The sequence below is a fragment of the Panthera pardus genome, unplaced genomic scaffold (genome assembly GCF_024362965.1).
Source record: "Panthera pardus isolate Hobbes unplaced genomic scaffold, ASM2436296v1 HiC_scaffold_6, whole genome shotgun sequence".
NCBI lineage: Eukaryota > Metazoa > Chordata > Mammalia > Carnivora > Felidae > Panthera > Panthera pardus.
This window is the reverse complement of record NW_026526991.1, coordinates 34,873,769-34,945,857: the sequence shown is the minus strand read 5'-3', so window position 1 is coordinate 34,945,857 and position 72,089 is coordinate 34,873,769.

The window sequence follows — 72,089 nt, the reverse complement described above, 5'->3', positions numbered from 1 at the left end:
GGCAAGGAGAAGAGAGAGAGAGAGAGAGTGAGATACAGAATCCAAAGCAGGCTCCAGGCTCTGAGCTGTCAGCCCAGAGCCCGATGTGGGCTTGAACCCACAAACTGTGAGATCATGACCTGAGCAGAAGCCAGATGCTTACCTGACGAAGCTACCCGGGTGCCCCAATTGTTTTTCTTTTGATAAAAAAAATCTAGTGTTTACATTACCACTGCAAACCAAAATGGAGTGGAGGCTTATGTTTCACAATTTGTGTTTCTGATTTTGAGTTCCTCTCACAGCTTTGTCTTACAGAACTTTCCATACCCTCCACAAATTGAGGTTGACACGTGCCCTCTTTTGCCTCCAATGTTTCTTTACTATCACAGATAATGTCAGTGACATTTAACTGGGCCTAGATACTCTGCTCCAACTGTTAGTTTGCTGAGTTATTAAAAAAACAGATTATTTTTTTGAGTTAAAAAAATTAAGTTATGAGTATAAATTGACCATAGACCTGTAGAATTATGCCATACTTTTGTGCAAATATGTAACAAATGATCTATTAAATACATATGTGAGGGAATGGTGCATTGATACTTAAAATAAGGAATTAACATTTGCTAGACACATCCTTAAGTAAACTATAGGACACTCATAATTTCTACTCTTCATTTCCCTCCTCCCACCCAGTAGAGAGGGAAGATATGCAGAAGTCATTAGCAGACATCCTATAATGGAGAAAGGAAAGAAAATATTGAATTTATTTTGGCAGTAATTATTATAGGTAGAACACTTAGGTGAATATGCTACAGCTAGAGAGGTAAAAACATGGTAAAGGGCTTTCCACAATTCTTCTGCTTGATTAACTACTTTGGAACTAATTACCAACAAGCAGTCATGATTTACTCCTGAATTCACGATATAGCTTTGGCATGAGAAGTAAGCATTGTCCTTCCATACCAGTGAATAAAGCAGATAAAGCATTGGCTATGAATCCAGGTAAACCTGGGTTCAACTGGGGGATATTTTCTAGCCCTGTGACACTGCTCAAGTCGCTTTCCTCAGTTGCTTAATATATTGTAATAAATGTAGAAAATAATGACTTATATTTAAAAGTATATATGTTAAAATGATTGTATTAATCCTGTGTTGTCTTAGATCACTGTTTCTCACCTTTGGAAGAATTGACAGTTTGGGTCAGGAAATTGTTGTAGGGCCATCCTGTGTATTGTAAGATGTTTATCAGCATCCCTGGCCTCTACCCACTAGATGCTGGTAGCACTCATCCTTAGTTATGGCAATGAAAAATATCTCTAGGCATTGCCAAATGTCCCCTGAGCAGCAAAATGCCCCCCATTGAGATTAATTGGTTTAGAGTGAAGAACTGAGTTAAATGCTTTGTAAATGCAAGAGATAGACATTAGGTAAAAAGATTGGAAATGCCATTTTCCAGAAACATTCAGTGTTTTAGAATGACAGGATCACAGTTGAAAGTTGCTATAGGTTTTTATTCCATGCAACGTATTTTCTTTTTATTTTAATTTTTTAAAATTTATTTATTTTGAGAGAGAGAATACAAGTGGGGGAGGGTCAGAGAGAAGGAGAGAGAATCCAAGCAGGCTCTGCACCACCAGTGCTGAGCCCAGTCCAGGGTTCGAACTCACCGATCGTGAGATCATGACCTGAGCCAAGATCAAGAATCAGATGCTTAATCAGCTGAGCCTGAGCCACCCAGCTGTCCCTATTCCATACAACTTCTAATTTGATTAAAATAATAATAATAATAATAATAATAATAATAATAATAATAAAAAGGTCCCCTGTACCTAGAACCCACATATGTTATTTATCAAATTCCTCTTTCTAACTTTGGCAGATAGGCTAGTTTTCCCCTACCTTTTCTTTTTTCCCAAATCTAGAACTAAAAATTTAAGAAACATCCAACAACTTGAACAGCTAAACAATGGAATTGTTCGACTAATATAGCCTTTGTATAGGAAACATTCAGAGAGTGTGAGTGGACATCTCAAATGGAAGGTTGGATGAAAAGCATTCCCATATTAAATAAAATGACACCAAATCCCTTACAACTAAAATTTTGTACATCTAATAAAAGTGATTTTATTGCTTACATATGCAATTGTGAAATTGCAAAGCTGTTGCCTACCAGCCACTTACTACAAAGATGTTGAGTCCCTTTGCTGACTTCAGCCAGGCTGGATGGCACCTTTCACTTGACAGGCAGCTTGCCATGACTCACTCAGCACTTCTATAAGTTCAATAAATAGAACCAAGTGAAAATTGGTAAGAAAGAAAGTGTGCGTATGGTCTCCAGATGCAATTTTGCTACTATAGAACCACTAATATGGTCCAGGCTCAGCCAATTTAACCTGGAAGACACCCAGACAATATGGAAACATAGACTCTGTTAACAGGTAGAATCAGCTCAGAGTCTCAGAGACCATACCACACACAGAACGTTTCTACTTAACAGAAATCATTGATTTTACTATTATGTTCTTAGAGATTTTAAGATCATATGAGTACTCGTTTTCTTGCCAGTATTATTTTCAGCAAGTCCCATGACCCACCACAGTTAAACAATGGGAAACTTATCAAGTAGTTTCCATAAACCTGTCAAAATCTAATTCATCAACTGTCTCAAGCATCACACATTTAGTTGAATATTCATTTATGGACATAAGATTTTGCCTTCCTCTTTGGTGTGTAAATGTCCTGTAAGTAATCTGGCAGCTTCACAGTTATATTAGATGTAGCTATAAATACAAATATATAGATATAGATATATAAACACAGATATGGATATACATACTTAAAGCTATAGATGATAGATAGATAGATAGATAGATAGATAGATGATAGATTTAGAAAAAAATTAACAAGGAAATATGTTTTGGAAAAAAAATTAATTGATGGTTCTGTTTTATTGTGTTTTAAATGAGAACTATTCAGCAATGAAAAATGTTGTGAAAATTAATGAGCTGCCCACTAAGAAATACTCAAGCAAGATGAATTCTCCAAGATGTGATAAAAGGGATGGTTTGGAAAAACTAGACTAAGTTTTCCTCGGTGGAAACAACCACAAATTATAGGTGCTTATTGCCATTGACCCAGGTATTGAAGACAGGAGTCTTTGAAAATGCATGACAAAATGGCAGCAAAGAAACATGTAACTTTTAATTTTTTTTAAATTCTTATTGTGAACAAATAGGATAGCATACAAATCACAGGTATCGTCATTTCTGATTTTGCAACATCAGGATATATTAATTATTCTTTTGATTAATTTTTAAAAGCTGATTTATATTTTTCCATGAAACTACCTTGTAAGCAGCCTCATGTCTTCTAATTTCAGAGGCCATTCCATAAGACCTTCTATAATGAATTCTTATTTTTCCTCAATTTTCCACAGAGCAAAAAGAACAAAAACAAAAAGAATTTGTTTGTCTAATAGACATTTTCATGAGTAGTGCACTCTGTTTCAATAAAACATGTGCACATGCTATAAACTGGATTAATGAAAGGAAACCCCTTTTTAAAAATTAGAACAAGGGAAGCTTTCAAACAGCTTACTCATAGGAAAAGCTGAAAGCTCTTTTCTCTGTTTTATGTTCTGTAGTCACTTGTTGAAAATTTATTCCCAGATACGAGTGTTGCCGGGTACAAGAGGCATCAGGTGTGTGGATGGTGCTGAATAAATAAATTACTATTATAGGTGGGCAGTTCAAAATGCCTGTGATGACTATGGGTGATGCATCTTCTTAAATGAACATCACATCATTTTCTTAGTAAGATAGGGGACTCACCACCTGAATACACTTAATAGAGTAGCATAAAGCCACCTATGACTGGTTAATCCACATGAAAACTCTGTGGGATGGTTAAATATTTCCAGAGTTGTCATGGAGAAGCTGAGAGGCAGACAGAAAATCAATGCCAGAGTAAAAATTGCACCTTTAATGTTTTGTATCCCTGAATGTGTTCAGAATAGTCCCCTGATTTTTCCAATACAATTATTTATATTAATAAGGTAATTAATACTCTGGGAATATTGCAACTATATCTCCTGTATTTTTCCTAAGAATACTAAAAACTGTTCTTATTCATATTTTATTTTATTTTTTACTGTTTATTTTTGAGAGAGAGAGCAGGGGAGGGACAGAAAGAGAGGGAGACAGAGAATGCCAAGCAGGCTCCATGCTGTCAGCACAGAGACCAATGTGGGGCTTAGGCTCACAAACTATGAGATCATAACCTGAGCCAAAATCAAGATTCAGATGCTCAACCAATTTTCCATATTTTGAAGAGGACAAGTTATCACATGCTAGTGTAGAGCTGGATTTCAAATTTAACTTCCTTAAACTATAAGTTAAAGGTTCTTTCCAAAATACTAGATATATTTCATTATGTATTAGTAAAGTATGGTTACATAAAATATATCAGTAACATGAAAGCTTGATAAAATTTTTAAAACCACAGTATCTTGCACATACTGGAATATACAGTTTATATATACATATATATATACACATTTATGTCATTTTTTTAATTGTAGAAATAGGGATGGAAATATGAAGACTTTTTCTTTTTTTTTCTTTAAAAAATTTTTTTAACGTTTATTCATTTTTGAGAGACAGAGAAAGACAGTGTGAGCAGGGGAGGGGCAGAGAGGGAGGGAGACACAGAATTCAAAGCAGGCTCCAGGCCCTGTCTGAGCTGTCAGCACAGAGCCCGATGCGTGCCTCAGACTCACAAACAGTGAGATCATGACCTGAACCGAAGTCGGATGCTTAACCGACTGAGCCACTCAGGCACCCTGAAGACTTTTTCATTAGTGCTATTTCTGTCCTTAACTGAAGATATACATGTATATATACATATTATGTCTACATTATTATAATCAAACAGTTCTATCAACTTTGCGGCTCACAGAATTCTTCAATATGTAGTTGGGTAAATAGTAATAATAAGAAAATATGTAAAAATAACTTTTTGAAAAATATAAAATAATTAATAATTGATAGAATCAAGTGAATAATATTAACCACATGACCTGGCATTATTAGTTTTCCAAATAACTTTTTTCTTTAAACAGAATTTCAGGGTTCATGAATCTTAAGGTTTATTTATTTTATGTAAGAAACTAAACATCGTTCAGGGTGAAAAACAAAACAGGACAAGTTTACTGGCAGAAACAAAGTACCATGACTGAGCTGGATTTCAGATAACATCTTAACTTGCAAGTTCTTACTAGAGGAAAAAAATCAAGCAAAAAAAAATGGCAAAGATTTTCCTCTTATAATTAAAAATATAAATTATGATTTTCTAGGTGGAATGTAAAAAGTTACTGTGCCTTATTAAACCAAGAACTTTTGTGGAGACACAATTTTACCCTATAGCATTTTGTTATATTAGAGGAATATCTGTACTTCATATTAATCTAACTATAATTTCAATTGCAAAGTACCACTTTACCTTGGTAACTGCTATTCTTAAAACAGAAAAAAAATGACTTTTTACATAGAGATTTTGTTATAGTTAACGATAACTTTTATTTTTAAAAATTGTTTTCCATTTTTCCACTTTTTTGGTTAGTTCAATGAAGTTGAGACTCAAAGTCAGAAAGGATTATCGTAGTATTTGTGATGTTGCAACAGTCTCTGAAACTAGAGGTTATTACCAATGAATCTACAGGCAAATCATAGCCCAACCCTGGACTCACCATTGATCAGGACAAATACACTGGATCTGGCAGCTGTAGCAACATCAAGTGTTGCAGACTCTGGGCCTAGAGTTCTTTCTTGTCCAGCGAGAAAGCAGGACGCAGGATTAAAACTCGAGAGATGGCTGAAGTCCGGGAGAAGAGCCCACAAGAGCCCTGATTAAGGGTCCTTGCTCCATTTTTATTAGGATCAGAAGGCTTACAAACATGGTAATGGATGTGCACAAAGAGAAAATGAAATTGTGAACATTAACTCATGGATGTGAGGGAAAGGGGGTTTTGAAGATATGCGGTGTTAGGGGTTTGGGTTAATACAAAGCAAAATCCTGGCACCCGGAGGAAGGTTGTTTACAGCAGATAGGAGGCACCACCTCTTTACTAAACTGGTTTCAGGACCAGAAAGACAGAGCTTGTAACCTCAGGGTCAACAAGGCACCTTTCTTTCGTTAATTAGCTCCGCTCTGGGCAACTTCACCCTGCTGCAGTCTATAGTTCTATTTACCTGTTTGCCCCATTTGTTCCTTCCTTCCTGTGAAAGAAGCTTTCTGCTGTAGTACTAAATTGGCAGGTGTTATCTACCCTGAATACCTAATTCTGGTTACCTCATATATTCTTTGTATTGGGGCCTTTGCCCCACAGCTCTCTATCCTGGGGCCTCAGCCCAGCCCTCTCTACACCTATTTACCTAATCTTGTTTACCCAAACTTGGGTGTGAGCATCCTATGGTTTTGTAATTCTTTTTGCCTTGTTAACCCATCAGTGCAAGTTCAGGGAATTCCTAAGCTTAGTCCCCACAGTCAAGCAAATGTGCTCTATTATCAATACTGGGGGCCCACTCCCAGATCAATTTGCACTTGGGAAAATGTGAATGATCATCTCCTAAATTCAGTCAGGAGACATAAGAAGGAACAGGATTTTTAGGCAAAAGGAAAATGAAGAAAAAAGTAAAATAATGGTATGTATTACTTTCCACTGTTAATCTATTCATAATTTATGTTAAATTTATAAACTTAAAAAATAAGTAAAAAAGCAAACAAATGGAACTCGTAAACAAATGAAGGAAAAATCATATATGACCTAGATATTGAAATTGGAATTAGCTGATCATGACCCAGAAGGAAAGATGGAAATCATGAATGAGCAGATGGGGAATATCTTCAAAAGAAATGAAGACTATAAAAAAAAAACAAAACAATTATATTAGAGCAGCAAAACCACTGTCTGTAATATAATGATGGATATATGTGATTATGCATTTGTTCAAACCTATAGAATGTATAGCACCAACAGTGAAACCTAAATTTGGGTCATTTTTTAAAAAAATCTACTTTGACAATTCTCTCCTTTTGAATATTTCGATCTCATGGAAGATTTTAATGTTGAGACATAATGCTATTTCTCTAATTTGACAGATAAAAAATAACATTAAAAATTCATTAACTTGCCCAAAATGATACATACAGAATCAAAATTAGAATATGATCAATAACTTCTGACTTGACTCCAAGTAATCGTAAGGATTCTACAAAAATACACAGTTAATACACAACTATCCACACACTGGTGTATAAGTAGAGTTGTTCAAAAGAGAACAACAGTTTTTGAGTCACTGTCAGTAGATAAAATTTGATGCTTTTATATAATTCTAGACGTTACTTCTTTTTTAAAAAAAATTTTAACATTTTTATTTTTGAGACACAGAGTGAGACAGAGTGTGAGGAGGGGAGGGGCTGAGAGAGAGGGAGACACAGAATCTGAAGCAGGCTCCAGGCTCTGAGCTGTCAGCACAGAGTCCAACATGAGGCTTGAACCCATGAACCCGAAATTATGACGTGAGCCAAATTCGAACACTTAAGGGACTGAGCCACTCGGGCACCCCTCTAGACATTACTTCTGTATCAGTCTTATAGAAGTTGACATATTCTTTGTAACCCATAACCAATTTCTTTGTGAAAGTGACTTAACTTACTATTTCTGAAAACTTCTATTTGTAGGACGTGGGTTATTTCTTTTTCATCTTCCAGAAGTAGGCCACTGTAATTTTAATACCCTTTTTAAGAATATACTTTTATTATTATGTTAATTGAATTTAATTCTATTGTAATTACAGTAAGACTTTTACAACCTGCCATATTTTAACTTAAGCTTTCAGAGTTTACTACCACAAGGTGACAACAGATATCAGATATGTAAGAGCAATAGCTCTAGTCACACAATGATAAGAAAGTATAGCTCAGATTTAAAAACAACACAAATCAAATCTCTTGAGCAGTAGATATAAAACAAAGGTATATAAAATAATCCTACTAGAGACATGCATATAATGACAAATGATAAACCACAATGTGTTTACATTACAGATAAAACACTTTGAACTGGGCCTGCATTCCTCTGCTAATTTTCTAAGTTAAAACTAGCTTAATAAAATTAATATAAGATGTATAGGCCCTCTAAGTTAAATGTAGTCTTTATTGGAAAAAGATCTTCCATTTACTCATGAGAGTAGCACAGTTTAGGAAATTAATCATAACATTACATTTTGAAAACTCAATAAGCTTCATGAAGTTTATTGAATTACAAAACTCATTGATGCAAACATTTTAACGAGTTTGAACATTTAAATAAACAATACTTATTTCTGTAAAAAAGTAAACAATTTTCCTTAGAATGCATAGGAGAATAATTATACATCTGTAGCTAGGCCATATAGCTCTTTCCTAAGGACACAGAATAGTTTGGAAAGTAAATGGAATAAGTATCTGTGAGTTACCGTAATCAGACATCAGAATTATTGACATTTGTGATTTTTCTTAAAATATATAAAATATTTTGTTAACAAAATGACTTCATGGATTAGAAAAAGGAGGCTGATTTATATAGTTGCTAAAAGTATAGTTTCTGGCATTGGACTGCCTGAGTTCATATAACTGCTCTTTCTCCATGTCTTTGACCCTGGATTACTTAAATAGTTTTGTCTGTGTTATTTATTTGTGATGTACATTTAAAATGATATAATTTCTATATTATTATTAATCCCATTTCTATATTGTAAAATTATAGTCCAATAATTTCTAACATACCTCACAAGGCAATGGGAGCATTTCCTGAGAGAATACACATACTCACCTAGCATACCCCTTGCAGGTTGTAAACTATATAGTTAGCTGCTGTGGCCATTTTTAAAGCAATTTCAAATGTCTGTCCCTGCATATTGCTGAAAAACCGTATATGTTATTACATTTCATGTTGATGATTCAGAAATTCATGTTACTTTGTGTGTGTGTGTGTGTGTGTGTGTGTGTGTGTGTGTGCGCGCGCGCGCACTTCTTAAAATAACGCTTCAAAGGTTGGGGAACTCTTTGAGACCTTATTGAAACCAGAGCATATGAAACATTGAGGGACCCAATGACCCAAACACCACTGTTTTTTTTTTTTTCTTTTTTCACATATCAACCCACCCTTTGGTGAATTTTACAGGTTTGAGTGCAGCCAGGCAGTTCTGAATGCACCATGAGTTTTGTCAGTGTTCTTGCTCTTAGGCTTCTGGATTGTGGCCAAGCTATAAAAATAGTTTAGTCATGAGTGAAGTGATGGAGTCACTCATGGGAAATAGCCCTGTTATCCTCCTTTCTTAAAATAGGAGGTTGCAAAATCAGTCAAATGATTCAGAGGGGAAATCTTGGCCCCCTCTTCATTAAAAGAAAAGAAAAAAATCTGAAGCAAAAGGCAGTGGGACTTTGGGGACATTAGCCATTTGTATTTGCAGTTAGAATAGTGGAACTTCCCATTTCCTATTACTTGGTGTTTTGAGCCCAGTCAAGAACCATTAAAAAATCAGAACACAAAGAATAACAAAAGTAAATCTTTGTTGAATTCTGCTTTTGGATTCTTGCTTATGAATGCACTGTTGCATTCATTTTGTTTCTCTTTAAGTTTAATCCATTCATTAAGAATTAATTGTTTTGGCAAACCAAAAAAAAAAAAAATACTCTAATTAAAAAGAACAAACTGGTGGTTACCAGAAGTGGGGGAATGGTTGAAATCGATGAAGGGGATTAAGAGTACACATATCATGATGAGGACTGAGTAATCTATAGAATTGTTGAATCATTTTATTGTTCAACTGAAACTAATTTAGCACTGTATATTATACTGGAAGTAAAATTTTTTAAAAATAATAAAATAAAATAAATAAAAACAATGAAGGCTCCCAAAAAACAATCTTTTTTTTTTTTTTGTATCTCTGTGGGACTTCTGCAACTGATGAGGAATGTTTTTTAAGTAGAATAATTTAATATGAATTAAAGTATTTGTCAATATAGCTGCTGTTAGAACTACTGCAAGTACTTTGAAGTGTATTTCTGTGGGAATTATTTTATTTTAAATAGGTGACTGCAGTGACCTTCTGTCTCTCTAAGCAGCTTTGAAGCTTTGTTTATTTTTAAAGCACAATTTAAATGCATCATTTACAGAGAGCTACAACAATTCTGGGGTGCAAGATCACCATAGAGAAAATTTAATTATGTATTGTGAGAGTCAATGTCACTTCAGCCTAAATAGGGATATCACAGCCTTTAATTAAATTGGCCCTTAAACTTCTTTGCTGGAATATCTTTCCTAGTAAGAAATTTCTGAGTGTACTATGCCTATCTATACCAATTGGTAAGATAATCTGACTATTGTTCTAGTAATTAGACCTATAGTTAATATGCATACAGTTTTAGAAAGTCATACAGTTTTAGAAAGGCGAGACCTGTGGACACATTCAGGAAAAATTCCCTAAATGTCAGTTAATAATGCCACTTACAGGTTAGAGTTATTATATATAGCTCTATATATTGGACTTCACAAAAAATATTGTAAAATTTTTAATTCAAATCAATAGATTCCTGCTTTTGTTTTCCAAATAAAGTTACCATTTTCTCTTTATTTAATATTTAGTCAACAAATACCATTACATCTTATACCTTCAATTGCTAATCTCTGCAAAACCACTGACAACTCCCATAGGTTTATTTTGATGCCCCTGATTTTTTTTCCCCTGCCTTAAATTTCAAGAGGTCATTATGGACATTTGCTTTATAACACCTGAGGGAGTTCTTCACAGCTCTATTTGCCTGCCTTCTGTTCAACATGTTTAAAGAATTTTGTACTGAAAATTATTCTTTTCTATCAGAACCTAAGTAGCTTTCTCTTCACACAAACTGTAGTTGCTCAGAAAAGTTGATGGGCTGAAAAGGCTTATCAAAATGCATTCTGGGAGTCTAGAAAACAATTAGCAAAACAAGATAATTATCAAATTTAATTTCATGCCTTTGTATGAGTAAACTAATTGAATGTTTGTGAATAATCCCCATAGAGTATTGACAATAAACCACTTCTATTAATTGTACAGTGCCTATCAAGAAAAAATAAAAGCCAATGAGTCTCCAAAGAATCACATGATTAAACTGATAGCTGCCATGTAGTTACGGATTATTACAACGATTTTGAAAGAATTTATTTAAATAACTTTTGTCCCATTGGACTGAAAAAAATATTTTAACAAAACTTAAGAAACAAATTTCATTGTATAGAATATAATTCACAAGGGGTGCCTGGGTGGCTCAGTTGGTTGAGCATCCAACTTCGGCTCAGGTCATTATCACATCATTTGTGAGTTCAAGCCCCAGGTGGGCTCTGTGCTGAGAGCTCAGAGCCTGGAGCCTGCTTTGGATTCTGTGTCTCCCTCCCTCTCTGCCCCTCCTGCTCGTGCTCTGTCTCTCTTTATCTCAAAAATAAAATAAAATAAAATAAAATAAAATAAAATAAAATAAAATAAAATAAAATAAAATAAAATAAAATAAAATAAAATAAAATAAAATAAAATAAAATAAAATATTAAAAAAATTTAAAAACAAGAAATATAGTTAATAAAATATTTTAGGAGGTCTTTATATTACATTAGTTCAGAGCTTGAGAGTGGTCCCAAGAATATGCCAGAGGACAGGTCAATGGTATTAAGGTAATTATAACAACAACAATAAGAGAGATCTAATTTTTTAACAAAAGCCCATGCTTATGTCATAGGCTTTGGCTTTTTTCTTAATTAAGTTTTTAACCAAAGATTAAGGGGCACCTGGGTGGCTCAGTCGGTTAAGCGTCTACTTAGGCTCAGGTCATGATCTCGCGGTTCGTGAGTTCAAGCCCCCCATCAGGCTCTGTGCTGACAGCTCAGAGCCTGGAGCCTGTTTCAGATTCTGTGTCTCCCTCTCTCTCTCTCTGACCCTCCCCCGTTCATGCTCTGTCTCAAAAATAAATAAACATTAAAAAAAAAAAATTAACCAAAGATTAAGTCAGTCAAAACAAAAGTGCTCATCCATTTCTTTTCTCCTTCTCCCTCTCCTTCTTTACTTACCATTTTTGGCTTCTTCTATAATTGTGTATGTGTCTATGTAAAGGTGAGGTCCTAAACTACAATTTATTCTCTGTTGAAATATTTTTGCATGCTAGTTTTCCTATAAACTACTGGTTGAACAATTTACTCTTCAATTGATTATGTTGACATTTTATTCATTTGTCAAACATAAATCCTAAATTTGAATATAATGATAAATATACTAAAGAAATAAATTAACACTTAACAATAAAATAATGTTTCAGTATTTGTTTATTCCTCACCTATTATGAAGATAATAAGTTGATATAGATTTTGATTATTTCATCCCATATTTTTTTCAACCTGTTTCAATCTTTTCTCTAAATGGGATTTCTATTTTAAAGTTATTTTTTCCTATTTCAGGTAGGATGTATTTCAAAGCAAAATTCCAATGTCACTAAGATTCTATCTAGTAAAAATAATCATAATGCCACTTTATTCTTGATTTCCCCCCCCCTTTTTTTTTTTTTTTTTTTTTTTTGCACTCAGGTCCATAACACAAAGGAAAAAGGAAAAAAAATAAAATGTTTGATTTGGTAATATAAATATGTTCTGTTCTCCAGATAAAATAAAAATAAATAATTATAATTCTCTCTTTAGTCTGTCTTTATATATATATATATATATATATATATATATATATATATATGTATTTGTCATTTTCTTCTTAAAAAGTAGGTATGTAGGGGGGAAGGTGTGAGAAATAGGAGTGACAGCTGAAGTTGTGAATTACCTTATTTCAAGAGAATGCTCATTAATAAGAGGGAAGTTTAGTGAGTAGTGACAATATTATATCTTCCTGCATACTATTAATTATCTAATGTTTTAAAACTAATATCTATAGTAGAGTATTCTTCCAGTGGTTTTTCAAATAAATCTATACTAAATGATATTATTCCTCATACTTTATTATGCATTGATGCATGCTTTTTAAAAATGCTTTTTTAAATGCTAAAGAACATATTACAAACTTAAAAAAAAATGTTGTCACGTTTTCCCTGAAAGTAAATGCAGTGGGCATAGAACTTTGAAATGTTTGCATTGCTTCTCTTGAAACTTTTAATGAAATTCTGTTTCTGGCATCCTCAAAATTAACAGATATAGGGATACACTTTATCAAGGTCATGAGAAATAATATTTTGGATTAACATATTTTTAGAACTGGGTGCCTGGGTGGCTCAGTCGGTGAAGCATCCCTTGGCTCAGGTCATGATCTCGCAGTCTGTGAGTTTGAGCCCCACTTTGAGCTCTGTGCAGACAGCTCAGAGCCTGGAGCCTGTTTCAGATTCTGTGTTTCCCTCTCTCTCTGCCCCTCCCCTGCTCACTCTTTGTCTATCTCTGTAAAATGAATAAACCTTTAAATGTATGTATGTGTGTATATATATATATATATATATATATATATATATATATATACACACACACATATATATATATATATATATATATATATATATATATACATTAGAATATATTAAAAATACCTATTTTTTCTTAGGAATAAAATATTTGAATTCTCTTTCTGAGGTCGCTGCTGTAAAGTCCTAGAAAAAGCTGAAAAGCAAGATGCTTAAGCAGAATTTTTAGAAAGATCCTTCTAGAAGAAATTTGTAACAACAAAGAGACATGACTCAGAGGGTAACTAGGATGAATCCAGTGAAATTACTTTTCAGCGAGATTATACCAGAACAATTGCTATAGTTATACTCTTGTGTTTCTTTTTCAATAACCCCACTAATCCTTTTCTGAAGTATACTGGCAGTTAATTTTTATAGCAATTTATCATAGTATCTCCTAAACCATATCCTGAAGACATTCATTGCAATTGACATTCAAATGGTCCAGCAGAGAAGTTCCAAGGGGCCTCCTGTAGCCAAAACCATCTCAGTGCCCTTAAGTACTTGAGGTTTGTTTTGAATGCCAACAAAGTGGTCAGGTCCAATACAATACAATAATTTGTCAAATATTTTTAGCAACTTTACCAAGAGACTCAAACCTGCAGCAAATAAATCAAGTGAATTTTCATGTAGAGTGACAGTAAAAAAATTAACATTAGATATATAAAGTCAGAATTTTAAAATCTTTGTAAACATTTGTTACAAGCAAAATCTGTTTTTCTATCTTTATACATCAGAGTTGTATCTATTTAACTGTAGTTATTTATCTTTATAAACAATAGCACTTCCTATCTCAATGCTTAAACCGGAAATTTTTAGCTTGCCTGTTAAAATCCCTCCAAAGATCTGCTCCACTGTAGCTGTCATTCTTCTCACTGAATTTTAGTTTTAATCAAACTGAGCAAAATCCCCCACATTCACCTTTCATAATCCTGATTTAATGTTTTGGGCTTATACAATCCCTTTTTCCAAGAATATTAACCATCCTTAAATCCATATTTTCTAATATGGAAATCCCAACTCAGATTTCTCTGCTGCCATGAAAACTTTCCTTCAGCCAGAATTAATCTAGTCCTCTTCTCAGTCTCCATAACACATTAGGGCAATAGCTGTATCCTGCCATATGTTATTTTGTATCCTTTCTTACTGCACTGGCCATGTCTGCTCTTCTCTTCAGGTTTTACATTCTTCAAGGACAGAGAAAATTCATTTTTTGTAAATATTTACATGTCCTTCACACAGCATAGTGCTTCAACATATTATGTATGTGCCACCTAAAGTAATTGGTATTTAGCTCTCTGTCACAATGAGGTATCTATAAAAAATGAGGTTAAATGAGAAAGTCCCAGTAAGATTTCCGTTCCCCTGAGAGATGGCAGTGACCTTCAGTGAAGGAATGTGTTAATTTCTCACAAAACATCACTGATAATTCTTAAATACAAATGTACAAGACAATTTCCTGTTAAAAAAATAACTCCCTCATTACCAGAAAACCCCAAATAATTCAATTTAAAAATGGGCAGAGTACCTGAATAGGCATTTTTTTCCAAAGAAAACATACAGATGGCCAACAGACACATGAAAAGATGCTCAACATCACTAATCATCAGAGAAATGCAAATCAAAACTGCAATGAAATATCACCTTACACTTGTCAGAATGTCTAGAATCAAAAACACAAGAAATAAGCAAGTGTTTGCAAAGATGAAGAGAAAAAAGAACTCATACACTTTCAGTGGGAATGTAAATTGGTGCAATCACTGTGTAAAACAGCGTGGAGTATCCTCAAAAAAAGTAAAAACAGAACTACCATATGATCCAGTAATTCCATTACCAGGAATTTACCCAAAGAAAATGAAAACACTAATTCAAAAAGATACATGCACCCCTATGTTTATTGCAGCGTTATTTACAACAGCCAAGATAATGGAAGCAATCCAAGTGCCCATCAATAGATGAATGGGTAAGAAAATGTGGTATGTGTATAATGTATACACACAGCTAGAATGGATATATTACTCATAAAAAAGAATGAGATCTTGCCACTTACAACAACATGGATGGATCTAGAGGGTATGATGTTAAGTGAAATAAGTCAGCCAGAAAGACAAATGCCAGATGATTTCCCTTACATTCGTAGAATTAAAAAAAAAAAAAAAAAAAAAAAAAAAAAAAAAAAAAAAGCAAACAAAGAGACAACAAAAAAGCAGAGTTTTAAATACAGAGAACAAACTTGTGGTTGCCAGAAAGGTGGGTGAGGGGGATGGGTGAAATAGATAAAGGAGAGTAAGAGGTACAAACTTCCCGTTATAAAATAAATAAATCAAGGGGATGAAAAGTATAGCATAAGGAATATAGTCAACAATATTGTAATATAACATTGTTGGGTAAAAAAAAAAACCAAAAAACAAAACCCTAACTGTGGTTTAGATTAGTGTTCTTAGTAGGTTTGTTCTTATGTTCAAATCTTAAGCCATCAACCCTCTACCCTCACTCATAATAAGGTCACTTTCCTGTGTAGATATCATGATGTTCAAAAGGTCTTCCACTTTAGAAGATTTATATACATTTGAAGTGTCATGAGACAAATATCTAGCAGGTTGTGTTTTCCTCTCTACCTGAAAAGATATATATGAGAATTTAATATAAAGTTTTTTCTCTGATTTATAGTCATTTGCCGTATTATGAGGTTTAGAAAACACAAGGTATTTCACTCATGAATATTACAGTGTAACGAACATTTGACAAAAAACTTGGATAGATAGGTAGATAGATAGATGGTAGATAGACAGATAGATAGATAATTAGTAGGAGAAAAAGAGCCTGTCTGGATGAGAGCTAGATGTATCATCAGTGTTAAACATTCACAACTTTTTATACAGCATCCTGCCCTAATTACATTCACATCTCAGTTACCTTAACGCTTTATTAAGGAACGAGAGGAAAAGAACACAAGCAGCTTTCTGTCCATCTGCTTTATAAGTAAGTGCTATGGACTCATGTTTATGCTTTCCCTGTTCATATGTTGAAATCCTACCCCCTAAGGTGATGGTGCTGGAGGTGGGACCTTTAGGATGTGATTAGGTCATGAGGGTAGTGTTCTAATGAATGGGAGTAGTGTTCTTCTAGAAGGAACCCCAGAGAGTTCTCTTGCACTTCTGCCATGTGAGGACACAGCAAGAAGATAGCCTTCTATGAACCAGGAAGCAATTGATCATAGACGTTCTAGCCTTCAGAACCATGAGAAATAAATTTCTATTGTTTATAAGCCACCCAATCTATGGTATTCCAGCAGCCCAAACAGACTAAAACAATTAAATACATTTAAGAATCACAAACGTGATACCATGCTGTTCATTATGCTACAAGAATCATTTATTCCTATTTCTATTATCCCTTCTCACTTTGTAGACACTTTTCTATTTTTCTGGTAGCCATTATTTCCCTGCATAACAAATTCAAATAATAATTTATTACTAAAGTAAAAATATATTATTTTTTAATGTTCTTGTTGAACTCCACAACAATCTAGCCATAATTTTGATACATTAATCAAGAGTCTGGAAAAGTCACTGGGAAGACTTGAAAGTCTATTCAAAACACGTATGAGCAAGAGATATTCAATTTTCTTTTTTAATACATTAGATAATATTTTTATAAAATGATACCCATTGAAGATATGTTTATTTTTATTTCATACTTCACTAGCTTGTTTTACATGTTAAAAGGCATTATTCTTTTCTTTTATAGTAATCATTAAACTTCCATTCTCCAGGTATTAAAGAAATTGTTCTCTGTTATGTATTGAACTTTGCTGTCAGGTAATGATAAAAGACCACCTTGAAAAAGAAAAGAAAAACCGAAAGTGGATCAAAAATGAGGATGAGCACAGGAGAAAGATAGTGGTTTAAGGACATCATAATTTACTAATTTAGACCTAGAAGTCAATAAAAGCTTAATGTCCTGGAAAGAGTGTTCAAATCTGTGTTTTACAGAGCCATGGTGTACAATTTTTTAGGAGCTGACAGAATAGCACAACATTAGTTCTTTTATAAGAAGAATAAGTGGCCAGAGGAAAAGGTAGGAGAAGGAAAAAAAGAAAAGGAGAAGCAAAATAGAATCAACTTCACTTTTAATAAGAACTCATGTTGTACCTGTCCTATCCCAAATGCTGTGTTAGTTGCTAAAAATATAACTAATTAAAAAGATACATAAAAATTTGAGTTCTCAACAAATTCAAAGTATAGTAGAGGAAATTGGTAGTAATAATTTTTCTATTAATGATTCACAGCTTTTATACAGTATCCTGCCGTAATTACATAATGAAGATAAGGGATTTTATGCAACAGGTACTGGAGTAAAAGATTATCGGGATGTCTTTAAAAAGAGTACCAAAATGAACGTGCGATTTATTATTTCCATTTGCATTTAAATATAGCACCACATTTACAAGGATAAAGCTTGGGTTTAAGGTAATCATAAATAACTGGAATAGACATAGAAGTCAATACAAGTTAAATGGCCTGGAGAGAGTCTTCTCACTTGTGAGTATGAAGCCTTGTGTTATTTTTCAAGAGATGACAAAGTGGCAGTCATACTTTTTAATAATTAGAAAAAGCAATCCTAAACTTTCAGTAGTAGGAAAATTTGAAATTATCTGGATGTTTGTTATATATTTGGGGATATGTTTGTGTGTATGTGCGCATGCCCTTATGACAGAAAATATGGATTATAACGTAGACTGAGAAAATGACCATTTATCTTTTAGTTTTATATTATCCGTTGATCCTTATAAACAAAATGTAGAAGTTGCATTTTTTATTTTTTTAGTGTTTATTTTTGAGAGGGGGGGAGAGGAAGGGAGGGAGGGAAAGAAAGAATGTGAGTGGGGGAGGGGCAGAGAGAGCAGGAGACACAGAATCCTAAGCAGGCTCCAGGCTCTGAGCTGTCAGCACAGAGCGCAACACAGAGCTCAAACCCACGAACTGTGAGATCATGACCTGAGCCAAAATCAGACATTCAACCAAATGAGCCACCTGGGTGCCCTGTAGAAATTACACTTTTAGAATCACATCATTTCATGTATATTTTATTAGGGCATGTTGTGAACATGAACAAGATAGAGGGAATTTAACAATGAACTACCAGGTATCAATCACCTCCCTTAAATCTTATTTATATACCTAATCACTTTCTGATCCTAAATATTATATTAACAAGAGTCATATCATTATTTCATTTCATCTGTAATTATTTAGACACACTCAGGACATTTTAGTTCCCATCAAATCATTATTTACACACCTTAATTTTAAAGATAACAAAATTCAACCCAAGAGACATAAAGTGATTTTATATATCATATGGCTAGCTAATGGTAGAGTTAGGAGTAGTGTCTGATGCCAGTGCCTTACCTTGTCATTGCACAGTTGGGTTTTGGAAAGTTATAAGAAGAATGTAAGTTTCTCAGTAGGGAATGGCAGAGGAAAAGATGATGTATCAATGGAAAACATGAAGGTCTCACTAAGCGCCCTGTAGCTCCAGAGCTGAAAACCCCTCAGAGTTACAGTCTTTAGGAGTATTCCCTAATATTACTTCTGCATGCAAACCTCAGTCTTGGAATCTACTTTCTGTAGAAATCAACCAGTGACAAAGCTGAACATTGGAAGTGTTTCTTGTCATCATTAGAAGCCTGTATTATGTTGAAGCCTATGAATTTGTCCTGAAAACAATTTGCATGGCTATATGACTTTTTCCCATCAATGACTGGCAGGACAAGTACAAAATAAGAAGGTAAATTACTGAGTTAAGTCAAAATTGTGATATAAACTTGATTTCAGGATATTCAGTAAGTAGCATGGATGTTATACTATAGATTCGATAGGAAATATGTGGCTTTTGCAAAAAGCACAGGAATGCAAGGAATATGCTATGCATTCCTGTCATAGCAAGGGCTTTATCTTTATATCACTGGTTCATGAAAATGAATTTGTAGGTTAGTAGGCGGCCATTTTCACTGAGTTCTCACAAGTGGTGATACTTGCCAGGATGTTATACAAACACTGGCAAAAGGAAAACATGAAAGCAAAAAAACTAAACCTTTCATTAAAAACAATAATATAGTAGGGACAAAAGTCAGAAGGCAGTAGTCTGTAGTTGCCTATAATTGTACTCAAGACACATCTGCAGACACTTGGACACTTTCTACTTTGTTGACTTGTCAACCATTGCTAGAGCTAGAATAATAAGTTTCAATTAGGAGGTCTGTTCATAGTTTACAAGGTCATCCATATTTTTCTCACTGACTCAGAGATTGCACAGCTCCAGGTATCATGAAGTAGCTAAGGAGAGATACAATATTGAAAGAACTGAGTATGAGGAGCCATGGAATAGTACATATGACATGTTTTTGGTTAGCAAAATGAATGCAACCCTATGCAGTCCTTCTCCCCTTGGTTGTTAGTGTTTACTTGCCTGCATGTGAGGTGTTTCTTGTTTCAATGTCTTTAAACTGCATTCTGAAATATAAAAATAAGTCACTATATCACCCATAACTCTTAAGAAATTATAGCAAAGTTGCAAAATATAAGGTTGATATACAAACTCAACTCTGCCTCTATTACCAGCAATGAACAGTTGGTATTTGAAATTAAAAGCACAATACCATTTACATTAGTACCCACAATGTTAAATACATAGGCTTAAATCTAGCAAAATATATATAAGATCTCGGGGAGGAAAACTATTAAACCCTGAGAAACAAACCAAAGAACTAAAGAAATGGAAATCTATTCCATGTTCGTGGTTAAGAAAACTCAGCATTGTCATGATGTTAGTTATTCCCAACTTGATCTATAGATTTAATGCACTTCAAATCTAAATCCCAGCAAGTAATTTGTAGATATTGAAAAATTGATTCTAAATCTTATATGATGAGGCCAGAGATGCAGAATAGTCAATAAAATATTGAAGAAGAACCAAGTTAAAAGATTGACATTACTTGACTTTAAGACTTACTGCAAAGATATAGGAATCAAGGCAATGTGGTATTGATGAAAGAAAGACGCAGAGATCAATCGAACAGAAATAGAGCCCAGAAATAGTCAACTGAGCTTTGACTAAGGAACGAAGATAGTCTTTTCAACAACTGATGCTGGAACAACTTGACATCCAAATGCAAAGGCATAAAAAAGAATCTTCGGTTTGGCAGTGACTTTAGATACAACACCAAAGTCATGATCCATGAAAGAAATAATTGATATGTTAGACTTCATCAAAATATAAAAAACTTCTGTGAAAGACATTGTTAAGAGAATGAGAAAACTAACCACAGATTGAAAGAAATTATTTGCAAAAGACATACCTGATAAAGTATTGTATTCCAAAATAAAAAAAGAACACAACTTAAAACTTAACAGTAATAAAACAGTCAATTTAAAAATAGCGAAGATATGCTAATGAGAGATAAGCATATGAAAAGATTCTATACATCATATGTCATTAGGGAATTGCAAATTAAGACAATGAGATAACTTCACACACCTATTAGAATAGCTGAAATCTTAAATACTGCCAATATCAAATACTGGTGAGGATGTACAGCAACAGGAACTCTCATTCATTCCTTATGGGAATGAAAAATGGTACACCACTTTGGAAAACAATGTGACAGTTTCTTAAACTAAACATACACTTATGACATGATCCAACAGTTGTGGTTCCAAATGATTTGAAAACTTATGTCCACACAAAAGCCTGCACATGGATATTGGATAGCAGCTTTTTCACAATTACAAAAACTTGGAAACAACCATGATGTTCTTCAGTAGGTGAATGGATAAACTGTGGTAGTTTACTATGTAGATAGTGGAATATTATTGAACACTAAAAAAGAAATGAGCTATGAAGCTATTAAAAAAAAAAAAAAACAGGCAGGAACCTTAAATGCATACTAAATGAAAGAAGCCAATCTGAAAGGCTACATGCTATATAATTTTGACTACGTGACATTTTGGAAAAGGCAACATGATGGAGAGAGTTAAAAAAGCAGTGGTTTCCCCGGGAGGGGGAAGGAAAGAAAGATGAAATAACAGAACACAGGATTTTTAGGGCAATGAAACTTCTGTATGGTACTATACTGGTGGATACATGCCATGATACATTTGTCACAACCCATTGAAAGTTCATTACCAAGAGCGACATCTGAGCAGCTCAGTCATTTGAGTTTCTGACTCTGACTCAGGTCATGATCCCCCAGCCACGAGTTCAGGCCCTCCATTGGGCTCTCTGCTGTCAGCAAGCACAGAGCCTGCATTGGATCCTATGTCCCCCTCTCTCTCTGCCCCTCCACCGCTCACTCTCTGTCTTTCTCAAAGTAAATATACTTAAAAAAAAATTTTTTAAATAAAATAAAAAGTTCACCACCAAGGGAGAACCCCACATAAATAATGGACTTTGGGTGATGATGTGTCACTGTAGGTTTATTGGTTTTAACAAATGTATCTCTCTGTAACAGGAGTTTGATAGTGGGGAGATATATGTGTGGGGCAGATGGCCTATGGGAACTCTGTACTTTCTCCACAATTTTGCTGTGAACCTGAAACTGCTAAAAAAATAAAGTCTATTAAAAATATAAAAATTGGGAATTAAAAATTACTTAAATATCATTTATTCTGGCATAGCTCTTCCTATACCCTGAGTCAAATAATGACAGTATACGTGACAACAACTTTAGAAATCAAAGCATCGATTAGCATTCAGCTGTAAACATCTGCATCATGCTCAACACTATTAACAAGCAAAAATGTCAATGGGTTAAAGTCACTTAAGAATTAAGTGGTAGAGGGGCGCCTGGGTGGCCTGATGCAAGGCCCTGCGTGGTGACTGCGTGGAGCCTGCTTGGGATTCTGTCTCCCTCTCTCTCTGCCCCTCCCCTGCTCACAGTCTCTCAAATAAATAAACTTGAAAAATAAGAACAAAGTGGTAGAGCATGCACCGGTTTTATTGTCTTGCAGCAGGTTGCAAGTCAGCAGAAATAACTGGTGTTACCAATGGTGTTAGTCTACTTTGTGACTGGCACATTTGTGAAGAGGCAACATGGTGTGATGGGTCAGCAGGTGTGGTGTAGAGTTTGTTTGGATACCTCATCTGCTGCTTCCTGCCTAAGAGACCGTTTACTTCCCTGTGAAATGAAGACACACCAATTTTTTTTAAAATTAATACCTGTTGTAAAAATGTTTGAATGTGGTTTGGATATAAGATCCAGAATGAATACAATTAATTTTTATTAGGATTATGGAAATGGTGGTGGAAATACAGGCAAACTGAAAAATAGGCTGTAGGAGGGAATGCACTTCTTTAATCACAATTTAAAAACTAGCGACTCATAGTCTCAGCGCAGTTGGAACTCTCACAGAAAGTGTTGATTTAGCTTGAAAACTGGGAGATTGGGCAACACGAGCTGTGAATTCTCTAATAGTCACAATGAACTAGAACCTGGTGGCAACGATTCCCTTTAGATAAGCTGTGACTGTCCTGTCTGCCTCAATCTCCATGTGGTCTTTTTGACTCCTCCCTAGTCTCTTCAGTCATTTGTGTTTGAACAAATTAAACTGCATAGAATAAATCTAATTTTAAGTAACAAACTATATTTTTATAACACTATTAATGATAATTATACTTAAAGCTATTTAATCTCTTTATTTACAATGTAGTAGGCTCATAATCCAACATGAAGGGTGCCGCTAAAACTTGGTATCCACTTAAACATGGAATTAAATTTAAGTTTTGAGGTTTTGTCTCATCCTTTGAGATCAAAATAACACGGATAGCCCTTCTGGACGAATTTCTTGCTTGTCTAACAAGTTGGCAAAATGCAAATGAGAAAAGAGGAAGCAAATTGGACAGTTTCCAATTAAAGTCCTTGAGTGTTATTGCAGATGCTTATAGCATTAGTTGTATTCAGCCATGTCCTGGGTCCTTTCCTGCCATGTTTATTGTTGAACCTCATCCTGGAGATCAGCAGTAGCAGTTCATGTAAACCTATAACCATACCACTGTCAATTATATAAATCCATATGAGTACATAAGGCTAATTTTCTTCTTAAAGAAACTTTCAGTGTAATTGATAAGGCTACCCTCTAGGATTTATGTATTATACTCTACTGAAATTAAATCAAAACCAGAGAAATTATGTCTTTAATAAATGTATTTGTAATTTAGCTTATGTTTTCTAACCCCAGTCCTCCCAAAAAAACTTGTTTCATATGTGTGTGTGTATATATATAGCATGTATATATCTATATACATATAGCTTTCCAAGGAGAAATGTTTCTTATATAGAATGGCAAGTATTACCTATATAAAGTTTCAAACAAATGTGTTAAAATTCAACACTGTAAATTCTTTACAAAAAACAATGCATATAATATACATAGATCAAAAAGACAAAGAATCCCATTTGTATCAAGGTCAAAGGAAACAGCTAAACAAGGAGACAAACAAATTTTGCAAAACTGCTTTCTGGAAATGAATGAGAATCACAATGAAATTTAAGTCATATATACAGTAATCTATTTTGTTCAGAAGTATGTTTAATATATTCTCTTTGCCTTATATTACAAATTCTATTGGTTCTGCATTTTATTCAATGAGAAAAAAATATTGAGACACTGTTCAAGAATAAGTGCTATTATATTTTCAATATCCTTAGCATGCCTCTAGCAGATATTTTATTTGAATAATACTAATTTTGTAGTATAATGGGGAAAAGAAAGACCAAACAATTTCTAATATATTGATATTGTTTCCCAAAAAAGGGTTGAATGAAACTAGATAAATGTACCCCACTTAGCAATAAATAATCTCATAGAAAAATTGAGATGATTAGTACTACTAGGGAGAAAACACAACCTCAATTCAAGTTCAGTGTAAATCAACACTTTGACATAACATACTAAAACTTTGTAACACAAACTTAATTTCATAAATACAATTAAAGCATTGAAATATTAAACACAATAGGCCAGCCTACGCTGCATTGGTCATATAGATTTGATATTTATGATTCATTTTAACTGTCACATTTTAGAAAAATATAGTATGGCACTGCAGTTAAGAGCCTGAGCTCTTACCAGAAGAGCTTCCTAACAGTTTCCTTATTCATATGGGGATTTTATAAGAAAGTAGCATACTGGGCTACTGGGACAATTAATATAATAATAATACTATACTATACTATACTATACTATACTATACTATGATAATATAGTAGAATTAAAGTGCCTAGGGCTATATTTCATACACATGAGTTAGTTAAAAAAAGATAAACACATACACACAAAATGCAAGTATCTATAAACATTGGAGTCTGATCAGAGAGTTGACATGTTAAGACAACTATATTTCTGTGGAACACACACACACACACACACACACACACACACACACACACTTCTCATTCTAAGAATAGTAGATCAGGGGCTCCCAGGTGGCTCAGTCACTTGAGCGTCCAATTCTTGATTTGTGCTCAGTTCATGATCCTAGCATTGTGGCACTGAGCCCGGTACTGAGCTCTGTGCTAAGTGTGGAGGCTGCTTAAGATTTTCTCTTCCTATTTGCCCCTCTCCTCTGATCACATGCTCTGTCTGGAAAAAAAAAATGGTAGATCATGTTAAAGAAATGTCTTCTTATTCAGCTGAATGGCTAGATAGGTGTAAGATGTGCAATATGGTTCCAGATCTGGCCTCAGAAGTAGGAACTAATACAACACATGAAGAAGCCAAGAGCTATGGGGGTAAGAAAGAAAGATGGGAGTGAAAAGAACAAGAAACAATGAGATGGCAGTGGCTGGTTAGTATGTTGGGTGTTACTAACAGTGAGACATCGCTTCTGGGGTTGAGAACAAAGATGCTTCTTATGCAATGTCTCTTCACGGATACATGAGTCTATTGGATGCTCAACAATCTTCAAAAATATTTCATAAATGGATACCATGAATTATGTTTGAAGTTGATAGCCTTGGAAAGGGTCTGTACCATAAGTTTGAATGGATGCAAGGTCAGTATTAAAGAAAGTACTGTAACATGGCATAAAGATTAGATTTGTATCTGAGATGGTGCCTGGGAAAAACTCACTGAAATCTGAAGCTTTATGACATGTGCTTTTTCTCAGGCAGTGGCTTGAATTAGTCATAGGAAAAAGTGAGAGGATGTTAAACTTATAGACAGACAATTGAGAAAAGACAAGAGAGAATGTGTCTTCATTGTTTGAAACTGTGCCCTGGGATAGTGGGATTTGATTTGTGTAGCTGAAGAGCACAGAACTCAGACAATTTGGAAAAAGTTTGTGATGCATACTTTTAGTCAGTGAGGTAAAATTTTATAAATACAGTATATCTACCTCTAAATATGCTACCTACTTCATGAAGTAGTGAATCCCTTATCCTACACATGTCTGAGAGAAGAATAAACTGAGAAGTTCCCAAAGTCACTGGAAAAAAAATGATGCTTAGATTTGGTAGGATATTTAGACTAGAAGATCTCCAAGGACCATCCTTTTCAACACTGATAAAATTCCAAAAGGTAAAATATTTTTTAATTACATTTTTGGTATACACACACACTCACGTAAAATGACATTCAGATTTTGACTTACTGTTTTTGTTGTTCTTTTTCTCTAGAGACACATAATTTTATGGATGAAACAATAATCTGATAGTTTAGAAACATAATACAGTAAGAAACAGATGGCTTGAATGTATTATGTGGTTAAGGAGATGTTTCACTGTAGCTTTTTTGGCATAGTATAAAGTTATACTAACTCCACCTAGCCAAAGCAGATCTTTAGTTGGAGAAGAAACCTCTAAAAGAGGTTGAGCAAGGTACTATTTTAATACCAGCACAAGTAGATGGATTTATGACTATTGTATCACAAATACCAAGGAAAAGAAAAACTTGAAGACTCTGCAACTCTGAAAATATCTTCAGGTTCTAACTATAGTTTTATAATGATTGTAGTGGTCGTTTTGCCTGACAACATAGAGTCTGCTATATCAGAGTTGTCAAAAATTTTTAATGCAAGAGAAGGGTAATTTTTGCATGCTTAGAAGATAAGAAAGTGATGATTTAATTAGACACTAGACAAATAAAAACAAACTATACTATTTCGTAAGTGTTTATATTAATTTGGGAACTAGAATAATAGCCAGTATAATTATTATTAACATTAGTGTAATGAAGTCAGATCTGGAACATTTTAGAAAGTGCAGTGAAATATTTTTATCTTGTACTTGGTAGAAACATGAACTGAAAGTTCCACGTATAAATAAATATGGAAATGCACTACATTATTTCTTCCATTTTCCTTGATTTCACTGAGGAATAATCCTTCCAAGAAACAAAGTTGACAATGATGGAAACTGTGAGAAAAAAACTCATGTGAAGTCTTGTAAATGTTGGGCAGAGGTTCCTACAAACACAAGTAATCACATGTATGCTAACGCACGTATGTTCACACACACACAAACACACACACACACACACGTATACAGTCTTACTCCCCTTAAGAAATAGCTTCTCTTCTCTTACTGATCCCTCACTCACTCATTTTTAGGAAGACACGCTTGCCTCCTTGCTGTTCCTTGAACAACACTGGCACCTTTATCTGCCTTTATCTGCTGTACTTCTTACCCATGACCCCAGCTTTAATATTCTCAAGGCTCACATTCTTATTTCACTCAAATATTTCCTCAGCTCTCACTTTTTTTAATTAACATTTTATTTTGGAATAATTTTAGTTTTATAGAAAATTTGCAAAGATAATACAGAGAGATCCTGTATACCCCTCAGCTAATTTTACTTTTCCCTGATATTATCATCTTCTAGTACTGTGTGTGGTATATATTTTTTTTATTTACACAATGAAAATTGGAAAACACTATAAATTAAGAGGTTGTGTGTGTGTGTGTGTGTGTGTGTGTGTGTGTGTGTGTGTTTGGAGAGCTGATTATTAAAATTTGCCAGCAAATCACTGAATATCACTGAACCCTTGCACATTTAACAACTCAGTCGTCTTTTGTTTCTCTGTTTTGATATTACACTTTTCTTTTTACTCTAAATATATTCTTTTATTTTCTTGTAATTTTAGAAGAGCCATTATTTTAAACATGTGACTATTGATAAAGAATTACTTTTGTTTGATTTTATAGCATGAGAGAAATAATGAAACAACTTCAAAATATATTTTATTATTTGAATATTCAAGTTTGAATTAATATTTTTAGGAATCATGATTTGCATAAAACTGAAAATTCTCCTTAGAAATTTTCTAGTCACTGTTCATCACCTTTCATGGAATTTAGAAAATATCAAAATTTATCTGCTTGATGTATTTCCCCATTTCAGGTAACTTTTAAAAGACTGTAAAACAATAACAGCTAAGTGTTAATGCTCATGTTACTGCTGGAGATATAGAGCATGTGAAAAGTTGTAGGGAACTTAGCTATCTAAAATTTTTTTTCTAATTTTTTTACAATATCCTTTTCAATAATTTTAAGTATATAAAAATATTATTTTTATATGTACTTTTATACCATAAAAAATAAAGGCGTGCTCTGCTTCAAAAACAAAACAAACATAACAAAATAAATAAAAGGAAAATAGGAAAATATAAAATATATTTCTTATATTAGTCAACTAGGTTTTTCTTTGGCTCATTACCTAGTTTTTATTAATGTTGGACTGATTGCTTTTTTGTCCTTTAAAGTAGTCCTTTAGACTACTTTAATGATTGTTACTTAAATAGTTTTATCATGGTTTTACTACCATTTAAATATAAATCACTTCTGAAAATTAAGGTTTATTTTGAGATTTCATATTACTCAAGTCAATTATATATCAAGAGTGGATTGCATGTAGTCAGAAGTGTCAAGGTTGGAAGCGAAGGAAAAAATTAAATACGTAAAAATTCTCCCTGTTATCTAAACACATGATTTTTTTTGCACACGTGAAAGTCAAAGTCATTTGTTGAATATTTTAATATACAAAGATGTTTAGGACATTGCTAATTCTCTTGTGATTATCACTGATGAATCTACGCTCTTGTCTGAAGCATGCACATTTTGAATTTTGATACCCAATATAGAATGGCAAGTGACAGAATTAGTACTCAGAACCCTACTGTGTTCTAGGGAAAAAGTAAGAGCCTTTAGGCTGCCTCCACTTTATTCCTCAGTCTATGAGTCTGCAAAATTGTTCTTTAAAGGTCCAGATAGTAAACAATGTAAGCTTTGCAGCCATATAGTCTCTGCTCAACTTTTGAAACCACTGTTGCAACACAAAAGCAAGCATAGACAAAGCCATACATGACAACATGAAAAAAATGAATGGGGCTGTGTTCCAGTAAAATTTTACTTACAAAACAAGTGAGTATTTCAATTTGGCCCTCCAGTTGCAGTTTGCCAACAATGTCACTATCTCCTCTATATTCCACCCTTGCATTAAGTTATGAAGAAAGAAACAACAGGTACATGTCTTCCCAGATACCACACTGAGCCAAGAGACTCATGCATTCCTGACAACAAATGCCAAGATTAATCTTATTTCCAGGGAGTTGAGAGGGGGGATAACTATACTGACCAATCTATACTGAGGAAAACAACTAAAATAGTATTTTTTAATTCACATTATTATTTTAAAAAGTCAAGCCTGGTATAAACCAAAGGTGTAATATTTTTCTTTATTCTAATATAATAAATAATATCAAATTGTCAAACATCGATTTATCATGATGTCATATGTAATATCACTTTATCAAAAAATGATTTTGTTTTAAAGTTGTAGCAGTTGTTTCATAATGACTAAAGTGTGCATTAACTTTATTCCTTCCAAAATGTATCTCTTCATTCTCTTCTATAAAAGACTACTAATTAGCAGGATAATTCCAAAATCCTTCAGCCATGTAAAAACAGACTTGCTGAAAATAGCATATGTTTTATAGCTCTCTAATGCTTTATAATGTACAAAACACTGGAGTCATTATGAACAATGATATTAAAGATATGTTCTAGTAAAACCTTCATATCTATTGGAGAGGACGCAGGGTGCTTAGGGTGTTGACGTGGACTCTCTGAGATTAGTGATTCAAGCAAGGTTTTGTTTTCAGAATTAATGTTTTGTGGTGATATAAAAGCTTAATATACATTTATTAATTTATTATTTGTATTTAAAAAAGGACCCAAAACCAAAAGAGATAAAACTATTGGGTAGATTAGATTATGATTGAGATGCCCATCTTAAACCATGTAAATAAAAAATTGAAATAATAAACAAACAAAAAGGTGTTTAGCAAGTCAATATATCCTCTCTGGGGACATTTTTCCTTATCAACTAGTCAGAGAACCTTCTGTCCTTATTTTAGTTTTGAGTTTGGCAACATCTGTGCAATTTTTCTTCCATGACCGAAAGAGCTACAAAACATGGTGTCATGTAAACCATTGTTCCCTGGAGTAAGGCTGGAGACTACATAATGAGACTAGACAAGCCATAAGAATATATTTAATTGTGTTTACTTTTAGGATGTACGTAGACTTCAAGGGTAGTAATTTTCCTTCTTAAACGATGAAAATTTGAAAGGAAGAGCTGCTCTTTTTTTGCTATTGTTGTTTTTGTTCAGAAATGTAGGCTATTGTGTTTTAAGGAAACCCTTTTTTATGGTAAAAAAAATTTTTTTTTGAATTAGATGTCTTTCTAGATGCATCGGATAGATACATGTCATTATTCACCAATTTTCCCCAAGTCTCACAGGGAAGACAAAAAAGGAGATAATTTCTTTTTTGGACTGGTTGATTCACATTCTTTCTAGGACATGAAATTTATGATTAATATATGAGAATTTGAAAAATGGGATCCAGTTCCACTACACTTATCCAATGAAGACAGAATTTCATTGTAAATAAAATCAGTCAACTCTCTTTACTCATGGACTCCATATTTGCAAATTTGCCTACTCAATAAGATGTATTTGTAATCCCCAAATGAATACTCATAACACTTCCATGGTCCTTTATAGACCTAAGTGGAGAAGCAAAAAATTGGAGTGGCCTCACACATATGTTCCCAGCTGAGGTTTCTTTTTGGTTTTTGTTTTTTGTTTTTTCTTTTCTGTTTTTTTTTAAACTTTTTCCATTTCCTTTTATATTGTAAATTAATGTTCTTTCTATGGTCGATTTAATGACACATTTTTTAAATTTTTTGTGCTTTTTGTTGGTGGTTTTGCTGTTTAAAATGACACACAAGGATAGTGTTGAAGTGGGTCTCTTGATCTTAAGTACAAGCAGGCTGTGATACGCCTTAGGGGAAAAAAAATACATGTATTAGATAAGCTTCCTTCGGGCAGGAGTTATAGTGCAATTGATTTCTATTGAGTTCATTGAATTCAGTGTTAGTGAATCAATGATGTGTATTAAAGTGTCTTTAAACAAAAAGAGATAAAACAAGTTATCTAATAATCAGTTGCTGAAGATGTGACAAGAGGCACACAGGAACTTAATCCTGTATTTTTTTAGGAGCAATGATTGAGTACTAATTAAGCATATGCAGCCACTTTATAGAACATAACTACCATAAATTATGAGAATTGACTGTATCTTGAAGTAATTAATGTAGTGAGATAAAATGTCATACCTAAAGGAAATTTTGTGGAGAACTATTAATTATCACCAAAACTTCTATGTCATTAAATGATACTCTTCATTTGAATAAAACACACATATTCGTAATCAAAAATAAAAAGTGATAATGATATAAATTATAAAACAACTTTAAAATTGTCATTTGGATTACTGTCTATTGGCCACATTCCTAAAAGTTTGGCTCCTTTTGGGACAACTTGTTTTTCATAATTAATATTAGTTTTGTATGCTCTAGTTGATAAAGACATTCAATTGTTAAGATTTTTCAGCTTAGTTAAAAACTATAAAACAATAGAAAAATGAGGAAAAAAGATTAATAATAGTCTATATCTTCAGGTCATTTGTATTTGAAGTATAATAAACTGCAATTTATATATATCAAAAAGTTTATTGTCTGTATAATGTTAAACTATGTATTTTAGTACAGAGGATAAAGGTAGCTAACATATATTGAGTGCTTGTTATGAAAGAGATGTTTTTCCTTGCTCTTTATATTTATATTATTACATTCAGTACAGTAACCACTATATTAAGTATTATATTAGTGTCCCAAATATACATACAAGACTACTGGGGGCCAAATCAATTAACAAGCTCAAAGTCACAGAGCTGATAAGGAAGAGACCCAAATCAAAAGTGAGTGGTCCTAACCACAACCATGAAATGAAGACATAAAACAGATAACACTTTTTACCTTATGATAATTTATCAGTATGAAAAAGTCCCATTTTCAAATCTGTTCTCCTCCATCCATGATACATAAAATACCATATATGATATTATACATATGTGTCGTATATATTATACATATACTTTTATGATATTCATTCTGAGTAAACAATCTCCACCTTCAATTCAATAAAGAAAACCATTATTTCCCATCCACCCTCGCCAATTGTTCCCCCTTTAGAATATTTACAATTTGAAATGTTAGATGTGAACTAGGCTGAGAGTATAGGCTATTTCAAAATAAAATTTGTCATGCACTTTTTTAGGGAAATAATTCTGTAGGTTGCAGGAATGGCTATTTAATAAACAATTTAAAGAAGTAGAGAATTATTATCAGCTCCGGGAAAGAACTCCTCATGAAGTCAGCACATACATGGGCACCATTATGTTAAACAAAACTGTAGCAAAGCATGTTTTTCTTGGAATGCAAACACCAGAACTACTGTGTCCAGATGTTGTTCTCTATTCTTTGTAAAATTCTTAGATAAATTTGGTTTTGGTGTTTTTGTTTAATATGCTCTACACATCATTTTAATAAAGTCATCATTATTCCTGTTTTTCTTGTTCCCAGTAAGTGTGAGATTTCTCCCTCATTTTATGTGAGGCAAGATTTCCACACCACACCACACCAACCCCACTGGGAATATTTCCAATTTTTCAAGGAAATCGGTTTTTTTGACACTCTCTTTTATCAATTCTGTGGGACCTTTAGTTCAAATATTACTGCCATTCTTTTATTTCAGTCAAAATTGTTCAGAGAAGACCAAGGCAGATGATCAAATGGAATTCTTCCTAAGGGCATCACTGTACAACAAATGTATTTGTTTCGGGATTTGTGACAAGTAGCAAACTCTGTTTATAAATACAGATTATGCCATAGGTATTAGTGACACTCTGTCACATCACATCACACAGTTGCCACTGAATAATTTTAAGGTGTCTGATTTCCATTCTTTCTGTGACTGTTTTATAAGCTGAAGTTGATCATCTTTGTTACACTGAAATAAAATTCACAGCAAAACATGAATTCCACCCACCCCTTAGTCATATCCATCCATGTTTAGCCTTGGGTATATGAAATGACATAAAGGGCAGAGATTTCCTTTCACCTTCAAAGAAAACACATTTCATCTGCTCCCCTTTTTTTTTTCTTTTTTTTTTTTGTTCTCTACAGTCGGAGAATCTATCTGAAAACACTAACAAATTTATTACCTTCTGTAAAGTTTTGTGGTGAATTAGGCACAGCTGAAATCAATGGAAAGTCTTTCCTGCAAGGCTTTTCAGGGTTTGATTCTCCACACATGGAATTTGCCAGGAAATCTCAATTATGGTTTGGGCTCCTCTGGAGGGTGTGACTCCCTGTGAGGAGAATCTCTTGCAACACGGATCAAGACCCTCCCTGTTGGACTGGTTCTGGAGTAACTCAGAGGATAAAGAGACGACATGGTCTCAAGAGCCTCTGTCCAGATATGTAGAAGAGGGATTTAGCAGCCACTGCCAGCTCTTAATTAGAAACAGGTGCACTGAATCTTTCACCGACAGCTCAATGTCTGCCCTTCTTTACATTTCCGTGGCGTGTCAGTGTTTGACAATTAGACAAAAATGCAGATATCTGACTATAACAGAGGAGAGGATGAAGTCAGGAGAAAAGGTGATTCCCAGGAATAAAGTCTTGGATTCAAAAACACATATAATAGAGTTGCCTTTTGAGTTCATATAAGTTATTAATTTGTAAGAGGGAAATAAATTACCCATAATTGTACTAAATAAGCAGGTTTCATAGACAATGAACACATTCAAGTCTGAAGTAGTCATTGGCAAAACTCATGGAAAGAACGTACAGATGTTGTTACTTGTTCTCAAACGCTGACAAAGGCATGGTTTTATAGAAGAGTGGTTAAGCATGTGGACTCAAGAGCCAGGTGGCCTGGGTGCAAGTCCTGGCCCTGCGACTTACTATTTGTATGATTGTGGACATGTCACTTCAACTTTTGGGTCTCACGGTTCTCTTTTGCAAATTTGGAAGTATTCTAACACTTGCCTCATGGAATTGTTGTGAGAATTAAGTGAGTTTTAACAGATCTAAAGTGCTTAGATCACTGCTTGGCATAAGGTAAGTGTGATTTGTGTTATCTGTTGTTTGTTGTTGTTGTTGTTATGTTCGATATTAACGATATTAACCATCATAGCCTTGCTGACCACTTCGTCTTAGACACATTTATTTTTGTGGTGCTGGGTGGCTAAATTTGTTATGTGTCGGACTCTAGATTTCTTCTCAGGTCATGAGCTCCCAGTTCGTGAGTTCCAGCCCCACATCGGGCTCCGTGCTGTCAATGTGGATCCTGCTTGGGATTCTCTTTCTCTCTGCCCCTCCCCAGCTCACTCTCTCGAAGTGAATTAAGAACATTGTTTTTCAAAGAAACATTTCTCTTCATTTGATATCTGAACCACCACATTTCTTAATTTTCTTTATTTCACTGTTTTTGTAGTTGTTGTTTTTCAGTATCCTTTAGTGGCTCTTTTTCATCCTGTTGCAGTGTCTCTAACGTTGGATTCTTCAGGGCCTTTGGGTGTGACTAAGGGATCATTCTTTGGACCTCTTTTCTATCTATACTTACTCCCTTGGTAATATCAGTTTGATTCATAACTTTAAGTTCCCTCAATATGCTGACAATTCCCAAATATATATTACCAGCTCATACTTAGGTCTGAAGTTCCAGGCAAGTGCTTATTTAAATGTCTCTACTGGAATCTGCACAATGCAGGAGCAAAAACAGGTTTTGTGGGAACTTATATAATTGGGGGAAAATTCATAATATTAGAATAATGCAATATTATATTATAAGACAATATTATAAATAATACAATTATAAAAACAAAACTAAGCATAAAAGTGATTTTTCCTCCACATGTGCTATATAGATTCACACCACTTTTTCCTCCGATGTCTTTTGGCATTTTACCGTAAATGCACATACTTTAATGCTTCCTGTCAGCAACTTGACTCTTCATCCTCACTTAGAATGCTCTGCAACCCCCAAATAGACCAGCCTTCACTGAATTTAACTCTTTACAAGAGAGGTGCTAGAGCTTATCACACACCCCCCCCCCCAGCTATTTGGTAAATCTTCTTCAGCAGAGGGATATTTAAATTGATTCTAATATATTCCTCCCTTCCCAGGTGTACAGAAATTGGAAAACTATAAATGTATATTATGGATAGTCCCCTGAGCCAAGGTTCTGGATGATTTTCTTTCTCTTCTTTTTGTTTTGGCACAATTGGATGTCTTTGTGCCAGTCTTGGAAGGGAACAGTGGCATGAAGGTTATTTTCCTGGGAGCCTTGACTGTGACTTCTGACAATTATAGGTTAGATAATAGAAGGCTCTCCTATACTGCTTTCCAATGTCCACTCTCCAGTTTTTTGTTTTTTGGGTTTTTTTTTTTTTTTTTTTTGCTTTTTTTTTTGTCTTTCACTCTCCAGTTTTGTGGATGAGAAGAAGCAGTGGTCCCAGCAGGGATTTTTTTACCTCTTTTTTTTTCTTAATTTATTTTTTAAATTTACATCCAAATTAGTTAGCATATAGTGCAACAGTGATTTCAAGAATAGATTCCTTAATGCCCCTTAGCCATTAGCCCATCTCCCCTTCCACAACCCCTCCAATAACCCTCTGTTTGTTCCCCATATTTAAGTTTCTTATGTTTTGACCCCCTCCCTCTTTTTATATTATTTTTGCTTCTCTTCCCTTATGTTCATCTGTTTTGTATCATACGTGAAGTCATGATATTTGTCTTTCTCTAATTTCACTTAGCCTGATACCCTCCAGTTCCATCCATGTAGTTTGCGAATGGCAAGATTTCATTCTTTTTGATTGCCGAGTAAGACTCCATCGTATATAGATATCCCACATCTTCTTTATCCATTAATCCATTGATGGACATTTGGGCTCTTTCTATACTTTGGCTATTGTTGATAGTGCTGCTATAAACATTGGGGTGCATGTGCCCCTTCAAAACAACATACCTGTATCCCTTGGATAAATGCCTAGTAGTGCAATTGCTGGGTCATAGGGTAGTTCTATTTTTAATTTTTTGAGGAACCTCCATACTGTTTTCCAGAGTGGCTGCACCAGTTTTCATTCCCACCAAAAATGCAAAAGAGATCCTATTTCTCAGCATCCATGGCAACATCTGTTGTTGCCTGAGTTGTTAATGTTAGCCATTCTGACAGGTGTGAGGTGGTATTTCATTGTGGTTTTGATTTGTATTTCCCTGATGATGAGTGATGTTGAGCATTTTTTCATGTGCCGGTTGGCAATCTGGATGTCTTCTTTGGAGAAGCGTCTATTCATGTCTTTTGCCCATTTCTTCACTGGATTATTTGTTTTTTGGGTGTTGAGTTTGATAAGTTCTTTATAGATTTTGGATACTAACCCTTTATCTGATATGTTGTTTGCAAATATCTTCTCCCACTCTCCCATTGCCTTTTAGTTTTTCTGATGGTTTCCTTTGCTGTGCAGAAGCTTTTTGTTTTGTTGAGGTCCCAATAGTTCATTTTTGCTTTTGTTTCCTTTGCATTCAGAAACGTGTTAAGTAAGAAGTTGCTGCGGCCAAGGTCAAAGAAGGTTTTGCCTGCTTTCTCCTTGAGGATTTTTATGGCTTCCTGTGTTACATTTAGGGCTTTCATCCATTTTGAACTTATTTTTGTGTATGGTGTAAGAAAGTGGTCCAGGTTCATTTTTCTACATGTCACTGTCCAGTCTTCCCAGCATCACTTGCTGAAGAGACTGTCTTTATTCCATTGGATATTCTTTCCTGCTTTGTCAAAGATTAGTTGGCCGTATGTATGTGGGTCCATTTCTGGGCTTTCTATTCTGTTCCATTGATCTGAGTGTTTGTTCTTGTGCCAATACCGTACTGTCTGGATGTGTACAGCTTTGTAATACAGCTTGAAGTCAGGGATTGTGAGGCCTCCTGCTTTGGTTTTCTTTTTCAAAATTGCTTTGGTTATTCGGGGTCTTTTCTGGTTCCATACAAATTTTAGGAATGTTCATTCTAGCTCTGTGAAGAATGCTGGTGTTATTTTGATAGGTATTGCATTGAATATGTAGATTACTTTCGGAAGTATTGACATTTTAACAATATTTGTTCTTCCTATCCAGCAGCATGGAATCTTTTTCCATTTTTCTGTGTCTTCTTCAGTGTCTTTCATAAGTTTTCTATAATTTTCAGTGTATAGATTTTTCACTTTTTTGGTTAGATTTATTCCTAGGTATTTTATGGTTTTTGGTGCAATTGTAAATGGGATTGATTCCTTATTTCTCTTTCTGTTGCTTCATTGTTGGTGTACAGGAATGCAACCTATTTCTGTGCATTGATTTTATATCCTGCCCCTTTGCTGAATTCATGAATCAGTTCTAGCAGTTTTTTGGTGGAATCTTTTGGGTTTTCCATATAGAGTGTCGTGCCATCTGCAAAGAGTGAAAGTTTGACCTCCTCCTTGCTGATTTGGATGTCTTTTATATCTTTGTGTTGTCTGATTGATGAGGCTAAGCCTTCCAATACTACGTTGAATAACAGTGGCAAGAGTGGACATCCCTGTCTTGTTCCTGACCTTAGGGAGAAAGCCCTCAGTTTTTCCCACTGAGGATGATATTAGCATTGGGTCTTTCATATATGGCTTTTATGATCTCGAGGTATGCTCCTTCTATCCCTACTTTCTTGAGAGTTTTGATCAAGAAAGGATGCTGTATTTTGTCAAATGCTTTCTCTGCAACTATTGAGAGGATCTTGTGGTTCTTGTCCTTTCTTTTATTGATGTAATGAATCACATTGATTGTTTTGCAGATTTTGAACCAGCCCTGCAACCCAGGTATAAATCCCACTTGGTCGTGGTGAATAATGTTTTTAATGTATTATTGGATTCTGTTGGCTAATATCTTGTTGAGGATTTTTGTGTCCATGTTCATTAGGGAAATTGGTCTATAGTTCTCCTTTTTAGTGGGGTCTCTGTATGGTTTTGAAATCAAGGTAATACTGGCTTCATAGAAACAGTTTGGAAGTTTTCCTTTCATTTCTATTTTTTGGAAAAGCTTCAAGAGAATAGGTGTTAACTCTTCTTTAAATGTTTGGTAGAATTCCCCTGGAAAGCCATCTGGCCCTGGACTCTTTTTGGGGGGAGATTTTTGATTACTAATTTGACTTCTTTACTGGTTATGGGTCTGTTAAAATTTTCTATTGCTTCCTGTTTCAGTTTTGGTAGTTTATATGTTCTTAGGAATTTGTCCATTTCTTCCAGATTTCCCATTTTATTGGCATATAATTGCCCATAATATTCTCTTATTATTGTTTTTATTTCTGCTGTGTTGGTTGTGATCTCTCCTCTTTCATTCTTGATTTTATTTATTTGGGCCCTTTCCTGTTTTTTTTTTTTTATCAAACTGGCTAGTGGTTTATCAATTTTATTAATTCTTTCAAAGAACCAGATTCTGGTTTCATTGATCTGTTCTACTTTTTGTTTTGTTTTGTTTTGTTTCAATAGCATTGATTTCTGCTCTCATCTTTATTATTTCCTGTCTTCTGCTGGTTTTGGGTTTTATTTGCTGTTCTTTTTCCGGCTCTTTAAGGTGTAAGGTTAGGTTGTGTATCTGAGATCTTTCTTCTTTCTTTACTAAGGCCTGGATTGCTATACACTTTCCTCTTATGACTGCCTTTGCTGCGTTCCAGAGGTTTTGGTCTGTGGTGTTACCATTTTCTTTGGCTTCCATGTACTTTTTAATTTCCTCTTTAACTTCTTGGTTAGCCCATTCATTCTTTAGTAGGATGTTCTTTAGTCTCCAAGTATTTTTTATCCTTCCAAATTTCTTCTTGTGGTTGATTTCGTGTTTCATAGCATTCTGGTGTGAAAATATGCACAGTAGGATCTCTATATTTTTGTATTTGTTGAGGGCTGATTTGTGTTCCAGTATGCCATCTACTCTGGAGAACCTTCCCTGTGCACTGGAGAAGAATGTATATTCTGCTGCTTTAGGATGAAATGTTCTGAATATATCCGTTAAGTCCATCTGGTCCAGTGTGTCATTCAAAGCCATTGTTTCTTTGTTGACTTTCTGCTTAGATGATCTGTCCATTGTTGTAAGTGAGGTGTTGAAGTCCCCTACTATTATTTTATTATTTTCAATAAGTTTCTTTATTTTTGTGATTAATTGATTTATATATTTGAGTGTTCCACATTTGGAGCATAAATGTTTACAATTGTTAAGTTTTCATGATTGCTAGAACCCTTAAGTATGATATAATGCCCTTCTTCATCTCTTGTTACAGTCTTTATTTTAAAGTCTAGATTGTCTGATATAAGTATGGCTACTCCAGCTTTCTTTTGTTGACCATTGGTATGATAGATGGTTCTCCATTCAATCTGAAGGTGTCTTTGGGTCTAAAGTGGGTCTCTTGTAAACAGCATATAGATGGATCTTGTTTTCTTATCCATTCTGTTACCCAATGTCTTTTGATTGGAGCATTTAGTCCATTGACATTTAGAGTGAGTACTGAAAGATATGAATTTATTGCCATTATTTTGCTTGTAGAGTTGGAGTTTCTGGTGGTGTTCTCTGGTCCTTTCCAGTCTTCGTGGCTTTAGGTTTTTTGTTGTTGTTGTTGTTGTTTTGTTTGTTTGTTTGTTTGGTCCTCTGTCCCCTCAGAGAGTCCCTCATAAACTTTCTTGCAGGGCTGGTTTAGTGGTCACAATCTCCTTTAATTTTTGTCTGGGAATCTTTTAATCTCTCCTTCTGTTTTGAATGACAACCTTGCTGGATGAAGGCTTCTTGGCTGCATATTTTTCTGATTTAGCACATTGAATATATCCAGTCATTCCTTTCTGGCCTGCCAAGTTTCTGTGGATAGGTCTGCTGCACACCTGATCTGCCTTCCCTTGTAGGTTAGGACTTTTTTTCTCTTGCTGCTTTTATGTTTCTTTCCTTGCCTGAGTATTTTGTGAATTTGACTATGATATACCCTGTTGATGGTCAGTTTTTGTTGAATCTAATGGGAGTCCTCTGTGCTTCCTGGATTTTGGTGGCTTTGTCTTTCTCCTGGTTAGAAAAGTTTTCCACTATGATTTTCTTACATAACCCTTCTACCCCTTTTTCTCTCTCTTCATCTTCTGGGACCCCTATGATTCTGATTTTGTTCCTTTTTAATGAGTCATTCATTTCTCTAATACTTAAATCATGCTCTTTTGCCTTAATCTACTTCTTTTCATCTGCTTCATTATTCTCCATAAATTGTCTCTACATCACTGATTCACTGCTCTGTCTCATCCATCCTTGCTGCCATGGCACCCATTCGAGATTGCAGCTCAGTTATAGCATTTTTTATTTGATCTGGACTACCTTTTACTTCTTTTATCTCCACAGAAAAGGAATCTAATATACTTCAACCCCAGCTAGTATTCTTATTATCGTGATTCTAAATTCTGGTTCAGATAATCTTATTTTATCTGTGTCGATTAAGTCCGTGGCTGTCGTTTCTTCCTGCTCTTTCTTTTGGGGTGAATTCCTTCATTTCGTCATTTTCAAGGAAGAAAAGGAATTAATAAGGTAAAAAACTAAAATTAAAAAATTAAAAACAACACACACACATACACACACACACACACAGAAAAATCAAATAAATTATGTTAGATCCTAGGTGTGTTTTGGGTGGTTGTTGAAAGGACCTTGATAGATTAGAGGAAACAAGGGAAGATAAAAGGAAAACGGTTGAAAATTTGAAAAAATGAATGCACTGAAATAGAATAAAATGAAATGATGGAAGTAAAATAGAATTTGGAAAATTTACAAGAAAGTAAAAATATAGTAGAATAAAAAATTAAAGAAAAAATTTTTTTTATTTTTTTTTAACGTTTATTTATTTTTTTGAGACAGAGAGAGACAGAGCATGAACAGGGGAGGGGCAGAGAGAGAGGGAGACACAGAATCTGAAACAGGCTCCAGGCTCTGAGCTGTCCGCACAGAGCTCGATGCAGGGCTCGAACTCGCAGACTGTGAGATCATGACCTGAGCCGAAGTCGGACGCTTAACCGACCAAGCCACCCAGGCGCCCCTAAAGAAAAATATTTTTAATAAAAATTGAAAATAAAAATAAATTTTTATCTTTCTGTATTCAAGAAAAAGAAAAGTAAGGAAAAAGAAAAAAAGAAAATTGAATAGATGGACCAGTGAACATACTGAAATATGATTGAAATTACATCGATTTCCCCTAGATGTCAAACTATGAAGCACTTTATAGTTCATAAACTAAGCAAGTAGAGAGACTTGTGGTGTTCCTGAAGAGCAAGGTTGACCCAGTTGGCAGGGCTTAGTGTAATGGCTCCATTCTATACTAGCGGGCACTGCTTCGCTTACTGGGGTGGGTTGTTGTGGCACTTGTAGGTGTGTATGCACATGCACAGGAGGAGTGGAAATGGAGTCACCCAGCTACCTAGTCTCTAGTATCAGAACTCTTCTCCCTGGTCAGCAATTGCACACCCATTCTTTGTCTCCAGCTTCCATCTGCTCTCTACTTTTACACTGTCTGTGACCAAGCCGTCAGGTTGCCAGGGAGCACCTCCCTCCTGAGTTTTATCTCAGATGCAGCTGTTTCCCAGCCTCTCACTTCTGAGGGACTGCTTGTTTGACCCACTTAGACCTTCTGGGGGAAGGTCTTACCGAGCAGTGGCCAGGTGCTGGCTGCACCCTGAAATGATTGCGGGACATGCTGCTACCGATGCCTAGAGACTGCGGCTGGGTGCCAGCCCACCCAAGAAAAAGTTCACGTGATTGTGTAGCAGCAGTGTTTCACGGATTATGGAAGATCACAACACACTTCTGGCACCAGGCTTCATCCTTAAGGACCTTGTTCCAGCACCAGTGAATGTGGTCATTCTCCCAGGTCTGTCTGGACCTTTCCCTGTGGAGAGGCCACACAACCTCTACCAAATGTCCTTCCAGCAGGGGAACTGCCTCTCCCTGTGTGGCTCAAAGCCCCCCGGACCTCACTCTGCTCCTGGGGATTCACCCTTCTCACCAGAGCACTGCCAAGTACTGAGCTGCAGAGCCTCAGACTCTGTGCACCCCTTGTTTATAGAGTCTTAATAGAATTTACAGTCTCTCCTTTCTCCTTTCTCCCTTTTTAGTTCAGTCCCTGCAGCTGTTTCCACTTTTCCACTTTCTCTCCAGCTGCTTTGGAGGGGGCCTGGGTGGCTTTTCCTGTACTCTCCCTGTCTCCATCCTCTCTCTGTAAGCAAAAACAGTTCTCTGCCCTCTGCCACTTCTCTCTCCCCCAGTTCACCTCTCCGTGCTGTGTACCTGCTGAGTTCTGTGGTTCAGGTTGTGCAGATTGTTTTGTTAATCCTCAAATCAGTTTTCTAGGTGTTCAGTGTTGTTTATTGTTGATCTGAGTGTATTTCATGGATGCAAGATGTAAAAAAACTTCCATGTTGTTCTGCCATCTTGGCCCCCCCAGCCTTTACCTGACTCTTAATGGCTGGATCACAGATTGATGTATCTGTTCTTTAGCTTCCTGGTGAGAACAGGGAGCCAGTCTAGCAGTAAGAGAAGAGTTACTGTTGATATCTGAGCTCTGGGTCCAGAAAACTATCTGAAAAAGGACCTGGGGTAGTGGTGCAAGGGAAGGGATTCAGACACATTTGTTGAATGTGAGTCTAAAGAGGTTTTTCTTGCTTGTTTGTTTTGTTTTATTTTGGGTTTTGTTTTTTTTTTGTTTTTTTTTTTGTTTTTTTTTTTTTTGCTTCCCAGATACAGCCAGTGGAGAATGAAAGATATCAGTAAAGGAGCATAGGAGCATAAGGGCCTAGTGAGCCAAGTAAAGTTGTTATGTCTCAATGTTCTAAAGGAGGAACAGGAATATTCCATTTGCCTGAGTGTGACATGAGCAGATCTGAGAAACCCACTGTCTTTCCCACAGTACTGCATGGATCAGCCATCACAAAAATGACTCCCATTCTTAAGAGAAACCCATAAGCAGTTGAAAGAGAGTGCCAAAAAAAAAAAAAAAAAAAAAAAAAGGAGTCGTGAGTTTGACAATAAGAGATAATTTAGCAGTAAACTGTGTAGACCACATAAGAATGAGGAGCACTCAGCAGAAACCAGCTGGAAATATGATGTCCCAGACAAAATAACCCCCTATAATTTTACTAGGTATACAAGGAGAAATAAAAACTTTTATCCATGGAAAAACTTGTAAACAGATGTTTCAAAAAGATTTACTCATAATAGCCAAACACTGGAAAAAACTTAAATGCCCTGAAATAATGGATAAATGATGCTTTATGTTCCAGTATAGATGAAAATGTTCTCAACTGGGGAAATGTTATTTGCCTGGGATATATCAGTAAAATGTAGACATATCTTTTACTGTCATAATTTGGGTAGATAGTGGACTAGTGAGTAGAGGCTCAAGGTGTTGTTAAAGATCCTACAATGTACTGGTCATTCACTTTATAACCAAAAAATTACTCAGAGCAGGGGTTCCTAGGTGGCTCAGTCTGTTAATCAGCCAACTGCACCTCAGGTCATGATCTTGCGGTTCGTGGGTTTGAGCCCCATGTCAGGCTCTGTGCTGACAGCTCAGAGCCTGGAGTCTGCTTCAGATTCTGTCTCCCTCTCTCTGTGCCCCTTCCCTACTCTCTCTCTCTCTCTCTCTCTCTCAAAACTAAAATAAAAAAAAAAAACAAAGAAAAACATTACTTAATGAAAAATGTCATAGAGTCATTGTTGAGGAACTCTGTATATGAAGAGCAGGATTCTGAATATCAGAAACTGGCAATTCTGACTTTCTCAGAAATACAGATATTTAATGTATCTTTTCTTAAAGTGTCCCAGTTTTATTGAGTAGATGATCAAGCTTTCTCTATTTGCTTTGAGCTCTAAAACTGGTTTCTGCTTTCTTTTAAATGAAAAAAAATCACTCTCTCTTAGAAAATTAGATTTGCTTCCTAAATGGAAAAATAAATCCTTCCCAACTCCCAAAAACTTTGCTCATCTTCTCATTATCTAACTAGTACTATTGCCCATAACTGGAATTCCAACCAATCACGTTTTGTGCTTCTATTTTAAATGAGTGAATACTTTTTGATAATTATTTACACTATACCAAACAGTAGAAGAAAAATCAACATGTCTTTTTTATTTGCCATCTTGGACTTGAATTACATCATTTCATTTTTAAATTTTTCTTTTCAATTGTAAATAACTTCCCATTAGCTCTATTTTTTATTCTCTTTTAAGATCTTAGTTTTCTCATGTCAACATTTTAGTTTTATATTTATGTCATCAATGTTTAAAGTACTAAAATAAAATACAGTGACTAGTCAGTTATTGTAATGTCATCAATGGCCTGTATCGAATTGCTTTGTAGAAGTAACTAAGGCGTTTACACTGCAAAAAATATATACCCACCAAAATGCTTGAAATGGAAAGTTAATGGACCAAACATCTATTTAAGAGTATAGAAAAATGAATAATGATATTCACACAAAACCATAGTTGATAGTACTTCATAAAATTAGTTACCTTATTAAAGTAATTCATTTTGTCATAAACTGGTGACTTTGTAATCTCTGGATCCTTTTCACTTACATATATTGAATGTAACTACTTTAGTCTTATAGCTATCAAATATAAAACCATTTCAGAAAGGAGAATATTACACATGTATCCTATGTAAGAGCTGTCTTTGAAACATAGCCAATATGTTTTATTTTAATAGGTGTTTAAAAATGCAGATTTGGAGAAATAACAACCAACACCACAATATATATATATATATATATATATATATATATATATATATATATATATATATATAATTTTAAGAGAATATTATAAAAAACTATATACCAACAAATTGGATAACCCAGAAGAAATGGATAAATTCTTAGAAACATATAAATTACCAAAACTGAAATACAAAGCAATAGAAAACTTGAACAAATTGATAACCAGCAAAGAAATTGAATCAGTAATCAAAAACTCTCAACAAACAGAAGTCCAGGACCAGATGACTTCTGATGTGAATTCTACCATTTAAAGGAGAGTTAATACCTATTCTTAAACTATTCCAAAAATATAAAAGGAAAGAAAACTTCCAAACTCATTCTGTGAGGCCAGCCTTACCCTGATACCATAACCAGATAAAGACACCACTAAAAAAGAGAACTACAGGCCAATATCCCTGATGAACATACATGCAAAAATTATCAACAAAATACTAGCAAACTGAATTCAACAATACATTAAAAAATTATTTACCATGACCAAGTGGGATTTATTCCTTGGTTACAAGGGTGATTCAATATTCACAAATCAATCAGTGTGATACCTTATAGCAATAAAGGATAAGAACCATAAGATCATTTTAGTAGATGTAGGAAAAGCATTTGACAAAATACAGCATCTATTCATGATTAAAAAGAACCAAAAAACCTCAAAAAAGTAGGCTTAGAGGAAACATACTTCAACAAAATAAAGGCCATATATGAAAAACCCACAGCTAGCATCATTCTTAGTGGGGAAAAACTGGGAACTTTTCCGCTAAGGATAGAAACATGAGTAGGATATCCACTCTCACCATTTACATTCAACACAATGCTGGAGTCTAGACATAGCAATCAGACAACAAAAAGAAATAAAGACATCCAAATAGGTAAAGAAGGAAAAATTTACTGTTTGCAAATAACATGATACTTTATAGAGAAAAACTGAAAACCTCCACCAAAAAACTTCTACAACTGATAAATGAATTCAGTAAAGTCACAGGATACAAAATCAATGTACAAAAATCTGTTACATTCCTATACACAATAATGAAGCAACGGAAAGAATAATTAAGAAAACAATCACATTTAAAATTGTGCCAAAAATGATGTTATCTAGAATAAACCTAACTAAAGAGGTGAAACACCTATATTCTGAAAATTATAAAACACTAAGAAAGAACTTGAAGATGACACAAAGAAATGGAAAGATATTCCATGCTCATGGATTGGAAGAACAAATATTGCTAAATGTCTATACTATCCAAAGTAATCTACTATCCAAAGTAGTCAGTTCATCATTACTTACCATCAGGGAAATGCAAATAAAAATTATAAGATATCACCTCACACCTGTCAAAATAGCTAAAATCAACTACACAAGAAACAACAGGTATTGAAGAGTGGAGAAAAATGAACCTTCTTGAACTGTTGGTGTGAATGCAATATAATACAATTACATAATAATATATATGCATTATATATAATTTAGCTATAAGAAAGAAAGAAATCTTGCCATTGACAATGACATGGGTAGAGCTAGAGGGTATAATGATAAATGAAACCAGCCAGAGAAAGACAAATACTACATATTTCACTCATACGTGGAATTTAGGAAGCAAAACAAACAAGCAAAGGAAAAAAAAGAGAGAGCAAGAGAGAAATAAATAAAAAAACAGACTCTTAACGATAGAGAACAAACTCATGGTTACAAGAGGTGGGGGAGTGAAGGGATGGGCCAAGTAGGTGATGAGGATTAAGGAATGCATTTGTTGTGATGAACACTGGATGATGTATGGAATTGTTTATGTATATATGTATATATTTGTGTGTGTGTGTATATACACATATATATAAAGATGCAGATTTATGCAAATACTGACACCATTTCTCGCATCTTCTTTGTGATTATAAACACGTTCATTTAAAAAGTGCACTCTTCAAGTAAGTTCCTTTAAGTGTTAAAGAGCCACAATAACTGGTTTAGTTTAGTATTACAATATTAAAAATTACTATAACTCTTGATGAAGAAATCTTTAATCCCATGGGAAAGGGATTTGCACTTTACAAGTTAACAACTAACATCTCTTTAGGGATTTATTTTTAAATAAATATACTGTATCAATTGCAAACTACAGAAAGGTCAATCCTATGCAATTTAAATATAATGAGAGGTTCCTGTCTTATAGATTGATAGCACATTTTCTTAAGAGAAAATATGGACAAATACTGCAATAAACTAAGTTTACTAAACATAAATATTCTATGCTTTCAAATTTCCCTATTTCAACTATTAAAACAGATTTTTAGGTATAGAAATGTTGAATTTCATTTCACAACATCAACAATGGTTTTAGTGTTTCCTCCTTTTGTTTCTCTTACTATTCTAACTATTTTGAAGTTTGGCAATTCCTATTTTTCCTCAGTAAATGTGAAAAATAATTATGGAATGTATTGATGATTACTAAATATGGAACAAAATTAGACCCCAATAATTGAATTACACTAGGGAAAATTGGGAGAGGAAACAGGGACTAATATTTACCCAATGCCTAATGTGTGCCAGGATTTTGCAAGCCATATTAACACACATCAAAAATGACAGACTTTTATCTGCATCTTTATCTCCATGTTTAGCAATGAGAAGTCTAGGATTCAGAAAGATTATATACTTTTCCTGATCCTCACAGTTAGTAAATGCCTATTAAGATTGCATCTACGTTTAACTCCAAAAGTTGACAGGCTTTGCTGCTGTTTTCTCTGATGGAAGTTTTATTTATTTAAAAAACTGCTTTAGGGGTGTCTGGTGGCTCAGTCGCTTAAGCTTAAGCGCCTGACTCTTGATTTCGGCCCAGGTTATGATCTCACGGTTAGTGAGTTCGAGCCCCACTCCGAGCTGATGGCACAGAGCCTGCTTGAAATTCTTTTGCTCTCTCTGCCCCTTCCCTGCCCATGTTCAATCTGTCTCCCTCAAAATAAATAAATAAAATTTAAAAAAGTAAAAAAACAAAAACAAAAAAAATGCTGGATAGTGACATAGAAAAAGCGGTATTTTTTTTTTAATTTTTTATTTATATTTGAGAGGGAGACAGAGCGTAAAAGGGGAAGGGGCAGACAGAGATAGGGAGACAGAATCTGAAGCAGGGTCCAGGCACTGAGCTGCCAGCACAGAGCCCGACGCCGGGCTCGAACCCATGAATCGTGAGGTCATGACCTGAGCCAAAGTCAGACACTCAACTGACTGAGCCACCCAGGCGCCCCGAAAAAGCAGTCTATTTTAAAAGAAAAAATTTTTTAACGTCTATTCCCTTTTTTTTTTTGAGAGACAGAGACAGACCATGAGTGGGGGAGGGGCAGAGAGAAGGGAAGACACAGAATCTGAAGCAGGTGCCAGGCTCTGAGCTGTTGGCACAGAGCCGGACATGGGGCTCAAACTCAGACGCGAGATCATGAGCTGAGCGGAAGTTGGACGCTTAACCAACTGAGCTGCTCAGGCTCCCCAAGTGGTATATTGATGACTTTGGAGAGAAAGTGTACATCTTTGAAATCATCACACAATCTATGTCATAAACCTATCTATTACTTCCTAAAATTTTCTCCGTCCTCTTTATCATTATTATTAGTATCATTATTACCTTTATAACAATACAATGTAAGATCTCTTCTCTTAACAATATTTTAAGTATACAATGCATTATTTTTAACTGTAGGCACTATGCTGTACAGCAGTTCTCTAGAACTTACTCATTTTGCATAACTCAAACTTTGTACCCTTTGACTAATACCCCCATTTCCCTCTTACCCAGGCTTTGGCAGTTGCCATTCTACTCTCTACTTCGATGAGTTTGACTGTTTTAAAGTTCTTATATAAGTGGCATCATGTAGTCCAAAATATATAGGGAACTCACCAGCAACTGCCCAGTAATGTGACTTTAAAATTTTTTTTTAATGTTTATTTATTTTTGACAGAGAGAGAGACAGAGCATGAGTGGGGGAGGGGCAGAGAGAGAGGGAGACAGAATCTGAAACAGGCTCCAGGCTCTGAGCTGTCAGCACAGAACCCGACTCAGAGCTCAAACTCATGGACCTGAGCCGAAGTTGGATGCTCAACCAACTGTGCCCCCCAGGCACTTCCCAATAATGTGACTTTAAAAGGCAAAATAATTGAATAGACATTTCTCCAAAGACATGCAAATGGCCAAGAGGTATATGAAAAGTGCTTGCTACCACTAATCATCAGGGAAATACAAATCAAAACCATAATAACCTATCACTTTACATCAGATATTTTGGCTATTATAAAATTTTTTAAATAAAAAAATAACAATTGTTGATAAAGATGTGGAGAAAAGGGAACTTTTGTACACTGTTGGCTAGAATGTATATTCACGCAGTCAGTATGGAAAACAGTATGTAGATTCCTGTGGCGCCTGAGTGGCTCAGTCAGTTAAGCAACTAACTCTTGGTTTCAGTTCATGTCATGATTTCACGGTTTGTGAGTTCAAGCCCCACATCAGGCTCTGTGCTGACAGTGCAAAGCCTGCTTGGGATTTCCTCTCTCTTACCCTCTGTCTCTCCCCTGATCATATGATCTCTCTGTCTCTCTGTCTCTCTCTCAAAATATGTAAATAAACTTAAAAAAAATTTAAATTTTTTTTTGAAAAAGTTATGTAGATTCCTTAGGAAATTAAAAATAAAGCTACTATATGATCCAGTAATCCCACCTCTGGGTATATACCCAAAGGAATGAAATCAGGATATCAAAGACATGCTTGCTTCCTTATGTTCATTGCAGCAATATTCACATCAGTCAACATACAGAAGCATCATAAATGTCCATTGATATACAAATGGATAAAAAAAATTGGTGTATGTACATATAAGATGTTATTCAGTCTCCTCCCCCCAAAAAAGAGGAAATCCTGCCATTTGCAGCAACATGGATGAACCTATAGGCCGTTATCCTGAGCAAATCTGACTCTTTTTGCTCATTAGAATATAGTAGTAAGTTTAGTATTAAAAGATGACATTAGTAATGGTACTTGTAATAGTAGTTCACCTGAGAATAACAGTAGTAATAGTTGACTAAGGAGAGGAAAAAGGAGAAAGAGAAAAAGAGAGAGCTATTTGCTATATGCGAAGGACTTTGAATGGATTACTTATTTTAATCCTCAAAATACTGACATGCAGTGGATAGTGATACTTTGCACATTTTAATAGGTGAAAAACCTTAAACAGTATTAGATTAGCTGTCCAGGTAACACACTAATAAATTATATAGTTCAGATTCAAACTGCAACAATCTGATTTCATAATCCCTGTTACCACCCTGTTACCATAATAAATGATAATTTATTAATGTTCGTAATATCACAAGTAAGCAATATATTAGAAGTAAAACATCAATTCACCTCTGATATAGAATGAGAGAAAAAATGGAATGGATAGAAAGGATCTTCAATGAACAAAAATAGTAAAAATAACATATACAGTAAGATCTTAACTGTATTCAAAAGTTTTGCAAGAAAAGAGAACACAGGGTGTAAAACAGTTACTGATTATTTTTCCTGTGTTGTGGAATCATTATCATCATCATCATCTGCTTTGCTTTTTGTATTTTCCAAAGTTTCATTAATTTCAGTGTATAACTTTAACATTTTCATTAGAAAATAAACAACATTTTATGAGCTTTTACAGATCAGGAAACTGGTGGAGAAAAATATTTAATGATTACTCCATATCAGTCTTCCATTTAGGTGAATAAAATCAGGGACACCTGGGTGGCTCAGTCGGTTAAGCACCTGGCTCTTGATCTCGACTCAGGTCACGATCTCACAGTTCATTGGATCGAGCCTCAGGTCAGGCTCTTGCACTGACAGTGCGGGGCCTGCCTGGGATTCTCTCTCTGTCTCTTTCTCTCTGCCCCTCCTCTGTTCATGCATGCACATGCTCTGTCTCTCAACGTAAATAAATAAACAAACTTTACAAAAGTAAAAATAATAAGTAAATGAATAAAATCAAAATAGGTATTATAAAGAATTATTACTTCTATGCTTAGAACAGGTAAGCACAAAATATAGGTAGGAAAGCCTTTGGTAAGCTATAAGGAGTAACTTTCTATAAATACTTAACAACTGAATAGATTATTTTGTTGCTCTTGTGTGGGCAGCAGCAAAACCGTTATAAATGTTTACCTTTTTAACTTCCAAGCTGTTACAGTTGGGAGGATTCTGGGATTTGTCCTGCTGTGTTTAAAAACAGTGATTTTCTACTGAAATTTATACTCAGCATATTCTAGAAAGTTCTCATGTAAAGAAATAGCTGAAGAGAGGTGGTGTAAGTACCTTTTGAACTGTCAGATCAGATTCTATATAACAAGGGTGTTATAAGCTTGGAATAATTTAAATAAACTATGGATTGGAGGATTATTAATGAGGGAGAAAATACGAAGTTTTTACTCCATTTATATTTTAGTGTCTGTTTATGACCATGTAACACAGTAAGTGAAATATGGCAGTAGAGAAACAAAAGCATCTATCTTTAAGAAGCACAACTGAGGGGCACCTGGGTGGCTCAGTTGGTTAAGTGGCTGATTTCAGCTCAGGTCATGATTTCACACTTCGTGGTTTGGAGTCCCACATCGGGCTCTGCTGACAGCTCAGAGGCTGGAGCCCTGCTTGGGATTCTGTGTCTCCCTCTCTCTCTGCCTTTCCCCTGCTCATGCTATGTCTCTCAAAAATAAATAAAAACATTTTTAAAAATTAAAAAAAAAAAGCAAAGTTGATACATAACACGACAACTTGAAAGACAAGGTTTATGGGGAAGTAGTGTAATTTTAACCTCAGTTACACATTAGTTTCTGTTCAGAACATAATCTTTCCAGGATTTAGAAATATTTCCACATGGGCTGTTTTTATGACAGTGCCTTTTCAACATTGGAATAAAAATAATTATAAATCAGAATTTAAAAATAAAACTATAATTGTTAGAGAGTGCCTTTGTTTCAACATAGGTGACATCTTAAAGACTAAACTCTGAAAAAATAATTTCGGGGGGCATCTAATTAATGAAACAAGTTATTTTTGCGAATCTTTAGAAAGACTGAGACCTTGGATTATTCAGGGAAGCAATGGAATGACTAGCAAGGAAATAACATGCTAAGAAAATATGGCATATTAAATACATCATCTCTCTCTCCATGCATGTCATTGAATTTTACTTTCAAGTAAGATTTAAATAAGGATTTTTTCTATATCAAAATATGATTTATCTTCTTAAAGATAACACTTGATTGAAGTTGATAGTTTTTATTAATGCTTTTATTATAAAATAATTTATCCACAAGGAACCATGTAAATAGCAGTTAGCTGAGGAGAGCTGTCCAATTAAAGAGAAAGGAAGGGCACTTGGGTGACTCAGTCGGTTAACTGTCAGTCTTTGGCTCAGGTCATGATCTTATGGTTAATGAGTTCAAGCCCCACGTCGGGCTCTGTGCTGACAGCTCAGAGCCTGGAGCCTGCTTCAGATTCTGTGTCTCCCTCTCTCTCTGCCCCTCCCCTGCCTGTGCACGTTCTCTCTCTCTCTCTCTCTCAAAAATAAATAAACATTTAAAAATAAATAGATAAAGAGAAAGAAAATCATATTTAAATCATTAAATATTGGAGAATCTATTACATGTATACCATGTTACCTAACTTCAAAGTCCACATAACTTCAAAGTCCACATAACCTCATTGGAAAATATTAAAAGAATACAGTGCAATAAAATCATTATTTTGTATTGTAAAACATTATCCCTTTTTTATAGTATTATAAGACTTTCCAGTAGATTATATAATTTGGCATTGTATGCAAGCTCATTTAATATTTTAAACTCAGTTTTATAACCTTGATAAGTCCTCTATGGCAGATTCCTAATAACTTAATCGGGAAACATTCTAAATTGATTAATTTTAATCATTTTTATAACTAATTCATAAATCACTGAAGAAAATATGAGGAAAAAATGGAAACCGTTTTCAAAAAAGAGATAAAAGAGAAAGATAAAAAATGAAAAATCAATGTAAAGTTTGCCTTACGTTAGCCTAACTGCTGCCCACATTTTTCTGCTGAAGAATAAAGTTACTAAATACAAAACTATCAAGGGCACCATTTGCCCACGTACCACTTTGTAAACTCCATCTCCCTTACCTTCACATTGTCTTCCTCTTAGAAAATTTTAACTTGGAAAATCTAGATTTCACTACTTATTACACCAGTAATAACAACAATGTACAACTAGCATATTATAACAATATAGCAATTGAATATTATATTTTTCTTGATGCAAAAGGTTTTTTTTTTTTTTTTTTACAATGACAGGAACCATCAAATTGAGATGAGAAATCCTGCTTAAATTTTTCCATGAACAAAATTCTAGGTAGTCATTTCCTAAGATGATGAAGGAAAACTGAAATATTTGCAGAATGGCAATGATGACTTTTCTAATACATTTCACGTAATAACAGAAACACAAGTACAGCATTTAAGAATAAAAAGGATGTTAGGAGGAAACATTGTCTCTATAATTTTAAAGGCTTTGCTTTCTGGAAAGTAATCTACCTTTTTTATTTTATTATTTTTTAATTCTTTAGGACCAGTTTTGTATTTTAGGTCCTTTTCCAGCGCGTCTGCCTCACTTTTTTCTATGCCAAATTTCTAATTGGATGGGTCAGTATTCTGTCAATCTCTCTTATTTTAAAAAAACATTATGAAATTTTAACTCTTGACCTCTTTAATGGGATCTTTGTCAGTTCAATTTGTGGGTCTTTTGGCACTCAACAGTTTCCATCAGATACTGAGTTTAAAACTGCTCTGCCACATTTCAAAGTATAAGTGCCAAAGAAAATACTGCAGGAATCCAGCTAAGGATGTGGAGTTTAGATCAATTCTTTAGAACAAAAGCCCAAGTCTCTATTGCCACTTAGTGATGAGTTTTGCACTTGGGAAAACCCCAAGTTTAGATATTTATAGCTATTATATATTGTCTCTTTATTGATGCATTTTTTAGATTGATAATAATCATCAAATTGAGATAAGGAATCCTGCTCATTAAACTTCTCTATGAAAACAAATTCTGAGATTTTTCCTAAAATGAGGAAGGAGAATAGGAATATTTGCAGGGTCTGATTTGCAGATGTCCACAATTAGCAGGAATAACTTTTTCTAGTGTGTTTACCCTAATAATAGGAACAAAAAATAGAGAATTAGAAACGGACTTTAGGAAGGAAAAATTCACTAATTTTTGCCACTATTTTATTCATCTTATCTAATACATATTTGAGTCATCACTAATTTTTATTAGTTCCTCATGCTAGTATAATTTTTAAAAAGTTGAAATGAATGTAATTATAAAGGTCTTTAATGCAAATTTCTTATTTGATTAAATAAGGAGGAGGGTTTTGTTGTTTTGTTTTGCTTTTTCCTCTTCTGTTAGTATTGGCACTTTTAGACAGGAAAAAAGTCCTTCAGAGAAAAATGACAAGAAAAAAAAAATTTCAGAGAGGAATAAATTTAGTTAGCAATATTTTTCAATATGCAATATTAGATTAAGAATATTCAATGAAATATATCTTTTTATAGGGACAACTTATATACTCTTCTTTATATGTTCCCCCCAAAAAATACCCTGAACTATTTTCATCCATTTGGTATGTAGCTCTGTAATCTCCATTTATAGATGAATAAATAGAGGTTTAAAAAAATGTTTAAGTAACTTATCTGTGGTCACATACCTGATAAAGGATGGCACAGTTTCTTTGGTCGCCTGACTCTGGTGACAATGCTTGCATCTATTGCACTGTGTTGCTCCTTTGTCTGGTTCCCAGACCCAACCACTTCATCAACACTGAAGAGTCCTTCAAAGTTTTCTATCGAGCACGTAGCCAAACGCTTTCTTTTAACAAGTATGCATACATTATTTCAATACATCTAATTACTTCAAATAACATCTGAATATTACTGTCCTTAGACAAGGCTAAATAATGACTCAGTTACAGAAAATATAACTGATGGAAAACAGAATAAAGAAGGAACAAATAAATAGTCTAGAATTAGAGAACAGGATTATTGGAATACACAATACCCGAAAAAGAAACAAGAGTTAGATGAAAATTCTCTTTAATGTCTCACTATCTAAATAATGAGTAAAATTTATAAAATGTGATCACTCTCAAAATATATCCTGATATTCTAAGTGTATTTTGAGGAAAAAGTAATGTGGCTAAGACATATGAGAAGAAAACAAAAAGATTTTCATAATAGAGTAGTACGAAGGCTTAACATTAGTTCCAAGTGATAAAAAATATTGTTCACGTAGAGTTTAAAGGAAAAAGTACTTCAATTTAAATATTTTAACTGTTATCTCTGTGTAAAAGCAAAAGTGATAAAATATCAGATAAATAAGGATGAGGAAATAAAACACCCATGAAATATCCTGAAAAATTATACAAAACTTAATCTACAAAAAATTTTTAAGCACATCAAAAATGAAAATGAAAGAAAGAAGTATCAGTGAAAGAGAGAAAGTATCAATGAAACTATGAAAAGTTATGTTCAGTAAGTAATTATTACCATGATAATGAAAGCACATGTAAGAATAAGTCATAAAAAGGAATGAAAGTAAACAACAATTAGTAATCTCATTATATTCACATATTATAGTCACAACAATTGAATGAATAATGGTGTTGAAAATGAAAAGGAAATGTGTCATCTTAATTGCTTTGACTTATCAGGGAAAGTTTACACATTGGTGTGTGTGTGTGTGTGTGTGTGTGTGTGTGTGTGTGTGTTGTGTGTTTAAGTGAAAATAGTATATGTATGTTAAATACCTTCAGGAAAAAAAAAAGAAAAGAAAATTTTGTCATATAGAAAAATCCAGCAGGGGAAAAAAGATAAAACCAATTTGGCATGAAAAGCACACAATGGGTAAGAAAAATAAGGTCCTGGGGTGCCTGAGTGGCTCAGTTGGTTGAGTGTCCAACTTCAGCTCAGGTGATGATCTCACGGTTGGTGAGTTTGAGCCCCATGTTGGACTCTGTGCTGACAGCTCAGAGCCTGGAGCCTGCTTCTGGGTCTTCCTTTCTCTCTGCCCCTTCCCCACTCATGCTCTCTCTCTGTCTCTCTCTCTCTCTCTCTCTCTCTGTCAAAAATAAACATTAAGAAAAAAAACAGGGGCGCCTGGGTGGCTCAGTTGGTTGAGCGACCATCTTCGGCTCAGGTCATGATCTCACAGTTTGTGAGTTCAAGCCCCGCGTTGGACTCTGTGCTGACAGCTCGGAGCCTGGAGCCTGCTTTGGATTCTGTGTCTCCCCCTCTCTCTTCCTCTTCCCCACTCATGCTCTGTCTCTCTCTGTCTCAGAAATAAATAAACATTAAAATTTTTTTAAAAGAAAAAAAAAACAGAAAAATAAGGTCTAACTTATAATTTATCAAAATTAATATCAATGTATTAAACCAACATACTAAAACAAAGATTTAGGGATTACATAAAAACTCAAAGTCAAATATATGGTGTTAACAAGTCAAATATATACAAAATTTAAAAATATAACCAAGACATAGTGGCAGTACTATTAAAAGAAAAGACAGGAATTAGAGGAGAATTAAAGAAGATAGTATTATATCAGGGTAAAAGAAGTAAATTTGCTATATAAAATAGCATCACTTATATAATGGAAAATAATCTGAAATTTACAAAGAAAATCTAAACACAATCATGACAGCATCTTTGTTCAATATTTAAGGTATTTAATAGAAGCTCTTAGTTCCAGTAGAAATGAATGAATTTTTAAAGTTTTCATCCAAATATAGACATCTAATTAATATGAATAATACAATATCTAGTATGGTATAAAACAGGGTTAAAATATAGCTCTAATTGTTAACATTACAGATCCCCAGCAGTTTCCCCTCACTGAGAATGATGATGTATTCTTTTATGATGTTTTTAGGTTTTATTGCTAAATCGAACATTACATTTATAATTATTTTATGGACTTGGCATAGGTTCAGTCTCAAGTTTAAAAGTGGATGAGTATTTTCAATTTCTTTATTAATTGTTGTCCTCACTGAAAAACACAATTTTGAACATCAGAGAAGTTGAATGAAAGACAGTCAACTAATTGGCATAGTACCTCTTTTTCAATTCCAGTGATATGAGAATGCTTTGTAGTCTCCCTAGAATCATGAAAAATGAGGTGTTCATGCTATAATTACATATATGTAAAATATCTCACCCTCCCTCACAAGAAGAAAATACATAAATAGCTTTCCTCTACAAGATATTGTAGGCACTACTTTTATGCTAAAATTAATTGAAAGGATAGTATATTAAATATGTAAACTATGCAAATTAAATCTTTTTTAAAGCATGATAAATTTATCCTCAACATCTGCCTAACACATTTATTCAACTTGTTTTTGTTCAGAAGTGGTATTTTCTCATGGTGATAAATGTTATATGGAAAGCCATTCTCAAAAACAAATTTATTATATCACTATTAATGTCTTCTTGACTACATCTCCTAAAATATGCACAATTCAGAAAATCCATTAGTTTGGCCTTTTCAATACACTTACTACTTTTTCCTTTTTTTTTTTTTTTTTTTGTATAAGAGAATATCTCCACCCCCTCTTCAACTGTAGCCCTTTGTTGTTATTTTAAGGCTAACGTATTACATTTAGCAATTTTCATTGGCACATCTACCCCCACACACCCCGACTTGTTATTTGTGTTACCTGGATTTTACAGTCAGCTACAAAACACTGTCTACAAAAGCTTTGTATAAGGTCATTCAAGTGTCCAGACATTAAACACTACAAACGTCACTCAGAGTGACCATATTTAATGGAAGTAAAATTTGTTATCCAGTTTTAAACCTCATTTTGCTATCTGGTTACTAGAAACATATGCCTTTACACATCAGCTTGGTTTTAGCAGTTAAAAAAAAAAAATCAAGTCCCCTAAGATGCTATAGCTTCAAACCATACTTTAATCTGTTTTTGACAAATAGTATAGGAAATTTAACAAAAATCTCATTTTCAGGCACCTAAAAATGAGAGATTCAAAAGAAAGGATGAGTAATATTGTTCAGGACTTGGATAAATAAATATGCATGTAATTATAAATTTATACCAATAGTTACAAGCTTTTAATTTCATATAATCAATTAAACTACATATATTTTCTAAAACAATGTTTTCTTTTATGGACTGGGTAACACTTACAAACTTAGTTATTAATACATGAAGTACTTTCTTTTTCATTACTTATTCAGAAAAAAGCCAAAATTATTAGTCAATAGTCATATGTTCATGCACACATATTTTCATGATGTTCACATATCATGTAACCTATGTGGCAAGAAAGTTAAGTATCATATTATAGCAAGAGCTTCAATTGAGGACTCATAACTCACATTGCAGTCCATTAGTCTCAGATAAAGCTTACAATAGCAGACATGATTACTTAAACAGTTCAGGAATATATGATGAAGGCATTATTCAGTCATCTACTATAAGTAATCATAAAAGATATGCCACAATTTATTACGTTTAGACCAGCCAATGGGTCCTGAAGCACCAGCAAAATTATTTCCCTTTTTGTATATCCAACTCATCTTTATATAGGGTCTCATGAAGAGAAGAGTCACTGAGATTAAAACAGACCAAGGGAAAAAAATAGTATGTATATCTTCTGCTATTCATGTAAGCTATAATTTAAGGTCAGCAAAAAAAACCAGTTTGACTTTCTCTTTTCCCCTATGAAGAAGTAAGATGCCAAAACATCTTAGAAGTTGGCTTTGATTCACCTGCAGGTGCGAAGAGTTGAATGTGAGTAGTCATGGTGATTGAATAAATAAAAAAGTAATGTGAAAAAAAGTATACCTTTGAGATTTAAAATTTTACATCAGCCAAAATATACGATAATATTTTAAGACAGTTTTTTTTTATTAAATCATAATTAAGGACACAAAATCTTACATGTGAATTCATTTAATTTTACAAAGTAGTAGTTTATAATTTTTGGTAAATAGTCTTGCAAAACTTTTTATTTTTTAAAGCTGTGAGTTTTTTATGTACTTGGAAATTGCATTTTCTGGGAAGCACTTAAATCCATGGGCTACATTTATTTTCTAAGTAATAGCTAAGAAATGAAGATAGATATTCAAATATTTTCTCCAGAGTGAGATTACAGACAGTGATTTAAATGAAATGACGGATTTCATAGGGAATTATTTTTATAACCATTTAATCAAGTCAGGTTTATATAAATCTCTGTTTATTTCCAAATATAAACATATCTAAATTTAAACTATTCTTTGAATGTTATTTCAAGTGTAGTCAACCTCTGATTTCCAGAAAATATAATATCACTACATAGATTTTCCTAAAGTGTTTACCTTAAAATGTGACTTTTCCTTACTATCTAACTTGCTCCTATTGTCTCACCATCACCAGGGAATGTCTCATGGCATGCAAACTTATTGGATTATTGCTTAAAATTCATGATTTAGAGAGCAAATTTGTGACTCATAAACAGTTCAGATAAGAGAAACCTACCCTATACTGAACAATGTTTTCAAACACAAAGGAGCTAAATATAAACATAACTTTGTCCTACAGGTGACTTTTGACAGTCACCCTTTTTATTCAAAAACCGTGAAAAACATTTTTGATAGGAGGATAATATAGTCAATAATGATATTAAACCACATAATCATTATTCTTTATTTTATTGATGTTTTTACCTGAGCTGAAGTCCTTAAGGTTGATTTCTAGTGTCCTTTGTCTCTTGATACACCTTCTGTAGCAAGGCTTTTGCCTGCTAGGTCCCTCATGTTGAAACCCTTTGACCTGGCAGTATAATATTTGCCCTTGGCTGTGGGCTAAGACTCTCCATGATGCAGTAGACATTTCAAGGTCAAGTATCTATTGGGAATAAAATATCACTATTTTCTCAGTCTTTGACATTAAAACTCTATCACACAACTGGAAACATCGAGACTACATAGTCTGTGTTTATTACAATATCTTCAATCTTAAATCCCTGTGCTTTGGACTTATTCATTCCACATGTATTTTTTTTCCCCCAAGTTCTACTCTTTGCTTCCACTTCAGTCTTGATTCAGTCCCCAAATACTGGCACTTTTGAGGAGTCCACAACTTTTTTCATGGGCCAAATTTTAAACCAATGGAGAATGACAATAATAACATATGTGCAGAGGTTCATTTTAAATTATGTCCTGGACATTTTAAAGCAATATTTCTTTTTAGTGATATAAATATAACAATGGTAATTAATGACATGGATTGTGGTGTAATAAAATGGGAATGGAATAAATATTAATGTTAACAGAAAATACCAGCAAGAGAGAAATAGAATACAGAACCTCATGTGTAACAGAGGTGGAGAGAAATAAGATTTCACTCTAATTTTCATTAAGATAGATGTAGTCAATTCAGTTAAAAAGACCTTAATTTGAGAGCTTTCTCTATCTTGGTTACAGATTCATTCACTGCATTCATCAAGTGTTTACTGATTATCTACTATTGTGGAAGTACTGTAATAGACATATTGTGGAAAAATTATTTTATTTTTTTTTATTTTTATTTTTTTTTTATTTTTTATTTTTTTTATTTTTTAATATATGAAATTTACTGTCAAATTGGTTTCCATACAACACCCAGTGCTCATCCCAAAAGGTGCCCTCCTCAATACCCATCACCCACCCTGCCCTCCCTCCCACCCCCCATCAACCCTCAGTTTGTTCTCAGTAGGAAAAATTAAATAAGACACATTTTTTTTTCTTAAAGGTTCTCATAGTGTACTGAAAAAGAGAGAATTATTAAGGGATTATTATAATCCAGTAATGACTGCTATATTAGAGAGTGACTATGGAAACATGCAATGATCCTTTGTGTAGACTTAAAGAATGAAAAGTCTTTTTGGATGAGGTTTTGCCCAGCTTAATTTTAAAGAGAAAGTGCCTTCATGTGACAGAGAAACAGCTGATTCCTATTCATTATTTATTTTCCACATAGTCTACAATAAGAGTGTATTATTCTGTCATCTTGCTTCCTCATACCCCCATCCCCATGTTTTGTTGTTGTTATGAATGTATTGGAAATTTATTGTTGTTGTGTTGTTATTGTTTATTTATTCATATATTTTTTTCCTTAGAGTTACTTATGTGTAAGGGTCGGTAAATTGAGTCATCTTTTACCGATTGGAAAGTATTAGTCTTTCAATATTAGAGATAGTCTCTTCAATATTAGAGATACCATTTGTTTAAGATTTCTTTCAAAAAGAAAAAAACAAACTAAAAACACTTGTACATTCCGTATAGCCTCCAGAATACCTTCATTCAATACAAACTGGGACCTGTTCACCTGACATCCTCTTTTTTATCCAGTGTTGTTTCTTTCAGATTGTTGTAGGCAGAAAACCTGAAGGAAAGCTTTAGTTAATGTTCAGTGCAGGGGGGTCAAACTTCACACAAGTCATACAATTATAGACTGTATTGTTCTACATTTAGTGTCTTTCTTTTAACTGTTTTTTGAAATATATCCACTGATGTAAATTTTTATATTAATTGTAGATTATGTCAAAATATTTTGTATTTGTTTTCTTTTAGTACTTGTATATACAATTCACCTTTTTTACTGATTATTTATTGCTATTATTTTTCTTATGTTCTTTTCATTACCTAAACTTTATATTTAATAGCAGTGATTATGAAAATATAAATTATTAATATCTAATTTTGGTTATATGTCTGTACTTCCTAGTTTTTCTAATTAGTTTAAACTAATTTTTACCCTCTTCCCATTCTTACATTTTTCCCCAGTTTGCTGGCCCATTATTTTTTTTAGAATAGGTATTTATTTATTATTTCAAAATTTTATGTAAATTTTAGTTAACATATAGTCCATCTATTTTAAAACACATTGAAGAAAAGAAAGCACATTGAAGAAAATCCAAGTTTTAGTGAACCATATAATGGATATATTTATTGCTTAATCGAGGAAGGGTTTTTATATTCCTAAATGGTCGTTCACGAATTAGTCTTTTTTAGCTACATACTGCACATCATCCACACTTAAAAAAAAGTGCAAGACCACAAACTCAAAGATCCCTCTTTTGCTGAATTCAGTTAAAAATCTTTTCACAGGTAAAAATGTTTCTCTGTATATCAAATATACTTCAGTAACAATCAGATAAATAGCCAAAATGTTACCTTTTGACAATTCAAGTTATTTAATCCCTATATGGGGAAACCCATGGATAAAAGCCCATGGTCTCTACCCTATGCAAGCAGTTCTCTAGGTAATTGACTAAATAAATGAGTTTGGAATAACATATGTGCAGAAGCAGAGATTTTTTTGGGGGGGTGCTGATGATAGAAAAAATCTAATACAATCTTCAATTTTAAAGCAAAAATACTAGCAATAAAAACTAAGGATTACTGAAATATCTATAAAAAGCAGTGGAAGTTATAGCAGATCATCTGTTACCAAACTCAGGATTCTTGTCATACCCTGAATTCAATTTATTTTACTTGTAGTTACTATTTCTTCATAATCATCAGGAAAATATTTTTTTTCATCTTTTGTTCTTGATGGTAAGAGCTAAGAGGAAGCTACTTAGATCAAAGTTTATTCTCATGGCATTTTTAAAGTTTTATTCTCAAGTGGTATATAAAATGCTTTATTTCTAAAAAAACAAAAAAAACAAAAAAACACACAAAAAAAAACAAAAACAAACTACTGTCACCACTACTTAACACACACATAGGACTGTCCTAATAAGCTCAACCAAGTTTAAGAATTCAGATTCTCTTAAAAGTAAACTTGGGTCATTTCTCAACTGTACATTTCTGTTAAGAGGGAAAGCTTTCTATTGACAATGAGTTTGAATAGATCTTAAAAGCTTAGAGAGAAATCATTGCAAAGAGGCCTTCATTGGACAGAAGATTAAAATGTTGCAGGATTCATAGGTAATATGGAGACTCAATTTATTATGGTAAAAAAAAAAAAAAAACCAAAACCTGCTCTGTTGTAGGTTTTTGTTTTGTTTTGTTTTGTTTTCCTTCTAGCCATGATTACAAGCTTTAGTATAAGCTCATAACCAGGATTTATATTTATACACAGTTGGCTTTTTGTCCCAGGATAATTGAAGAGAGAGAGAGAGAGTGGGATGTGGTACTTAGAAGATCTAAAAGAGGACAGTTGATGGAGTCTGGACTTTAAGAAAGGTAAGCTTTGATAGAAAGCAGTACTGATTAGGGAGAAAAATAAGAGTCAATGGATTAAATGGAGGAAATACAGAAGGGATAGAAAGTAGCAAAACTCAGTGGAATAAGCCTCAAAGAAGCAGGAGTTTTATTAAAGGAAAAGCCATTTTCTGGAAGCAGCCTCAGGGTTAAGAATGAGATAATGAGTAAGCTGTAGGAAGTAGATATTCTCAAAGGAGAACCTATGGGCAGTTAAGGACAGGAGGTAGAGACTTTATCAATCATAGAATGATTGGAGTTTCAAAGGACACAATGGGAAAATTTGAAAGAAAGAAGAAGATGTCAATTTAAGTCCCTAGAGAGGAAGCTTATATCATTATGTGTCTGTAGATAATCAATCAAGGTATAGATAATGTTATCAGTTTAGGCATGGAGTAAGGGGAATGGAATAACTCTCATGGTGGACTTCATTGACTGATGAATGGCTATATATTAAATCACATTGGTCCCCAGTGTCACGCTGAATGCTCTAAACTAAGTAAATGCCTTCTCAATAGGTCTAATGGCTGTGGTGCGGGCAGGATAAGTTATCACACCAGGTGGCTTACAGCAAATAATATTGTTCATTTGGTGCTTGTTCCTTTCCCATAAAGCCCTTGTGCACAGTGAAGGGCAGAGAGCCTGGGCTGGTACAGCAAGATATGCAACTTCTGTCATATCATATTGTCTCTTGCATATGACTTCTCTGCTTTTCACTGCTCTAGGGCATTTTCCTTGAAATGAAATTTCGAGGGACCAAATATCTCCTTCCAAAATGTATTGGGATGGTGATCTATATTTAAAATATTTTTGCCAGCTATATTCTCTACTTTCAAGAAACTTGGACTTGGAAAAGGGAAACCTTATTTCTGTGGTTCTTTTTACTTGTCATATTATAAAGAGGGAAAAAAGGAAAGAAAGTGAGTAGGGGCAAAGTTGACCTCTTATATTTGGTGAAGCAACCAAATTCATGTAATAAAAACTTCTTATTTCCTTCATTTAACTTCATGTTCAATGATACAAATATATTATGTCCTGGTGTTTATATCTCTCTATAAGATGTATGTGGATTGTTTATGTATCTGGACTAAATTGGACAGCATCATGACCTCTGCCTCTTCTAGGTGCCCTGTGATTGAAAAAAGTGTTTCTGACAGTTTGAACGTAGAACTAGAGATGACACTGTAAAATCTCCTGAGACTAAGTGGACAGAGATTATTTCATTATACATCCTTATCTTAAGGATAGTTACATGAGGATGAATTCTAGAGAATTTCTTTTGTAACTATAACCTGAAATGAATGTTTCCATGGCACAGTTCCAGGAAACTTTATTAATAGTTGCAATTTGTTTGATTACTTAATTAACAACCTCTCATTGTACCTCTCATTGAGTAGTACCAATCCTAACGTGATCCCTGCAGATTATCTGGGAATTGATTTTTTTGGATATCATGATTACCAGGCCAAAATGTTTCCTAAACTTATTTTGTAGTGATAAGATCCAGGGCTTAAAGACTAATCTAAACGTATATGGCTTTTATTCTTTCAGTCATTTGTAGCTGTGTACATAAATGTAAACGATTATCCTTTTTCCACTAGACTGTCTTATTAATATACTCAACCGGGTTTATATCTCTTCTGCTTAGGCTGAAGAGAGACTCACCCAATGATTTAAAAGAATCTATAAAGAAGCCATAGAAAGGAGAGATAAGGGAGAAAACACACACACATGCACACACAAACACACACAATGCCTCCTTTTTCTGGCTATATTTCTCACTTCATTCACCTTTCCACTGAAAAATAAAATTTGCTTCCTTTATCCTATAGTTCCTATGCTTAGAATCTCTCTGCTACTGCAAATTACCAGTATGATTACTTCTAAGGCATGGATTTTGATACTAAGATAGTGAATTAGAGATCATAACCCACCAATGGGGTTATGGAATTAATTCAGGGTTATAAGTTGAATAGAACAGAATTGAAAACATGAATGTATCAAACAGTAAAGATAAGTATTATTTCATGAAACTTTAGTTTCAGTAGGTTGTGAGTAGTTTGTGAGTATGTGCATGTGTACATGTGGGTCTGTGTCTCTGCATGTATATACTGCTTTACAATGTATGCTGTATTTATAACTCTGGTTCATGTGCAAACACATTTGAAAACAATGTTTTAGAAAACAGATATTCATCTTTAAAGACTTGATTTTTCCAAACTCAAGACTATGAACCTTCAGATACTAGCACTCACCTCTTCAGCAAAGAACCCATTATACTATTTTGCACCAGATTGTAGCCTATAATGTCATGTTGCCTTTATTTATTTTCATGCCTGTGTTTCTTTCATGAGGTATATTACTTTGAAGGAACATGTTGGTTTGTTAATTCATCTCCATAACTACCAATAGTACATGTTTTATGAGCAATTGCGTAAACTAGTGTATAACTAATTAAAGCATATTCAATTTTGAATGAATTAATACTTCTTTAAGGAGATGCAGTTTATAACTTAAAGTCAAATAATATTTGATAGGTATAATCTAAGTTGTTTTTTTTTTTTCAACTTTGGACATACAAAGCACATTTGCTGGTGCTACCCTACCAAGTAACATTCCTAACTGAATAGTTATTATTAATCAATTCAAAAAAAATAAGTGGATGGAACAATATTAATTGTAATCATCTGGAAACTTTTCGGCTCCAGTTAATCTACACAATGAAGACAGGGCTCATTTGAAATGCAGATGTATTGTATCTGTGCTTCACTGTCTACAAATAAAATTTAGCTACGTTGAAGACGGTTTTATAATATCATTGCTAATATTTGCTCTTGTTAGGGATCTGCTGTGTTTTCTCTAGAGGTCAGATGCTAATACTAGCAAAGCCCGTTGCCTAGGTACCACCACACTCATCCTGCCCTTCTTAAGCTAACCAGCAATTAGTTTTGTGAACGGAGAAATAATGACTTTTCTGACATTCCTAACATAGCTTTTATTTGAGCTGCTTCATGGATGTTTTCTTTACTTTTATGCCACTAAATGATAATTAACATTCTCATTAAATAAATATTAAAAACAGCAGAGGAAGTCATCTAGAAAATTCCTGCAAGGGATTAGATTGATTTACTAGTATTGTTGTGACCATCTCTTTCTAACGTGCCCAAATCCACAAATGAAATTACTCTCTAATAATTACTGCTGAAATTATCATGTGTTATATAATATTTTAAAATATGATATGAGTTCTACATATTTATAATAGAAAATATAGCACCAAAACAATACAATTATTTTTATTGTGAACAAATGTGTGTGTATACACACACACACACACACACACAGTCAAGAAATAATTTTTCTGGGGGTGCCTGGGTGGCTCAGTTGATTAAGCACCTGACTATTGATTTTGACTCAGGTCATGATTTCAGTTTGTGAGTTTGAGCTCCATGTCGGTCTCTGTGCTGACAGCTCAAAGCTCTCTCTCAAAAATAAATAAACATTAAAAAAATCTTAAAAAACCTTAAAAAAAACAGATAGTTTTTCCTTTTTAGTACTATTCATATGGAAGGCTGTTTTTCAAAGAATGGCAAGAGGGGATGTATCCATTGTTTTATAATTTCTTAAATGTAATTTATAGCTTATAATTAGAGGAAGAATTGAGAAAAAGTCATTGATTTTTTCGAAGTCATTATTTAACTAAATCTTATAGAAAAAAAATGATACCAAACTCATTTCATTGCCTATAAAACTAATAAACCTTTATGTATTTACATATATTACTCCTAATGCAATATTGTTTGTCATTTTTCATTACTAACATTTTATTAACGGTGAAAAGTGAAGAAGTCCCCCTCTCGCAACTAAAGCAATTTCATGGTCACAACAAAGAAGATGTAGTCAGGGAAAAAAAAAAAAACCTATTTCGATATAATTTGCTTAGAAAATAGCTTAACACAATTGAAATTTATAGTAACAATTTGCCCAGATAATTGAAAATAATCCTTCAAGATAAGATAGTATTTGGATATAAAGTTGAATTATTCTTTTCAGAGCTACTTTGTTCCTTTTGTCTCTTTCTAATGAGACAAAATTTTAATTGTCTTTATCTCTAGCAATATAAAACAAACTTTATGTTTACACTTTAAGAATTAATTAAAATTTTTAAAATTCATTTAAGGACAAAACAATGATGTCCATCTTTCAACCCTAGCAACATGCACAGAAAACAACAAATTGAGCATGTGTGTAAAAAAATTGACAATCTTTGGAAATCAATGAATAAATACTACAAATTAGCATTTTTAAAAATTTTTAACTTGGTAACATAATTATGCAAATATTTTATGCTGGTTTTTTTTATTAATTGATTTTAAAATGTAAACTCTTCATTGTTGTCATCACCAAATTCAAGTGAAATTTAGTGCATCTGAACTCAAATAATGTCAGTAACAAAGTACAGCCAGACTACTTTGATATTTCAAATCTGACTCAGTATAGGAAATGATACCATCCCTCTCTTTTGTCATATACACATATGACAGTGGTTAATGCTAGAGATCAATTCTGTCTTGTTTGGCCAAATCAACACATGATGAGTGAAATCATAGCAAGTAGTTTGATAAGCATAACCTGGCTTTATTTCTGAGATTGGAAAGTAATTGTTTGCAAAGGGAAACATCCACATTTATTACTGCCATTTTTATTAATAGAAATTTAATTCCGCTGTATATAACTTGTAATTTTCTAATCCTTCCTCCTTGACAAGGAAGAAACTGACCAAATTATGGAAGAGTTTTTCTTGATAAGTTTGTAAAAAAAAAATGCAACCACATCCCAATTGATACACACTTCTGGATTTTCTAGGAGATATGTTTTAAAATTACAAAATCAAAAAAGATGAATCATAACTGCATAATCTCAGAATATGAAGGTAATAATGAAACATAAATAATTAGATATATTCCAGGCTCTGGAATATATGATCAAGCCACAGAGTAGTTGATGTATGTCATGTATTTATAAAGCCATTCTCTTTATAAAGCCATTCTCGGAGAGATTTTCTTATATTTGTAAAAAGTAAAATAAAAATCAATTTGCTATTGCTAGAGTTGCCAGTAAGAGGCAACTAGTGCATGGATGTGACAGTCACTAGTGCTTTTTGCAAACTATTTCCCATATTCACCATTGTAGACATAGTTGAGATTTATCTTCCAGAACTCTCCTTTTTCTCTTGTAGTGTGAGGTGGCTGCTGCTGCTTTAATAGCTTGAGCCCCTGAGGGATCCATAGAGCAGAAATCCCTCATCTACTTGCAATGAAGAGATAGCATGAACAAGAAGGAAATAACACTTTGTACGTCTTAAAGCATCATGAATTTGCCTTTCCTGATTGATAGAATGTAAGAAGTAAAACCTGTGAACTTCGACGTTTTACTCCATGTCCAAGGCTTCCTTTCTGTTCACTATTCCATATTATCATGGAGTGGGCAGGGTAACCCTTAGTAGGCTATAACAGAATAGAATGGGTTTTTTTTAATTTTTTTTTAATGTTTATTTATTTTTGAGACAGAGAGAGACAGAGCATGAACGGGGGAGGGGCAGAGAGAGAGGGAGACACAGAATCGGAAGCAGGCTCCAGGCTCTGAGCCGTCAGCCCAGAGCCCTACGCAGGGCTCGAACTCATGGACCGCGAGATCATGACCTGAGCCGAAGTCGGATGCTTAACCGACTGAGCCACCCAGGCGCCCCCAGAATAGAATGTTTTAAAAAAGAAATTAAAAGAGTGGAAAAAACAACAGACCTAAATGATAAAGTCATCACAATCTATCTATCTATCTGTCTATCCATCTATCATCTCTCTTCATTTATATATATGTACAAGGTAAAATGTAGGTCACAGTCCAAATATGATATAAGAAATAAGATATTTGCAATAAAGGAACATAAAAACATAATAATAATATATTACAATTTACGTATATATTTAAAGCAGTGGGTAGAGGGAAATTTATAGCATTGAATAGTTTTATTAGAAAATAAGAAACATCTAATATGGAAACCTAGATATTGATTTATATGAAGAATACTAATAGAATGTATTTAGCTGTCAAATGTAAAAAAAAACAAAACAAAAAAAAAAAAAAAACCACTGAGATACAACTGCACACCCTCTAGAATAGCTAAAATTAAGAACCAAACAAAAAATGTGCCGGTACCAAATGTTGGAAAGAGTCAGTTCTGGTCATGATCTTGCCATTCGTGAGTTTGAGCCCTGCATCAGGCTCTGAGCCTGGAGCCTGCTTCAGATTCTGTGTCTCCCTCTCCTCCCCTCCCCAGCTCACGCTCTCTCTCTCAAAAATAAATAAACATTAAAAAAAAAAAAAAACTTACACCTGAAGGTTTATAGTAGCACACTTCATAATAGTAAAACAAATTAAAGTAAGTCAGGTGTCCATCAATAGAATAGCTGAATGGGTGTGTGTTTACAGTGGGATACCATCCAAAATGAAAAGGAGACAAATTAGTAAAACATGCAGCAACTTGGATGATCTCAAAAATATTGTGCTGAAAGAAGCCAGATACAAAAGAGTGCATATTTCATGATGACATTTATGTGAAATTCTAAAAATAACTGCATTAATTTATAGCACAGAAACCAGATAATTATCTGCTGTTGGGGATGGAGATGAGTAGCTGCAAAACTCCATGAGGAATATTTTTGGGACAAGAGAAATGCCCTTTGACATGGTGACTACATGGGTGTACGTACATTTCTCAAAACTCTCCATACTATGTACTTAAATGAGTGCATTTTACTGCATACAATTATACCTCATTCAGGTTAGGAAAGTTTGGAAATTCAACACATATTGTTTGATATTCAGAAAATAGTGTTCCCTATAAGCTGTTATAAAATCAAGAATATTGATGTGACAAAAGCTTTTATCTTTTTACCTGTTTTTTTTCTCCATTCCTGCGCATAGCTAGACTGATTCTCATCAGCTTAGTTAGGCATGCCCAAGGGAATAAGTTCTAGCTATGCGACTATTAAAGCGATGTTGTTTGCGCATGCCAAGCCTGATTTATGAAAAAGACCTCCATATGAGATCCTCTAGGGCCTGTCTTCTTCTGCCACCTGGATGAAAATACTCCAGCAACTTTGGAAGATATGTTTTGAAGATGGCATAGTCTTCATAAGTCTGAGTGTCTGAGTGACTATATAGCAGCTACCCTCATGTTATCACTTAATAAATGAACAAAATAAATCTGTTTTTTTGGAGTCTCTGCAATACATCAGCCAGCATACTCTTAACAGCATTTGCTATAAAATTCTAAAGAAGAGAATTCAGACGTACCTACATTTAATTGCATAACAGATTTTGATCACCTTAAATTAAAGGTTAAAGTTAATTAAAGTTAAAAATTAAACTGCTGACTATTTGCTTACAAAGCCTTACCTAATTTGGCCTTCACCGATCTCTGACTTCCCTTTCTATCACTCCCTCCCCCTTTCCATATATTTCAACCACAATGACTTTTTACCATTACTCAAACATACCAGCATGTTTTGTACTCAGGACATTCGCACATGCTATTTCTTTTGCCTGGAAACAATATTCCCCCAGGTAATAGCACAGCTCTTAGCATGACCTCACCATTTAATCTATTAATACAGTAAGAACCCACTCCCATTCTATCATTTTCTGCCCTTTGATCTGGGTTCATTTTTCTTCAGGAACTTAGCACTACCTTTCAGTATATCCTATGATATACTTGTTAATCTGTTGATGTCTTGTCTCTACTACTGATTCTTGTCTGCTACCAGAATACAAATTACATGAGAGTATTAATAACAGGTACAAGAGTACATACTAATTATTTAATAAATGTTTGAGGAAGGAATTAATTAATATATGCATATTGAGAATTTTGATCTTCTTAGAAATCAATGAGCAGAGCAGCCAAGCAAAGAAAATGAATGTGTTAACATGAGTAACTCATCCTTTCATTGTGAGGTGCTTACTTTCCAATTGGTGAAAACATAATTATTGTGCTTCTCTTCTTTGATTTTCATCTGAAAATCAGAAGCAAACATCTAGACGGAAAATATCAAAGAATTAGCATTTCCATAAATGTGAGCCGCTAAAGGATTTGTTATTTGAAGAACTTGTCTGTTTAAAGTGTCAAGCTGAAAATTTTGCAGATATATTTTGCATATTTGAGTAAACTGTTCAATTAAACCAACAGAGTATGTACAAAGAAAAGCACACATCAAGACAGATGTATTGATTTTCTTAAAAAAAAACCAACCCTTTTGTTTCCTTTCATATGCTTTAAAACTCTTTGGTCACAGGGATGTGTTATTTATAACAATAATAAAATGTAAAATACTGTGTACTACTTTATAAAGTTACAAGTTAAGTAAAGGCCAATGCTTTTTATCTAAATATTGTTTGATAAAGAATGCATGTTAGAGTATGAGTCCAAGCTAAGAAAAATGTATCACAATGGGTTATATGCAATGATTTGCATGCCTATATCTTTTATTAGTTTTTGTCTTACCTAAAAGTAAATACTGTAATTTTGCCATCATTATATTGGCAGTACTAAACATCGATTCTTAATCAGTACATAGTAAGTGCTGAATGGATGTTTGTTTAATGGAAGATACACTATTAAATGAAAGAATTAATGTGAGTTGGGGCTTCTGGTACCCTTAACCTTTTGGGACTCGATTATAAATAGGAACATGTGGTCAAAAAGGTAAAAACAGGGGCACCTGGGTGGCTCAGTTGTTTAGGCCTCTGACTTCGGCTCAGGTCATGATCTTGCGGTTTGTGAGTTTGAGCCCCATGTGGGACTCTGTGCTGATAGCTTGGAGCCTGGAGCCTGCTTCGAATTCTGTGTCTCGGCCCCTCCCGCACTTGTGCTCTGTCTCTGTCTCTCAAAAATGAATAAATGTAAAAAAAAAAAAAAAAAGGTAAAAACACTGTGTTAAAA